A 72089-nucleotide genomic window follows, 5' to 3' on the forward strand; every position below is an offset into this window, starting at 1 on the left:
CGCGTCTTCTTCTCCCAGAATCTGCCTTTACCGGCCCCTCTCGTCACTTCCGGTGCGGCGCCGCATTCCTACACAGCTTCTGGGCATGCCCAGAAGCTGTTTAGCAGGGAATGCGGCGTCGCACCGGAAGTGACGAGCGGGGCCGGTTGCCATCGCATTGATTCCTGGGAGCGATGTCGTTCAGCTCCCAGGAATCATTGCAAACCGGAAGTGACGGCGCGGGCCGAGGCCACAGAGGTAGGAAGTGGAAAATAGGTGAGTATTTCTTTCTACAATTACAAGGTAAGTAAAAAAAAATAATAATCCTAACTATCCATTTCCTTTTCAGGTGAAGCAAAGCAAGCGGATGGGCACAAAATCGATTAGGTCGATTTTGTGCACGGAACTCCGCTTTAAGGAATTTGGAAGGTGTCTGTACCTACTAAATTCCCCACTAACCTAAGCTATGTTTTAGGAGGATGTACAGTTTTAAAAGACTTTGTCACTTAACCCTTTCTTGGCTGGAGTTCTACTAGAGAGCCTTTTCAAAAAAACTGATTGTCAGCAACAAGGCAATTTTAGGTGGTTTATTCTTAATACACGGCTGTTCTGACTAGATGAAAATCTGAAGATATTATCACCTATTTTTGTGTATATTGTATACTCATTATTTAGCTAGACTGGATTGAATTTGAAATCTGTTATTACAACAACAGAAGCAGGTTTCAGGTAGATTCCCCTTGCTGACTGACAGGGCTAAGTGCTGGGGAATTAAAAAATGCTCCCTCCCCCATCCTAACACCTATGACACCTATGCTGACTAACCTGTGCAGGAAAGATGTGTGTGTGTGTGTGTGTATATATATATATATATATATATATATATATATATATATATATATATACACACACACTATATTAGCAAAAGTAATAGGACACCTGCCATTTCACGCACATGAACTTTAATGGTATCCCAGTCTTAGTCCGTAGGGCTCAATATTGAGTTGGCCCACCCTTTGCAGCTATAACAGCTTCAACTCTTCTGAGAAGGCTGTCCACAACGTTTAGGAGTGTGTCTATGGGAATGTTTGACCATTCTTCCAGAAGCACATTTGTGAGGTCAGGCACTGATGCTGGCTCGTAGTCTCCGCTCTAATTCCTCCCAAAGGTGTTCTATCGGGTTGAGGTCAGAACTCTGTGCAGGCCAGTGAAGTTCCTCCACCCCAAACTCACTCTTTCATGTCTTTATGGACCTTGCTTTGTGCACTGGTGCACAGTCATGTTGGAACAGGAAGAGCCATCCCCAAATTGTTCCCACAAAGTTGGGAGCATGAAATTGTCCAAAATGTCTTGGTATGCTGACGCCTTAAGAGTTCCACTGGAACTAAGGGGGCCAAGCCCAACCCCTGAAAAACAACCCCACACCATAATCCCCCCCTCCACCAAATGATTTGGACCAATGCGCAAAGCAAGGTCCATAAAGACATGGATGAGCGAGTTTTGGGTGGAGGAACTGGACTGGCCTGCACAGAGTCCTGACCTCAACTCGATAGGACACCGTTAAGATGAATTAGAGCGGAGACTGCGAGCCAGGCCTTCTAGTCCAAAATTAGTGCCTGTCCTCACAAATGCACTTCTGGAAGAATGGTCAAACATTCCTATAGACACACTCCTAAACCTTGGGGACAGCCTTCCCAGAAGAGTTGAAGCTGTTGTAGCTGCAAAGGGTAGGCTAACTCAATTTAAAAGAAGAGTAGAGGAGTGGTCGCACTTCCCATAGGATGCAATCAGAATTTATTGATAAAGTTAAAAAAGGCACAAGATGTAACAGGCATCATGCAGGGGACTTCCTTTGCCTGTTACATCCTGTGCCTTTTTTTTGCTTTATAAATAAATTCTGATTGCATCCTATGGGAACTGTGACCATTCCTCTACTCTTCTTACAATTGGAATCTGCAGCAGTGTCAGGGTGTGCACCCCAGCAGAACTTTGTTCATTTCAGCCTATGGGAATCACCTGGAGCAGTGGTTTCTGTCTTAGCGGGCCAACTCCATATTGAACCCTACGGACTAAGACTAGGATGCCATTAATGTTCATGTGCGTTTAAAGGCAGGCGTTCCAATACTTTTGATAATATAGTATGTGTATATATATATATATATATATATATATATATATATATATATAATTTTAAGATTATGTGAGAGAGGCAGCGGCTTCACCTTGACTTACTCATTTGCACTTCTTTGGGCAACATACACATGCTATGAATTCCAGTCTACTCTCCTGGCTGATATTACTCTATTAAAGGTTAGCAGTGGGATCCAGTGTACTGATTCTGTCTGCAAATAAAGACAAAAAAGGGGCGCACCAGCCTAGCGCATTATCCTCGGTGGGCTTTTTAATAACATAAATTTTAAAATCAGCTACTCACAAACATGCGTGATATTCCAGCATTTCAATTCCATAGAGCAGTCTCTTTACAAAAGTCCAATGTCTCGTGGAGACGGAGGGCTGACGCGTTTCGAGGCCATGCCTCTTCCTCAGAGCCTCGAAACGCGTCAGCCCTCCGTCTCCACGAGACATTGGACTTTTGGAAAGAGACTGCTCTATGGAATTGAAATGCTGGAATATCATGCATGTTTGTGAGTAGCTGATTTTAAAATTTATGTTATTAAAAAGCCAGCCAAGGATAATGCGCTAGGCTGGTGCGCCTCTTTTTTTGTCTTTATTTGCAGTGTTTGGTTGACCATCCTGGTCGTTGAGGGCAGCAAAGCTTAGCCATAGTGGATGCCAAGTGGAGTTCCGTGCTAGAGGCAGCCTGGAGACCCAGTTCTGAGCGCAGGAGCAGGGTGCTCACCATCTCTTTTTGTTTTTGTACTGATTCTGTCACATATGCTCCTGCAAAAGGACTTTTGGAAAGAGACTGCTCTATGGAATTGAAATGCTGGAATATCATGCATGTTTGTGAGTAGCTGATTTTAAAATTTATGTTATTAAAAAGCCCGCCGAGGATAATGCGCTAGGCTGGTGCACCTCTTTTTTTGTCTTTATTTGCAGTGTTTGGTTGACCATCCTGGTCGTTGAGGGCAGCAAAGCTTAGCCATAGTGGATGCCAAGTGGAGTTCCGTGCTAGAGGCAGCCTGAAGACCCAGTTCTGAGCGCAGGAGCAGGGTGCTCACCATCTCTTTTTGTTTTTGTACTGATTCTGTCACATATGCTCCTGCAAAAGGATTCCTCAAATGCGTTGAGTCCACATGTAAAACGGTAATCAGAACCTTTGTATGTTGTGAACCCCTATGTGGAGAGTAATGTTTAATGTTGTGTAATAGATTTTTATTGGTACACAATAAAGTTGTTTTTATGGTACTCAGTTTCTCTTCTACATGTTTGTTCACACAAAGTCCATGACTACATATTCTGTTCATAGTTGTACATGATTTGCTAGGATGTGGACATATAGTACACACAGTCTGGGTTTCTCTCTCGCTATTAGTATATACAAACATATTTTTAGCCCCCTCTGGACTGGTCACGTAAACATTTTTGTCAGCCGCTGCAGGGGAGAGGAGAGAGTGCTCGACAATGGCTTGGAATGCCTGGGAGTGGTGATGTCACCTACAGGCTGCCATGGTCTATCTGTTGTCGGCGATTCCTTCTCTTCCCTGCAGCCACCACTGGCTAGCACAGGGGAGCTGGACTACATGACTGAAAAGGGCTGGAAATAGGACTGAGTTGCTTCTTTGGTTGTTTAAATGAAAGAGGAACACAACTTCCCCTTAGAGTATTTTTCTGCAGACAAATCAGCAGTTACAACAATGCAGTATTGTTCCTTCAATATTCCGTTCTATACAACAAGGTACTTGTGGTTGTTAGTCTTAACGCAGGACAGTAATGCAGGGTTTAGGCAGCCTATACATTATGCATTTTTAATTAGCTGGTCGAACAAAAGAAAATGCCTTCATTTCCACATCCACACACTTGATGTGGATGGGGAAGCCCTCCCACTGTGGTATTGTATTCTAATAGAAGGGAGCCTTCCCTCCTATCAGAATACAATGATCTGTGTTGCTGGGCATAGACTGTGGTACTGGTCGTTCAGGAAAAACCTGACCAGCTGATTGTAAACAAGTTGATTGATAGATTGACTTGTGTACAACCAGCCTGCCTACAAGCCAAATTTCAATCCATCTATAGCCGGCTTTACACACGGGAGGCTGCTTGAGGTGTTCTTCCCTATACTTGAACCTCTGAGGCTTCTTGGAGGTGATCTTCCCAAAGGGATGCGATCCTAGCATAGCAGACTTAGGCCGACCAGTTAGTTGGAAGGAACACTGGTAGGTGCACTTTCTCTCGATACCAGGTAGTCTCCAATGGTGTCTGTAAGGGTCTCTAAATTGTCCCTCTTAATCAGCACCGTGTCCCTAGTGCTACATCTATCTTTTGCCTCACAGGTCCTTTTTCTTACCTGAAACATCACACACTATGGGTGCGCCATATCCAATCCAATCAAACAAAGGATCTTCCAATATGGTACCGTTAGCACATGGCAGAGGACACACTGGTGCCATGCTTGGCTTCCTTCCATATAGAACAAAAGAGAAGAGCTACGCCTGCAAAATGATTCCAATTTAAAGTGGTTATACACCTCTCAAAAACAAACGAACAAAGCATATCCCTCTATAGTGTGTACTTGCCTTGATCTAAAGCAACTAGTGTGATTTCTGTCTGCTCTGTCATTTCTCTGCTATCTGCATGAGTCACCTCTGACATTCTATGCCGACACCAAGCTATCTTGAGAGACACCCCCCACAGCGCACAGCTGATGATTGACAACCTCAGCTGCACATGTATCCCTATGAGAGCTGCTCTGTGCAAAGGTTTTGCGGTCTCCTCTCCTGGGGCCCCCTGCCCATGCTCTTGGCCCCTCTTTTCGGTGTGCCACAGTAGGAAGCCACTTGTATGAAAAAAGTCTCCCTTTAGCCACACATCTATGCAATCCCGTGGATCGATTGATAGTGGCAACCTCAGCCTGGAATCCCTCCAGGCCACGCCCTTAATGTGTTTTGCTTCACCCCCTCAGAGCTTAATCATGGGGAGGCTACTTCCTTTGGTGACACACTTGGAGGGGAAGTGTCTTTTCCCTCCACCTAGGTCTCAGATTACAATCAGCTCCCTGCTCTATGCTGTGTAGTGTGTGATATCAGATTCCCTCCCCTGCCTCCTGAAGCTCAGAAATGCTGTGTAAGCAGTGGGCTTTGAACAGCGGTAGAGGAGAGAGGGCTGCAGACTATAAGGTACAACTTAAATCAGCAAATTTGTTTCATCTCTGGGTAGCATTTGAGGCCAGCCACTTCAGTGGGTATATACAACCACTTTAAGAAACTAAGGTCAGGTGGGGGAATTTAATGGTAAAAAGTGAGAACTACATCCTAACGGCCTGTTACACATGGGCCAAGTAATGGCTAGAAGGAATTGCACATGGCCTTCGATATGGGCCCCTTTACCTACACCTGCATTTGCCAGTTTTCTGACACCTACAGTCTCTTTGCTATGGGGTACAAATAATTTTTTTCCTCCTTAAAGAGAAGTTCCACTTGTTTTTAAGTTTATTAAAAGTCAGCAGCTACAAGCTCACTAGCTGCTGACTTTTAATAAACACACTCTCACCTGTCCCATGATCCAGCGATGTGGCTGCCGAAGCCTCGTTCCTCTCTCTTGCCTCTCTCCGGCGCTGGCATCACAAGTGTGGGCACTCGGCTGTGACAGCTTGTGGCTTCACAGCCGGGTGCGCCGTGTATATGCATGAGTTGCGTTGCGCCTCCTCAGTGGCCGGGCAATCTTCTGGGACCTCTGATGTATCCCAGAAGATTGCAGGGAGGGAGGAGGAAAGGAGAACTTTAACTGGACCCGCCTAGGTGGCCTGAGCGGAAGTGGGAGTGGGTACCTGTCAAAATTAGGTACCCCCCCACCCCCCAAAAAAAAATTGACATGCCAAATATGGCACGTAAGGGGGCGAGGAGTGCTTAGAGCAGAAATTCCATTTTCGGGTGGAACTCCGCTTTATTTAAACCATCTCAAATGTTTACATTGTCTGTCAATCACTTCTGTATTAGGCAAGGGCCTAGTCTAATTACTAATAGCCCGTATTGTTGTTGGTAAGGTGCTATTTACTGATCACACATTGCTGGTGAGGATGTGACTGTCTCCACACCTCACGTGTCTCAGGTCAAGCTAGATGAATGCTTCAGTCATTATTGATGAGCAGGAAGATAAGAGGTAAATAAACAGCCCGCAGGTGGGATACATATGTGGTATGCGGTTATGTTCTCTTCTTATAAGCATCATTTATATATCTCATTCCAACAAATACTACATATGTGCCAGAAACACATACCTACCCCAGTCACCAGCGATAAAACAATAAATACAAAGGAAATATCTGGCTCAGAGAGAATCAATTTATATTGTTTTTCTGTGTTAATTCATTGTAGCTTGCAGGAATATTTGGCCCCAGGGCCGTGCTGAGACAATGATGAATGAGTCATTAGTAACAAACCATAGGCCTTTCTAAATTCATTTCAAACTTTTCTCAATTGTGAAAAGTGGAGAAAGGTATCTGTGTCCCCCCACCACGAAAAAATAAAAATAAAAAAATCAGATGTAATGAAATTTTGATACCCTTCATTCAACCCTATTCTTTACATTTCATTGCTGCAGAGAAATGAACTGTATCACATGTTCACTTGCAGATTACAAAACTGACCCAACAATCCTATTCTTTACACTTCAATACCAGAGGTTGTTAAAGACTCATTCAAAGAGAATATTTCAGGTCCTTCTGTCATTCACTACTGTTGTTTCTGCTATATGTATACCCTTTTGATGGCACCACTTAGTGTATATATCGAACCCACAGGGTACCATATGTTTTGCCCACTTTACTCCTAATCCCTTATATAACCTTTGAATATTTAGGCATTACTAGTGAGTGCCTGGCCTCTCTACAGCAGCCCAGATAAATAAAAATCCAGACCATCCAGCCGCTGGGTGACCCCTTTTCTACCCCATGATGCCCCCCTTTTCTCTACAGGGCCATGTGCAGCAGCATAGGCAGCGTGAGTAATATGCACTCATTTTTTAATTTATTCCTAAGAGTTTAAGAGGGCGTGAGATTAATACACAATTCACCCAAAACTATTGTATGGATTAGAACTTTGATTGATGACATGCAATATCTGAAGTGTAATTTGGTTTAGATCAAGCAATTGATAAAACATTTAAGGTCATCACCAGGGTTTTTTTTCTCAGAGAATAGGAGCAGGAACTCTCCTTTTCCCAGTCACCGCTTTTCTCTGCCCCTACCCACCTCCGAGCCATATTCCTTGGTTCCACTCCTTAACCACCTCCAAGTACTGCCCTTTTAGAGAATACAGAGCCAAGAATCATTTTGTGGTGTTAAGTAATTTGTACGGAATATGGTAATAACAAGAAAAGTGGTAAAATAGATCCCTGGCAGGCAGTAATAATATAGCCCCCCGTGTGCAACAATAGATTCCCCTAACAGCAAAGGACCACCCTCAACAAAATCTCCCCCCTAGCAACAATAGACTCCTGGCAGCAACAACAGATCTCCCACAGCCAGCATTAAAAGATCCCTCCCTCAACAGCAGATATCCCCCAGCAATATAAGACCCACCCCCAGCAACAGTAGGTCCCCCACCAGCAACAACAGGCCTTTTCAGGAACAATAGACCCCCCTGCAAAAATAGATCCCCTCCAGCTGGAATAAACCCCCCCCAAGCAGCCAGCATCAACAGACCCTGTAGTGCACCCCAGCACCCCTTGCTATTACATACAGTCAGTGCTGGAGGTGCCGGAACTGCGTTTCCCCACGTTCCTGCTGAAAAAAAGCCCTGGTCATTACAGAGGACAAGGGGGAACTCTTTATGTCTGGAGGAAAGGAGATTTAATCACCAAATATGGAAAGGCTTCTTCACAGTAAGAGCTGTGAAAGTATGGAATAGACTCCCTCAAGAGCTGGTTCTGGCCAACTCAGTAGGTTTTTTTAAGAAAGGCCTAGATTATTTTCTAACTGCACATAATATAACTGGATACTAACATTTATAGGTAAAGTTGATCCAGGGAATATCAGGTTGCCTCTTGGGGGGATCAGGAAGGAATTGTTTCCCCTGCTGGAGCAAATTGGATCATGGTTTATTGGGTTTTTTGCCTTCCTCTGGATCAACTGTGGGTATAGGATTGTATTTATAGGATTGTATATGAATGTGTGTGTGTGTGTGTATACACTGCCTGGCCAAAAAAAAAGTCGCCACCTGGAATTAACTAAGCAACTAACTAAACAAAGCATGCAGTAACTATCCCATTGGATAACTACTGCATGTGCCCAAAGAATGAGGTCAGCTGACTACCTGAATATCCTGAATGACCAGGTTATTCCATCAATGGATTTTTTCTTCCCTAATGTCACGGCATATTTCAAGATGACAATGCCAGCATTCATTGGGTTTAAATTGTAAAAGAGTGGTTCAGAGAGCATGAGACATCATTTTCACACATGGATTGGCCACCACAAAGTCCAGAACTTTACCCCATTGAGAATCTTTGGGATGAGCTGGAGAAGGCTTTGCACAGTGGTCCGACTCTCCCATCATCAATACAAGATCTTGGTGAAAAATGATTGCAGCACTGGATGGAAATAAATCTTGTGACATTGCAGAAGCTTATCGAAACAATGCCACAGCGAATGTGTGCCGTAATCAAAGCCAACAAAATATTAGAGTGTGTGACCTTTTTTTTGGGCGGCGACTTTTTTTTTTGGCCAGGCAGTGTATGTGTGTGTGTGTGTGTGTTTTTTTCATATACAGTATATATATATTATGTATCTCACAAAAGTGAGTACACCCCTCACATTTTTGTAAATAGTTTATTATATCTTTTCATATGACAACACTGAAGAAATGACACTTTGCTACAATGTAAAGTAGTGAGTGTACAGCTTGTATAACAGTGTAACTTTGCTGTCCCCTCAAAATAACTCAACACACAGTCATTAATGTCTAAACCACTGGCAACAAAAGTGAGTACACCCCTAAGTGACAATGTCCAATTTAGGCCCAAAGTGTCAATATTTTGTGTGGCCACCATTATTTTCCAGCACTGCCTTAACCCTCTTGGGCATGGAGTTCACCAGAGCTTCACAGGTTGACACTGGAGTCCTCTTCTACTCCTCCATGACGACATCACGGAGCTGGGGGATGTGAGAGACCTTGCGCTCCTCCACCTAGCGTTTGAGGATGCCCCACAGATGCTCAATAGGGATTAGGTGTGGAGACATGCTTGGCCAGACCATCACCTTTACCCTCAGCTTCTTTAGCAAGGCAGTGGTCATCTTGGAGTTGTGTTTGGGGTCGTTATCATGTTGAAATACTGCCCTGCGGCCCAGTCTCCGAAGGGAGGGGATCCTGCTCTGCTTCAGTATGTCACAGTACATGTTGGCATTCATGGTTCCCTCAATGAACTGTAGCTCCGCAGTGCCGGCAGCACTCATGCAGCCCCAGACCATAACACTCCCACCACCATGCTTGACTGTAGGCAAGACACACTTGTCTTTGTACTCCTCACCTGGTTGCCGCCACACACACTTCACACCATCTGAACCAAATAAGTTCATCTTGGTCTCATCAGACCACATGACATGGTTCTAGTAATCCATGCAGGCTTTCTTGAGCATCAAGCTTCCTTCTGGGATGACAGACATGCAGACCAATTTGATGCAGTGTACGGCGTATGGTCTAAGCACTGACAGGTTGACCCTCCCACCCTTTCAACCTCTGCAGCAATGCTGGCAGCACTCATGCGTCTATTTCCCAAAGACAACCTCTGGATATGACACTGAGCATGCACACTCCTCTTCTTTGGTCGACCATGGCGAGGCCTGTTCTGGGTGGAACCTGTCCTGTTAAACCGCTGTATGGTCTTGGACACCATGTTGCAGCTCAGTTTCAGGGCCTTGGCAATCTTCTTATAGCCTAGGCCATCTTTATGTAGAGCAACAATTCTTTTTTTCAGGATCCTCAGCAGGGACAGACTGGTAACTTTCGGCCCAGGGGGCAAGTACAAACCAGAGGCCCATGGTGCAGCGACTTGGCCCCCTCCCACTTTCCAAGCTGAAGCCCTGCTCCAGATACTCTCTACTTACCACCTGAATCTGGGTTCCCGACCTGGCCAGCAGGGGGGAGCTGGGACAGCTCAGTTGGGGCTGGCCGGGGCAGAAGAGTCTCCAGTGGGGCACAGAACCTGCCTCTGCTCAGACATAGTTTAAACAGAAGCCGGGGGGGGGGGGGGGAGCCTGCGCTTTGTCCTTGTCTTCAACCCGCACTCGGTAGGTCAGCGGCAGGGACTTTTTACTTCTCTTTACCAGGGATCCTTTAGGGATGTTTGTGGCAGGAGCGATGCAGCCCCTGGCCTCCTGGCCCAGTCCTTCTCAGATCCTCAGAGAGTTCTTTGCCATGAGGTGCCATGTTGAACTCACAGGGACCAGTATGAGAGAGTGAGAGCGATAACACCAAATTTACCCCACCTGCTCTCCATTCACACCTGAGACCTTGTAACACTAACAAGTCACATGACACCTGGGAGGAAAAATGGCTAATTGGGCCTAATTTGGACATTTTCACTTAGAGGTGTACTCACTTTTGTTGCCAGCAGTTTAGACTTTAATGTCTGTGTGTTGAGTTATTTTGAGGGGACAGCAAATTTACACTGTTATACAAGCTGTACACTCACTACTTTACATTGTAGCAAAGTGTCATTTCTTCAGTGTTGTCACATGAAAAGGTATACTAAAATATTTAGAAAAATGTGAAGGGTGTACTCACTTTTGTGAGATATATATATATATATATATATATATATATATATATATATAAAATGTATTTTTTATTTTCCTTCTATTGGTTGAACTAGATCGATTTGTGTCTTTTTTAAACCAGACTAGCTATGAAGATAATGTCGCTGGTAGCAACTGAACTCAGAACCTCATAAATGTGATGCCCCATACACACGTGCAGATTATCTGCAGACTTTTGTCTGCAGACTTACCAAAACCATATAATATGAGGTCAAACCTAAACACTTTCAATTTGTATGCAATCCGGCAGGCCCTTGCACTACATAGAAAAGGTAAGTCTGCTGACAAAAGTCTGCAGATAATCTGCACGTGCGTATGGGGCATAAGACAAAAAGTGTAAACAACTCTAACGTAATGAAATATACTACTGATAGAGATTAGGGGATTATTCATATGAACCATAATTAGTATCCAGTTTGGTCTAATTTCTTGTGGGCAGAAGTTTGCTGCAGATCATTGCATTTGCCTGGATAAACTCTGCTCCTTTGTGAACAGGTAATAGGGTCCTTTGGTCCCCTTTCCCTATTCACCTGAGGCTGGCATCTATAAAACATTAACTCCCTGAATAAACTAATTCCATATATTGGTCCATGTAGTAGACCAAGTGCATTGCACTAAAGAAGTCACCAGGTTACAGGTAAGAATGGTCAAAATTTAAAGTGGTTCTAAAGCCTGAACATTTTTTACCTTAAAGCAGAGCTTCACCCAAAAGAGGAGTCTCCACTTGGCACCTTTCAGGGGGGAGGGGGGAGTGGGTACCTGTTTTTGACGGGAAACCGTCCCCGCTTCCAGGTGACGGTCCCCCTGAAGTTTGCTCCCCCCCCTCCTCTTTCTCCTGGCGCTGGGCCATTCACAAAGCAGTATATCCGCGCTTTTTTCTCCATGGGTTCTTGTAGCTGCTGACTTTTTTTTGGTTGGGGGGCTGGAGCTCCGCTTTAGCCCCCGTTTACATCAGGGCGATCTGACATGCGATTTCACATGCCAAATCGCAGACTATTGCCGGCAACGGCAATGTTCGAATCCGTGTGAGACTGATTTCAAAAAGTAGTTCCTGCACTACTTTTGGCGACTTCAGGGCGATTTCAATAGACATCTGTGTAGTGAAGCTCCACAGATGTCCTTCAAATTGCCCTCGAACTCGCAATAAAATGCAGGTTTAAAATCGAACTCGCACGATTTTAAACCCGACTCCAATGTGAATGTACCCTTTATGAATTTCCTGCATTAAGGTAAGAAAATGTCCAAGTGTTTGTATCATCCCCTCCCTCCCATATGCTTGCCTGAGTCCTATCTCAATTCAACACTGTGCTTGTCTGCAGTGGCTCTCCTCTTTCTCTCCACTCACAGCCATTGGCTCCTGCTGCTGTCATTCAAATCCTGTGAAAAGAGAGTGGGGGCAGGGCTGAACTGCTCTGTGTGTGTCTATAGACGCACACAGCCCAGCTCAAGCGCAAATCAGCAGGTGTGCAACCATAGGAACCTTCCTATGGTAGCACACAGAGAAGAGGAGGAGCCAAAGCCCCCGTCGGGGAATGCCAAAAAAGGAGGCTCAGGGCCACTCTGTGCAAAACTATTGCACAGAGCAGGTAGGTATAACAGGTTTGTTATGTTAATAAAAAAAATTACCTTACAAACACTTTAATGTGTCCTTACTAGGAAATAGAACCAACTCCCCAAACCCCAAATTTAAAACTGCCTTGATGGTTTAAACCTGTTGTTGGTGAAGGAAAAAGCTTCAGGCCTAAATAGGAACATCTTGTTACAACACCAGGCCTCAGTTGGATTTATGCTTGTTGGTTTCACACTATGTGCGGAGCGGCTCACAGTCAGGGTCCAGTGTGTCCCTGTTTCTGTTTCAATTCAGGGACGAATAAGGCCCGAATTTTTGCCTGATTTTGGACCTGAAACAGAGCCAAAAACGCACAGGACCCTTGTGCAATCCGCTCCGCAGCCACCCCAGAGATGTGTGAACCGGCTCAATTGAGAGCTGGGAAACCCACATCCAATTCACATCAGTGTGAACCCAGCCTTAGCAATAGATTCTCTCCTGTCCTGTGCAAATTTTTTATTCGTTTCATGATTATACAAAGTACAGGGTATACATAGTAGGGTAGGGCAACAAAACTGCTGCTATGTAAAAACCACACATAGATATTTTGCTCTTTTCACACGGGCTTTCCGATCCGGTCCGCCTGTCAGTTTTTCGGGAGCACTGGATCAGGTGCTTCATGCAGCCCTATGGAGCAGCGGATGTCAGTGGAGACATCTCTGCTGACACCCGCTGCTATTCGATTTGATCCTGTCCGTGAAATCCGGACGGATGGAAAGCCTATTTTTCATCCATCTGGAGGATCGATTTGGATGAAAACTGACAGGCGGGCCCTTCTCATTCAATCTCCCAAAGAGGATCTGACAGCTCCGTCTCTGCACACAGAGCGGAGACGGAGCTGTCATCCCCGCTGAGCAAAACAGACTCCGTTGGGTGCACCATCCATATGAAAGGAGCCATACTAGTCAGAAAGTTTAGGTCAATGGTACTTCAGCAATTTGGGAAGTTCCATGAAATAGGAGCTAAATGACAGATAACACTCCCTCTCTATCTCCTGTGTGATCAAACCTATGTGCAATACGTTTAAAACAATTACACAGTGCTGAAACCGTTAATTGTGTTCCCACAATCGCCAATCCAGTAAATAAATAAAATAAGGATATTGCGCTCCCCCTAAAATTCAACTGTACAAATAATATACTTGTATAACAAAAAAACCAAATATGTGCATCACAATAAACAAAATAATAACAATAAAAATTATTTGATAAGCATATAAATATCTTTTTTTCTGTGTCTCAGTGACTTCTTTCTCAATAATCAATTCACCATGTGATCATATGATTTATAAGCTTTTTAGTTGATAGTTCATACACCAATTTTTTCCTCCACAATGGCCTCGTACACACGCACCGATTGTTGGCCGACCGATCGGCCGTCTTTTGTCCAGTGTTGTTGTGTTGGTTGGAATGTGCCTAGACTGCACACAAATTTTATCGGCTAACAAAAACCAACTTCAGAAGTGATGTCATGTTCTGGTTTACTTTTCGTGTGTTTTTTCTTCTCTGAGCATGCCCAGTCTTGCTCATCACATTTTTGTCTGCCGAAATCTGTACTGACTGACGAACAATCGGCCGTTCTGTTGATGGCCAACAAAAATTTTATAGCATGCACACCAGATTTTGTTCGGCCAAAAAGTCGCAGTCGGTTGTCGGAAGCATCATACTAACAAGCCGGCAGTCGGCCGATCGGACGTTGGCCGAAAATTCACTGCCAACAATCGTTGCGTGTGTACGAGGCTATAGTCCGGCCACCTTTCATACCATGCTCTCACCTTCAGATGTGGATCCCTGGTTTAGAAGTGCTTTCCCTTTAAGAGACCTATCATATATCTCAGGGGCGGTGGTACAATATGTAAATGGGGTGCAGTAGGGTGCAACGGAAATAACACACACAGCCCAAGTGCGATGAAAGAACTTGTATTGAAATAACACAAAAACAGTTCGCAATAAACCTGGGGGAAAGACAGTCCAACTGGGATTACTCATGGCTTCAACAGCACGTAGAGAGCAGGTTTTAAACAAACTGACACTATAGAAATGTGCACTGGTCCAAATCATTTGGTGGAGGGGGGGGGGGGGGGGGGGGATTATGGTGTGGGGTTCTTTTTAAGGGGTTGGGCTTGGCAACTTAGGACATTTTGGACAATTTCATGCTCCACACTTTGGGGGAACAGTTTGGGAATGGCCCCTTCCTGTTTCAACATGACTGCACACCAGTGCACAAAGCAAGGTCCATAAAGACATGGATGAGCAAGTTTGGGGTGGAGGAACTTGGCTGGCCTGCACAGAGTCCCTGACCTCAACCTGATAAGAACACCTTTGGGATGAATTAGAGCAGAAACTGTGAGCCAAGCCTTCTCGTCCAACATCAGTGCCTGACCTCACAAATGCGCTTCTGGAAGAATGGTCAAACATTCCCATAGACACACACCTAAACCTTGGGGACAGCCTTCCCAGAAGAGATGAAGCTGTTATAGCTGCAAAGGGTGGGCCAACACAATCTTGAACCCTACGGACTAATGCCTCGTACACACGATCATATAATCAGACGACTTATCGTTCGCATTTTGTTATATGATACTAGTATCGAATTTAACAATGCGTACTGTGACGGTATGCAAGGTAAGGTAGTAGATAATCGGTATATTTCCCCTCGCATATGTTCTGTGGTGAGAGAAGCTTTTCCAGCCTCTGTGACAGGCTAGGTTCTATGCTCAGGTGGACTTTAAAGCGGAGTTCCGGCCCCAAAATCGGACCATCCGCTTGCTTCTAGGTCACCTGAAAAGGAAATGGATAATTACGATTTTTTTTTTTTTTACTTACCTTGTAATTGCAGAAAAATGTACTCACCTTTCTTCCACTTCCTCCCTCGGCGGCCGCGGCCCGCACCATCACTTCCGCTTTGCAATGATTCCTGGGAGCTGAACGTCATCGCTCCCAGGAATCAATGTGCCTGCACTGGCCCTGCTCGTTAGTTCCGGTGCAGGCGCGTCATACCTTGCTAAACAGCTTCTGGGCATGTTTTAATGTGAAGGGCACACAGTTTTTTACCCGGCAACAAGGTGCGACATAGTACAATCCAATTGGACGTTAAGTCTGTTTTTTTGATTGGAGCGTCGGAGGTGGCCTGATTACCATGTTGCTACAAATAGGCGGAGATGACGTGATGACGCCACTCCTGAAGACGTCAGACTGACGAAATGCGTAGAGCGTCATCACGTCACATCCGCCTGGTTGGAACGCACATCCGGTCTGTGGAATGCACGGCGTCCTGGAAGTGCGCGACCGCTACTGTGTATCCCTGCCGATTATTCTTCAATTGTTTGTGAGTATTATTCTTTTGATTGAATAAAGAGTTATTAGACGGTACTACCCTATGTGAGCCCTTTATTCCCCATACATACCCGTGGATAAGCATAGCCTTAAGGATAGTGTGACGAGGACTCGGGCAGGCTACAGGACAGCACTCGTGTCCATTGGACCACCCAGGGAGACCAGAGGGGGACCCAGAGAATAATATACCCAAAGCTCGGTACTCCTGTAGGGGTGATTCATTCTGGTGAGTGCGGTCCTGGGGGTGTGGGGAGCACGGAGTGATCACCTGTGCTTGGGCACCCTTAAAGAGATACATAGAAGCACCTGTACTGAAGTCACCTTTTCTGAAAATTTTGTTGCACTGATTACTTATGGACCATTCATAACTGTGGGAATATCGATTTTTAGGAACCAAGTGAACTATTTATAGACTATTTATTTATTTGAGATCCTGATTATTGCTACCACGTTCTCCTATGGTTGTCTGCTGTTTGCTATTTTTTACATTTTTACCATTTTATACCTCTTGGAAGGTTTTATATACAGTTCCCTGTTGGTTTGTAATGTGCCATTGGATTATATTGTAATATTTATATTATTTATTCGGCTATACCTAGGGGTTGATATAGCTGTTCACCATTACCTAATTTTTTCACAATTTTATCACGTAATTTCATCATTTTTTATTACACGCCACTCCTGATTTTTTATTTCCTGTCACCCATTTGTGACAGGTCATAGTATCACCATATACCCGTTATTAATTCAATCAGCCCAAGGCTTGTACATTTTGTTTTCCTTATGGTTTTGGATTTTGTTTAACACTTCACTGTATATTTATTTATTTTTTAATATAGTCACCTGCAATTTATATCACTTTATATATTTATATTATCCTAGTCACCAATTTTATTCATTTATTAATTACTAGAAGACACACAGCATATATTTATTGCACTTTGGCACTTTTAGAGGTGTTTATTTATTACTAAGAGCACATTGGCAGCGCCATACACCTTCCCTTATTTCAAAAACAATGGCAGCCAGGCTTTTTCCGGGTTATTTTCATGTTTCTGATCCTGCGTGGTCTTTGTCTATCGATTTTTAGCAAACTCATACTGTACTGATTAAATGATTGTGCTTTGCTAGGCTATCGTATGACAAAAGTTTTCATGTTTGTCGCTTTGGATTTTGTTGGACGAAATGTCGTGATCGGCTGTCGAAAGCTGTGTACTAACGATCAGATTATCGTGCGATCAATTCGAAAGCAATTTTTTTCGTACGAGTATCTGATCGTGTGTACGAGGCATAAGACTGGGATGCCATTAAAGTTCATGTGCGTGTAAAGGCAGGTGTCCCAATATTTTTGACAATATAGTGTATCTGCAGATCCAAAGTCTGCCACCAAGGGGCAAGTCCACCAAATGTGCGCCATAATACTGAGATGATTACATCCTCTGAAACAAGTAGAAAGGTACAAGGTGGTACAGTGGTAAGCTGGCAGGGGTGTAATACCACATGAGAATAACTTTGTAAGGGCTCTTTCACACGGTCCGCCTCCGTCGGCGGGGGATCGATCCACGATCCCTGCTGAGCAGGCAGATGACAGCTCCCTCTCCGCTCTGTGTGCGGAGAGGGAGGTGTCAGAGCCCCGCTGCTCTCTATGGGGTAATTGGATGAGAGCGGACCGCCTGTCCGCTCTCATCCGATCCTATCCCCTGGACAGATGGAAAATAAGGTTTCCGGATTTCATGGACAGGATCGGATGGCAGCGGGTGTCAGCGGACATGTCACAGCTGACATCTGCTGCCCCATAGGGATGCATAGAGGATCCGATCAGATCCGCCTAAAAAAATGACAGGCGGATCTGATCGGATCGTTCGTGTGAAAGGGGCCTAAGAATTTTCTAATGCCAGGAAATTTCTCAAGGTTTTGGCTGTGGCAAATGTCTATCCAGTCTTCCTGAGGTTATTAGTGTTGTTAGTCATATTAAACACTCATTTTATAAAGTAGATGAGACCAAGCAATCAAACGGTCAGTTCTACATAAGTGTTCAAAAGTAGTTAGCGGCAATGATGGCGCCTCCTGAACATTTCACACAAGCAAGTTATATATTATAGATCAGCAAACAAAAGTATCCCTTTAATGATATTGCTGATGAAAACAGCTTATTAATGGTAAAGGGCAAAGGACTATGACAAGATGTGAGCAAGTAAACAGGCGGGGAACAATAAGGCAGGCCATAGACGATTCGAATTTCGTACGATTTATCGTTCGATAAACGAAAGCGGCACTCGTGCACATCATCGAGTGTACCATCAATGTGAGCCGAAAATCGTACGACAAAACACTATTTTTTGTGCCTTTTAACCACATCTCTACCGGACACACTCCCTACTGTTCTGTGTTTTGTTAGGCGAAATCATACAACTCCCCCACTAATGATACGAAATTCGGCCGATTTTCGCAAAAAAACCCAACATGTTGGATATGTGAATTTTTGCTGTCGTACGAAAATCGAACGTTTTACATACCACACTAACGATACGAAAATCGTTCGATAACACTGCCATTTACGATTTTCGAACGAAATTCGAATCGTCTATGTCCTGCTTTAGTCAAATAAAAAAGCCTTGTGCAAACATCCACCAACACATCCATTATATCACCTGTTCAAATCTGTAGAAGCAGGGGAGGGGGTTCCCATCTGTTTTCCTGATTTGCTTTGTACTAGAGAATTGTCTGTGGTTTTCCAGGTTCATTCGCAATCCTAGATCTATTTGTATTTTTTTCCTTTTCTGGGTTTTCCATTACCTCTGTTGGCAAATCATCATCTGGGATATATCTAGGGAAATAAGGACTAGATTGTAAATGAAAAGAGTGTATCATGAGATCATAATTACAATTAGAAGTCACCTAAAATGTTTTTGAATGTTTTTAACTACTCAGAAGAGGACTCTTTTCAGAAGGCAGTACCACCTTTCAAATTCACCCATTGAGTTAAATGGGTCCGCAGTGCGATTGCGGTATAGTAGTGCAACACTATAGTTTTAAATTTGACGGTAAGGAGGCGTTATAATATCTCCTCATCTGTCAAATGCCCTCTAAAAAGCATTCTAAATACAGATTACTCTTTAGAGGGCACCACACTCCACAGCGAGTGTGAAAGAGCCCTAACTCCGGCAAAGGTAAATGATAGTTTACTTAAAGTGTAACTCAACTTTTGCTGAGAAAAAAACATTCCCCTCTGGGTAATCTCTGTACATTACAAGGATAACAAACTTTGTTGCAGATTCCTACCTTTTGTTATTCTGAAGAAATCATTGTTTGTTCCTTCTGTGCTGAGTGGGCCAAATGGAAGTGGTTTCATATTCATCTATCAGCTGTGGCCGCTGCAGGGCACTAATGAGGAAAGCTGCTGGGCCTACAGCTCTTTAGACGTGTTCCTATTGGGAGTATCTTATCAAAAATGACATTTTTGTTGCAGGGGATGCCTGAAATAGGACTTGTATCTTAGTGCAGACTTCTGGGAAAATTGGTGAGCCAATCACACAAGCAGGAAATGTTTGTGGGGTGTGGTCAGTATACAGTGCATTGTGAAAGTATTCGACCCCCTTGAACTTTTCGACCTTTTGCCACATTTCAGGCTTCAAACATTGAACACACTGTATTTTTTTGTGAAGAATCAACAAGTGGGACACAATCATGAAGTGGAACGAAATTTATTGGATATTTCAAACTTTTTTAACAAATAAAAAACTGAAAAATTGGGCGTGCAAAATTATTCAGCCCCCTAAGTTAATACTTTGTAGAGCAACCTTTTGCTGCGATTACAGCTGTAAGTCGCTTGGGGTATGTCTCTATCAGTTTTGCACATCGAGAGACTGAAATTTTTGCCCATTGCTCCTTGCAAAACAGCTCGAGCTCAGTGAGGTTGGATGGAGAGCGTTTGTGAACAGCAGTTTTCAGTTCTTTCCACAGATTCTCGAGTGGATTCAGGTCTGAACTTTGACTTGGCCATTCTAACACCTGGATATGTTTATTTGTGAACCATTTCATTGTAGATTTTGCTTTATGTTTTGGATCATTGTCTTGTTGGAAGACAAATCTCTGTCCCAGTCTCAGGTCTTTTGCAGACTCCATCAGGTTTTCTTCCAGAATGGTCCTGTATTTGGCTCCATCCATCTTCCCATCAATTTTAACCATCTTCCCTGTCCCTGCTGAAGAAAAGCAGGCCCAAACCATGATGCTGCCACCACCATGTTTGACAGTGGGGATGGTGTGTTCAGGGTGATGAGCTGTGTTGCTTTTATGCCAAGCATAACGTTTTGCATTGTTGCCAAAAAGTTTGATTTTGGTTTCATCTGACCAGAGAACCTTCTTCCACATGTTTGGTGTGTCTCCCAGGTGGCTTGTGGCAAACTTTAAACAACACTTTTTATGGATATCTTTAAGAAATGGCTTTCTTCTTGCCACTCTTCCATAAAGGCCAGATTTGTGCAGTATACGACTGATTGTTGTCCTATGGACAGAGTCTCCCACCTCAGCTGTAGATCTCTGCTGTTCCTCCAGAGTGATCATGGGCCTCTTGGCTGCATCTCTGATCAGTCTTCTCCTTGTATGAGCTGAAAGTTTAGAGGGACGGCCAGGTCTTCGTAGATTTGCAGTGGTCTGATACTCCTTCCATTTCAATATTATCGCTTGCACAGTGCTCCTTGGGATGTTTAAAGCTTGGGAAATCTTTTTGTATCCAAATCCGGCTTTAAACTTCTCCACGACAGTATCTTGGACCTGCCTGGTGTGTTCCTTGTTCTTCATGATGCTCTCTGCGCTTTAAACGGACCTCTGAGACAATCACAGTGCAGGTGCATTTATACGGAGACTTGATTACACACAGGTGGATTCTATTTATCATCATTAGTCATTTAGTTCAACATTGGATCATTTAGAGATCCTTACTGAACTTCTGGAGAGAGTTTGCTGCACTGAAAGTAAAGGGGCTGAATAATTTTGCACGCCCAATTTTTCAGGTTTTTATTTGTTAACAAAGTTTGAAATATCCAATAAATTTTGTTCCACTTCATGATTGTGTCCCACTTGTTGTTGATTCTTCACAAAAAATTACAGTTTTATATATTTATGTTTGAAGCCTGAAATGTGGCAAAAGGTCGAAAAGTTCAAGGGGGCCGAATACTTTCGCAATGCACTGTACATTCTGTGTACAGAACAGCTCCAGGTAGCCATATTGCATTGCATTTTCAGAAAATTATAACAGCTGCAGATTGAAAAGCAAAGGTCATTTTTTAATAACATTCAATTACAATATGATTTGTGTCACAACTGTGTATAATATATATTGTTTTTTCTTTATTTGTTGATTTGATTTTTATCCCTACGAAAGTGGAGTTACCCTTTAAAGGGTAACTTGTTCCTATAGTAAGAAACAACTTGTATTACTCCCTGTGACATCATCAGGTTTGTAAAATTCTAGCAGGGGTAGTTGCTGAGAGCTCAGATGCATTTATGTAGGCATGTACCCAGAACTACATTTCCCAAGAGCCCATTCCCTGCACACAGTGTAGATAAGCTCATGTGAGTCTAGACAGCATCAGTGTTTTGCTTTGAATTAAATGAATGCATGTGTGTGGATTAGGACAGAGAGGGGCAAGGGATAGGCAGAGTTGACAACATTTCTTGGGATGTCAGTGCAGTAAAAGCATTTTGTTGACAGCCCAAACAGCAAGTTGTGAGCACACCAGATTTCTGTTAAATCAGCAGATATTTTTCTTTACTTGCTGCATTTTTGCTGGGATAAAATATAGGGAAATACTGGGGGGTGGCATCACATCTCTTTTCTTCTGTTGAGATATCAGGGGCTGCTATGTAGCCAAAAAAACTCACAGGATGACTCTCTAGCAATGTGGTTTACAAACCGAGGCCCGGGGCCGGATGCACCCATTTGTTTGCCTTTATTCGGCCCTTGGAGCACTTTTCCACCCACTGAGACCAATAATGGGGCATAATTTCTGCTACTGACATCAACAATGGGGCACTATTTCTCCCATTGATATCAACAATGGGGTAACATTTCTTCCATTGACACCAATGATGGGGCACTATTTCTTCCTCTGACACCAACGATGATGCTATATACCCCCTAATGTCAAAGATGCATCGTTTACTCCCACTGACACCAGGACAATTTCTACTTCCAATTGCCACAGTCCAGCCCCCCAAAAGTCTAAAGGACAGTAAACTGGCCGTTGGTTTAGAAAGTTTGAAGACCCCCACTCTAGCACAGTAGAGGATCATCATTCTCATGAGATTTGACCCACTCAGCATTTCCCAGGATTTCACTAAGAGGAGTATGACATCACCTAGGCACCATGGGCGAAAGCCGGGGATAAGTTATGTATATTTGATAACCTTTTTGCAATATTTGTTCAATTATTGCAGTGTTGTCATTGGAGGGTACAAGCTAATCTTGTATTTTTTGTGCAGAGTTGGCTTTAATGTGGCGGGGTAGTGTAATGGAGGGGTAGTATTTGGCCAGCATTACCCTTTGTTATGTGATTTTTTTTTTTTGTACGTGTAGGTACATACAGTATATGAACTATATTTACTTGCACTGTAATCATAAAAAAAGCTGTGCAATGGAAAACAATTCAATGACATTTAAAAAAAAACACTAAGTTCCCAAAAATAAAATCTCACATCAACACGGTAACATAAATCATACAATTATGTGACAAGAGGCAACCAGAGGAATTTAAAGCTTTCAAACCTCTATTCACAGAACGCCACTTATCCGGTTTTTGTTTCCTCATTGAAACATTCTCCTGAAAGGGCTGTTGCAGGTCTCTTGTCTAGCTGTAAATAGGCTGTCCATCAAAATGTATAATTTTAACATTGACACCTCAGTGGATATAAATGTATAGAAATTCTTCTAAAATCAAGCAGAATTTAAAGGGAAATTATTTTTGGTCCAATTTATTATTTTTTTTTTTATTTAGCTTTAATTTTATTTTATAAAGTTATTTTAATCATATTGTAATGATATTGATAATATCTCCATATTCAAATAAATGTTAATGCGAAGAACACAATTGGTTTGCAAGTGAGCTGACTAATTAGGTCCCTTTCACATGGGCTTTCAGATCATGTCCATCTGTCAGTTTTTCAGGCGGACCCGATTGGATGCTCCATGCACCCCTATGGAGCAGTGGATGTCACTGACACCCGCTGCTATCTGATCTGATCCTGTCCATGAAATCCAGACGGATGGAAACCCTATTTTCCATCCGTCTGGAGGATCAGATCGGATGAAAACGGACAGGTGGTCTAGTTTCATCCGATCTCCCATAGAGAAAAGCGAGGATCTGAGAGCTGCATCTCTGCAAAGTAGGCAGATATGGACCTATCATCCGCCTGCTCAGCGGGGATCTGCGGATCGATCCTCACTGAGCAAAACGTCTGCTGGGCGGAAAGCTTGTGTGAAAGGTCCCGTAAGATGGTCCATCTATGCTACGAGACAGGGAAGGGGTGAATCCAACTTTCATTAGCTGGGTGTGTAATCTGATCACCCCTGATCTTTTACAGCAGAAATGTTTTCTGAGGACTAGACACTCTATGCTCTTTCTTGCTGATGCCGCCTGCTGACCTCAAGTTGTATGTATGAAATATTTGCCATTTATAATTTCACATTTTATGGTACTAAACATAGTGAGAAAATGAACAAAGAAACCTATAAACATTCCATTTCTTCCATTTTCTCCACTGTCTAGTACAAACTATTTGTCTATGCAGTTGTAGTCATTTAAAGCTAATGTTAGGTTAGAGCAGTGATGGCGAACATTGGCACCCCAGATGTTTTAGAACTACATTTCCCATGATGCTCATGCACTCTGCAGTGTAGTTGAGCATCATGGGAAATGCAGTTCCAAAACATCTGGGGTGCCAACGTAGCACCCTTGTCCTAAACAGGGTTGCTAATAAATTTAGCTGTGCTAGGTGGTAGCTAGCCTGGCTAATTTGTAGTCTTTATGAACATTGGATTTTTCTCATAAGCCTGGTTTAGCTGTGGTTTCTCGCTTTTGTCAACAAGTGGCACTTTTACCTTTGGCATTAGTTTGATGAATTACAGTGAGTCTAGGTTATGAATATGTATACTTTTCTCAGCCAATCACACTGGCCACTGAGCATGCTGGGAGAAGGTATATATTTGGAGGAAGTCAGGTGGTCTTTGTCCTTTCTGCCCAGACTGAGACTGGGACAGAGATTCACCTTCCAGCAGGACAATGACCCTAAACATACAGCCAGAGCGACAATAGAATGGTTTAGATTAAAGCATATTTATGTGTTAGAATGGCCCATTGAAAGTTCAGGCCTAAATCCAATTGAGAATCTGTGGCAAGACTTGAAAATTGCTGTTAACAGACGCTCTCCATCCAATCTGACAAAGCTTGAGCTATTTTGTAAAGAATGGGTAAAAATGTCACTCTCTAGATGTGTAAAGCTGGTAGAGACATCCCCCAAAAAGACTTGCAGCTGTAATTGCAGCGAAAGGCGGTTCTACAAAGTATTGACTCAGGGGGGCTGAATACAAACGCACGCCACACTTTTCAGCAATGTATTTGTAAAACATTTTGAAAACCATTTATCATTTTCCTTCCACCTCACCATTACGTGTCCCTTTGTGCTGGTCGATCACATAAAATACATTCATGTTTTTGGTTGTAACATGACAAAATGTGGAAAATTTCAAGGGGTATGAATACTTTTTCAGGGCATTGTATTGTACCCAATTGCTAACTGACTATGAGAAATTTTACTAACATACTAGTTGAGTTTTGCTGATATATGATGACACTGTAATTGTAAGTTTTCTAGTCCTCTGGCAATCCTGGCGAATTAGGCACATTGAATATTACAGCTCTGACCAATCCTTTTGGCAACCAGAATATCATAAACCATATGGCAGATAAACCAGGTTTTCCAGTGAGTGTAGGGAATGCCTGCAGCAGCATTTCTTTACAGTATATTAGTCCTGGTCATCAAGTGACATGTGACATTATTAGTTCCTTCCAGTTAAAGTGCATTGTTTTAATGGCCAAGTTTCCTGGTTCCCAGCTGTCCTCTTCTGGAGTGACAGTCCCTTTTTTAAACACCAACTCCGTTGTGCACAATTTTGGATTGTCTCTACCACACCCAGGCTAGATTGAACAACATATAATAGTATGGTGGCAGAAGGCCTGTACAGCAGATTAATTTTGACACCCTTTACCAAATTACCCCTGATCCAAGGGTTGGTTCACCTTTACCAAAAAACTGCCTATGCAGAAAAAGGGCATCTGTAGATAAAAATAATAATAATGTGCAGCTTTGACTAAAATTGAATAATGCCCTTGCTATAGGTGTAGACCATTTATGTACTGTACCTCATGAAGCCTGACCTGAAAACTCCCGGAATGTGGCTAAGCGAGGTCGAGCTTCTACTGCTCATCTTCATCACAAGAGTGAGCTCTTTCTCAGATACAACCCTTCCCGCATGCGATCTTGCGCTTTCTCTCCCCTGATGTAGTGGATTTAGGGCCCTTTCACACTTGGAGTCAGTCAGGCGGACTCAGTTTTTCTCAGCGGGGGATCGATCCGCCGATCCCCCGCTGAGCAGTAGGATGACAGCTGTTCTCCGTGCTGTGTGCGGAGACAGAGCTGTCAGGTCCCTATGGATCTCTATGGGGGAATCAGATGGGAACAGACGGCCTGTCCGTTCTCATCCGATCCGCTGGACGGATGGAAAGTAGGGTTTCCCTCCGTCCAGATTTGACGAATCGGATCGAATGTCAGCGAACATGTCTCCGCTGACATCCGATGCCCCATAGAGATGCATGGGGTTACCGTTCAGATACACCAAAAAAACTGACAGGCGCATCTGAACGGTCTGCTAGTGTGAAAGGGGCCTTAAGCTCAGTGTCTGAGAGCTCACTCCTGTTATAGGTACACCATCCAGCCACAGCAGCTGTCAGCCTCTCATAGAATTTAAAAGGCTGCCTGACAGACGCCAGCAGCCAGTACCAGAAGGCTCCCCCCCCCCCCCCCCCGCTGTGTATTCAGGGCTCCGCAGGCCGATACACATCCATTCTCCTCCCCTCCTTGTTGGTAACCCTGAAAGCGGCATACATGTCACTTCCGGGTCACCCTGTCACCATCCCTGGCTACCACAGCCGGAAAGGGATGTATTGCAATGCGCTGTACATTGCAATACATCCAGTGGAGCCCAGAGGAGACATGCAGGGTCTTTTATGCATGTCTCATTAAAGAGAACCTGTCACCTAAAAAAATCATCACATAGGCGGAGCTTTAGAATTCGCTGCCTAAAGTGTCCTGAGATGTAAATCCGCCCCTGCCTACATCTATAGATGCCAACATTTTTAAGGACACTTTTTTTGTCTGTAGGCAGAGTATTATTTGTAGGCATGGTCTAGCAAAATAAATGTGGCAATAAATGGGCGTAGTTTGAATTATGTAAAATATTGGGCGTGGCTTAAAAGGGGTGTGGTTAAACAGAGTCTGAGATGACTTAAATAGCGGAGAATGTGGTAATATATAGAGAATGTAGGTAGTGCAGGGGGTTGGGGGTTGGGGGTTGGGGGTTGGGGGGGGTTGGGTTGGGTTGGGGGTTGGGGGGGGATTGAGAAGAGAGGGGTGAGCAGAGGTGGGGTGGGGATGGAGAAGAGAGGGGTGAGCAGAGGTGGGGTGGGGATGGAGAAGAGACAGGGTGAGCAGAGTTGGGGGCTAGGAGGGTGAGCAAAGTTGGGGGGATGGAGAAAAGAGGGGGTAAATAGGGTTATTGAAGAGGGGTTATGAGCAGAGCTGAACTGTTCTGGGCTGCTTGGAGGGAAGGGACTAGGACAGGACGGTGGGGAGACAGGCACATAAAAGTTGCTGCACAGGACAGACAGCAGACAGCTTTCTATAGGACTGGCTGTGGCTGTAGCTTATCTGGTGGCAGGTGTGGGTACCTGCCTTAGGTGTCTCTCCCTGTTCACCACCTAGCCACCCTTCTTTTCAATAAGCCAGAGATAAGGAGTGGAAGGGTTGGTCCTGCAGCTTCATGAGGAACAGCAGACATCCAGCCCCTCCACAGCCAATCACACCAATCACAAGCTGAGCCAGGACAAGACTGTATACTGAAAGGAGCGTGACTCAGTGTGACGGGGGGGGGGGGGGGGTCTGTAAACGACCCCTGCAGCTAGGCCATTGTTGTCGCCTGGGTGCTGCCTGCACACCCATAGCAATGCCCATGACAGGGCCTATTTTTCAGGATTTTGTACAGGACAGGTTCAGACTGGGAGAGCAGTCTGATTTCTGTGAATGTCCAGGGCAAATCGGGACTGTTTGCAACTATGCCTCTGCCCTAGATTTTATAGCTGAGTTTTGGGCTGCTATGGCAGATAATGCTTCAGGCTTGTGCTGTGAAGGACCAGTCTTGGATGCTTGGAGAGATGAAGAAAAAGCCAAACAATCACCGAATCCCGACAATGAAAAAAAAAGTATTGCAACAAAAGACTTATCTCCCGTTGGACGCAGGCTCCACCCCTGGTGTGTTTCGTTTGTAAATGGTCTTATGTCGTAGAGGAATGACTACATTTAAGCCCGAATATGGATGAAATGCTTCAGTGGCAGGGCCTGCGTTCAGGGAGAGATTTGTTTTTTGCTGCAAAAAACTTTTAATTGTTGGGAAACTGCAGTTGCTTTTTCTTCATGGATGTAATTATTGACTGCAGAGTTAGTTACAGTATTTCTGTCAAGTAAACTGGTACAACTGTGTGCAGAAGTGTAAAGCTGTAAGTATATCCGGCACAATTTAGGAATACAAATTTCCATCCCAGGTATACAGTATGTATAGTTACAGGTTATATATTTTTAATCTGCAGATATGCAGGAAGGCCTGAAGCCATTTTACAAGCATCTTTCTGAAAATTATGAAGTCTTATTTTTAACATTTTTTTTTTAACCGCTCCTGGACCGCCCACCACATATTTACTGTGGCAGGCTGGCCCTCCTGCGCGTAACGGCGTAGGGCTACCGCCCCCACTCGGCAGCACAAACTCCAATGCACGGGGCTGGCGGCTCTGATTGCCGCCTGCCACCCGCGATCGCTCCCTTCTGAGAGAGAAGAACGATCAGATGTTGTAAACACAGCTGACCGTTCTTCTCTCTGGAATGATCACAGAGTGCCTGTGATCCTTCTATATAAGAACACAGGTCTCTATGATCATTTCACAAGCCCAGCCCCCATACAGTTAGACACACGCCCCTAGATACACATTTAACCCCTTGATCACCCACAGTGTTAACTCCTTCCCTGCCAGTGTCATTATTACAGTAACAGTGCATATTTTTAGCACTGATTACTGTAGTAATGTCACTGGTAACCCCAAAAGTGTCAAAAATGTCAGTTAGGGGTCCAATCTGTCCGCTGCAATATCACAGTCCTGCTAAAAAACCCAGTTCACGGCCATTACTAGTAAAAAAATAAAACAATAAAAATGACATAATCTTTCCCGTAGTTAGTAGAAGCGATAACTTTTGCGCAAACCAATCAAAATACGCTTGTTGCGATTTTTTTTTTTTAACCAAAAATATGTAGCAGAAAACAAACTGGCCTAAAATGTTAAAAAATTTTGATTTTTATATTTTTTTTGGGAATGTTATTTAGCAGAAAGTGAAAAATATTGTTTTTTATTTAAGAATTATTTTGAATATAGCGCAAAAAATAAAAATCGCAGAGGTGATCAAATACCACCAAAAGAAACCTCTATTTGTGGGAAAGAAAAGAACATCAATTTTATTTGGGTACAGCGTCGCACGACTGTGCAATTGTCCGTTAAAGTAATTCAGTGCCGAATCACAAAATGTGGCCTGGTCATTAACAGGGGAAATTCTTTCGGTCCAGAAGTGGTTAAATAACAAACATGTTATATTTATCTCCTCTGTGCAATTGGTTTTGCACAGAGTGGCCCAAATCCTCCTCTTCTTGGGTCTTTCTTCTGTGCTCCTGGCCCCTCCCCCCCTGTTGAGTGCCCCCACAGCAAGCAGCTTGGCCCCTGAACCGAGTCACAGCTCCCTGTGTCCTTTCAGACATTGAGCCGTGACACAGCTCCACTCCCTCACTCTCCTGATTGGCTGAATGATTTTAGATTGACAGCAGTTGGAGCCAATCGTGCCGCGCTGCTGTTTCAGCCAATGAGGAGGGGGGTCCCAGGCAGCTTAGACACTCCTGCAACATCACTGGATAAAGACGGGCTCAGGTAAATATTAGGGGGGCAGCTGCACTCAGAAGATTTTTTTTTTAACCTCTTGCTGACCACCACACGACTATTTACTGCGGCGGTCAGCCCCTCACAGGCAGAGCGACGTAGGGCTACGTCGCTATCCTGTGAGGGTCTAGGGAGCGAGAGCGTGCCCCCGGAGGCGTGCTCCCGCTCGCTCATGGACCCCCCCCCCCCGCGTGTGACCGGCGGACCTGTTGTCCGCTGGTCACTCGGCGATCGTCGGTGCAGAGGGAGAAAGGCAGGCGAGGCAGTTGATCACTGTTCCTACACCTCAAGCCACAGCCAATCACAGTTAGAATCACGCCCCTAGGGACACACACAGCCCCTCCCTCTCAAAAAAAGTTAACCCCTTCACTGCCAGTGAAATTTTACAGTAACAGTGCATATGTATAGCACTGATTACTGTAGAAATGTCACTGGTAACCCCAAAAGTGTCAAAAATGTCAGTCAAGGGTCCGATCTGTCCACCGCAATGTCGCAGTACCGCATAAAAAATCGCAGATCGCCGCCATTACGCGTTAAAAAAAACAACAAAAATGACAAAAATCTTTCCCTTAGTTAGTAAACGCAATAACCTTTGCGCAAACCAATCAAAATACGCTTTTTTTTACCAAACATATGTAGCATAAAACAAATTGTCCGAAAATGTTAAAAAATTTTGATTTTTACATTTTTTTGGGGGGGGGATTTCATATAAAAAAAATTTGAAAAATATTGTTATTTTTGCAAAATTGACGCTCTTTTTTTGTTTATAGCGCATGATCAAAAAAATCGCACAGGTGATCAAATACCACCAAAAGAAAGCTCTGTTTGTGGGAAAAAAAGGACGTCAAATTAGTTTAGGTACAGCGTCGCACGACCGCGCAATTGTCCGTTAAATTCACGCAGTGCCGAATCGCAAAATAGGCCCTGGTCAGGAAGGGGGTAAAATCTTCCAGGGCTTAAGTGGTTAACTTAATGCATAGAATGCCTTTACAATCCCTTTAAATACAGTACTTAAAGTATAAACTGTGCCTGATCTATACTTAGTCAACCAGATGCCTTCGGGGAAACAGACAAAACATCCTTTCAAGAACAGAATATTAATTATGGTTTGTAGTTGAGATGTAATAAAGCACCTCATATCCTGGAAACTGGATAATAAAGTTTACATTTATGTAGAGTTGGAAAATCTGATAAAGGTAACATACCTTAAAGAGGAATTTCATCCATATCATAAAAATGACAACAATGTCACCTTTAGAAATGTTTAGTAATGACAATCTACAAGCAGATACTTACATATAGTTGCAGGCTTTCTTTTCTTTGCTTTCCTTATTTTTCTTTTCTTCCTCATTGTTCTCCCAGTGGTCATTTTTAGTGAGGATGAATTAATCGATCTTCCTTTACTTCCTGGAACTCTGAGTCTGCCTCTGGGAACATGTGACTGGAACTTTCCAGGATGCACCTGTAAGACCAGGGTTACATCACCAGTGCCCCACTCAACCAGGAAGTAGGAAAAGTGTATTTGTTAAAGAGGTTGTAACCCTTAAAAGATCCTGTTCCTTAAAAACAGGTTAAACAGCATACTGCTTGTACTATCTAATCTGCAACCTTTCTATGCGGTAAAAAAACCTGGTTGATCCTATCTGTTCCTGTGTTCCCCCTAGGTCAGTGATGGTGAACTTTTGCACCCCAGCTGTTTTGGAACTACATTTCCCATGATGCTCATGCACTCTGCAGTGTAGTTGAGCATCATGGGAAATGTAGTTCCAAAACATCTGAGGTGCTAATGTTCGCCATCACTGCTCTAGGTGAACAGACCATGGTAATAATGACTGCTGATCTATGAGACTGTGGTCAGTTTATATGCCTCCTCCATCCATCATCTTCTCCCCCGAAGAAGGAAGGACTACAGTGGGAAGGGCTGAGTGGACAGAATAGCGGTCACGTGACCTCCTGGCTGAGGTCAGAGGAGAATCTCAGCCCCTCCCGCTGTAGCCCTTAGAAGAGGGGAGGAGAGCAGCGGAAAGTCCCATAACCAGGCGATCTGAAATAAGGTACTGTATTTAGCGACATAATTAAAAAAAAAAAAAAAAAAGAATTTACGCTGCGCAGTATACCTTTTTAAAACAGAGGGGCTGGCAGTAATCCTACTCTCTGACTTTACAACCACTTTAAGTATAGCCAAAAAAATGTTTGTTTAAAGGAAATCTCTGGTCACAACATACAGTTTCATTTTATAACAACAGCATTGTAAAAGCATCACAAACAGTAGTTATTTTTGACAATCCAATATAATCTTAATTGAAAAATCTCTTTTCATTTTGTGAGTTCTGCCTGTCTGCTGTCCATCTCTTTCCACAACTTCCTGAATTCCCAGCATGCTTTGCAGCTTCCCCTCTGCTGTTTACTTCCCATTTCTGAGGACTACATATCCCAGGGTACCTTGCTGCCTGCATGCAGTGATTTCTGTACTGACTCCACCTCCTGAAACTCCTCCTCTCAGCACCTCTGTAGATCAGAAGGCAGGCTCTGTGAAATGTGTGACACAGCAGTGTCTACTCACAGGGCATAGTGACTACATGTCACAGAATTCAAGGAAGTAAAATCGTAAGGCTCTTTACCGAGTAAGTTTACAAATCTCAAAGTAATTTAGAAATAGGAGTAGCCAACAAATAATTGAAATACAATGTGGTAAAGAATATATGATTTTATGTTATGACTACAGAATATACCATGATTTCATCCAGAGCTGTGTGCAGCTGTGATTTCTAGCGGAAGGTGTACACTGCGGGGCCAGTTCAAATTGCTGTGCTGGGCAGGGGTGTATCATGAAATCAGTGGGCCTGTGTGCAAGATAAAAAGGGGGCCCTAGGCAAAAAACAAACAGCAAGCATAGAGCACTGCAGAGATATGTGGGCGTGGCTACTGGCTTAGATTGCGCTTAGATTATGTTTTTCACAATGATTGGGGGTGGGGGAGGGTAGTGGACAGTGTCAGTATGGCAGTGGATGGTGTCAGTAGTTTTTTGTTTTTATTATTTTATTATCTATTATTTTTTACAATTTTTTTTTCAGAATTTCTGAAATATTTACTTTCACAGTGCTTCTGGGGAAGGGGGTGGGGTATGGGGCAGTGGACGGTGTCAGTGGGGTAGTAGACCGTGTCAGTAGAGCAGTGGAGGATGTCAGTAGTTTTTATTTTTATGTATTTATTTTTTTTCAATTGAAATTGTTTTTATTTTGTTTCCACAATTTTTTGGGAGGAGGGGGTTGGGGCAGTGGACAGTGTCGGTAGGGTGGGGGGGGGGGGATAGTGTCAGTAGTTTTTTAATTGATTTTTTTACAATTAAAAATAAAAAAACAAATTGTAAAGAGGAGGGAGGCCGTCTGCGGGGGGCGGAGGAGGAGGAGGAGGACACTGGGGCTGGAGGAAGAGGAGGAGGACATGAAGGGGACGGAAGAAGGACACATCGGCCAGAGGCGGACATGGAGGGTTGCCCGAGGAGGAGGACACGGGGACAGTCAGGGATGATCAGTGCAGTGGTGGGGACAGTTGCTAGCACCAATCTCCCTGCATGACTTTTCAGCTGACTGATTGGCCTATGAGGCTGAAGGACCCCTGATCTTCTGTCTGGACAGTGCTGATTGGCCCTGTGCTGATCACATGCACTCTCCCAAGAAAAATAAAAACTCTCTAGCAATACACACCAAACTGAGCATATGCAGCTTGCCCCCAAGGTTCTGTTCTATCAGGAGATGGATTGCGGACAGTGGAAGAAGGGGAGGATTAGAGAAGACAGGATCTAACAGCCTTTTCACACAATGCAGAGGATTAACCCCTTATGTTCCACAGTGGGAATAACAAGCATAACAAGCACATTGATTTTACTGCTGTGGGTTTAGTAAAACTTTACCATCAAGGGGCCCATGACTATCTGTATGTAGAACCTGTGTAATTCATTCTTACGCCTAGTACATGCAGTAAGGTGATAGAAGGCAGAACAGAGCCAGATGTAGAACATAAACAAAATAACTTCTGCAGGTACTTGATTCCTGCGTATACCTGGAGCAGTATCAAAAATCATGCAGATACGGCCCAATGCCTGGCCATTTTAAGGGCTCTTGCACATGGCTGTAATTTACAGCATATGGCATACAGAATAAAATATGGCTGTAGCTGTAGCCACCCAGAAGTCACAGCTGCAGCATATCTTTGCCCATAAGAATGCATTACAGAAAAGTCCATGGGCACCTATATGTGCAAAACCACTGGCACTGGCCCATGCATGGGGTGTTTTTTTCCTAAAAGTACAATTTGACAGAACACATTAGCCCAGCAGGGGAGATTACTGTACTAATGTTGAACTGTTAGTACAGCGGCTCCGACCTGAGCTGTGATGTGTACTAAAATTAAGGGTGGTGAGATGATGGATCAGCGTAGTGTGAAAGGAGATCCTTTCTAATGCTTTTGTGGCTGATCAGTATAATGAATAGCAATTATCTCTGGTGAGTTAGGGAAATGATTCTGGATGGCTGCACTTCCAAAAATCCTTTTATCGAAGCTTCATGTGACAAGTGGTTGACAGATGGAGCAGGGGACAAAGAGGTAGTCGCGTTTCACGCAAATGTTAGCGTTTAGTCATTACCTACTGGAACTATTTACCACAATCACCCATATACAGCTCTAATGTATCATTAGGTTACAGGTGAACTAACCAACTAAAAACAGTACTCAGCTGGTACCACACAGAAAACCCGGCTGCAGTACACGGTACATACACTCAAATCTTATGTAAAGAGTTCGGTCCAGATCTACTGCCAGAAAGAGTCTGATACACCAATTAAACTCAGAGCAAACTCGACACATTATTGCAAGTCATTGTATGGTAGCAATAAAATATACAAAATAATAGAAAAAAGTATATATATATATATATATATATATATATATATATGTATATACATACACACACAATCAAGTTGATGTTAAGAGCAAATAATTTTAAAAGCAAAGTGTTAGAACATCATTAGAACCAATTCTGACATATTCTCAAAAAAAAAAAAATATATATATATATATATATATATATATATACATAGCCTCGGAAGAACGTCACTATATACATAAAGCTGCAAGAGATCCACTGAGACACAGGAAGGGAAACATACACTAATAGGTAGCAGGAGATGCACTAAAGGAAAGTTGGAAAAAATTGATTAAAAAAAAAATAAATCAGAAGGGGGTACTAATAGATTGAAGGCGACTAACTGAGAAAGAAAAAAAACAAAAAAAAAAACAAACAAACACGAATAGACTGAAGATGACTAGCTGAGAAGGAGAAAAAAACACACGAAAGTAGGTACTAACAGACTGAAGGCAACTAGCTAAAAAAATAAGCAAACAAAAAAATGGAAGTGGGTACTGATAGAATGAAGGCGACTAACTGAAAAGGAAAATAAATAAATAAAAAAAACACAAGGAAGTAGGTACTAACCGACTGAAAGCAACTAGCTGGAAAAAACAACAAACACACAGAAGTAGGTACTAACTAACTGAAGGCAACTAGCTATAAAAACAAACAAACAAAAAAAATGGAAGTGGGTACTAATAGACTGAAGGCCACTAGCTAGGAAAAAAAAAAAGGAAGATTCTCTTCAGCAAGGGGAGGCCAATCATAAAATTGGGTAAGATCCCACTCAAAATGTAGCCCAATGGGCATCTGTGTTCTCAAATTGAAAATCCAGAAGACATCCTGCTTGCACAGCAACCTGGAGACATCCCCTCCCCTAGGTCGTCTTTTTACTTTTTCAATCGCCTGTATTTGTAGAGCTGTGAGATCGCCACCATGTGATCTATTAAAGTGATTGGCAACATTTGTAGAATGGTTCTTCTGTATATCGCATACATGATCATGGAGGCGCAATCTCCTTGTTGTTCTGCCCATATATTGTAACACACGTAATCAAGTATATTCAGTATCTATTGTTACAATTTATAAAATCTTTGACACTATAATTTCTACCAGTAACTGTAGACTTAAATTCCTCTCCCTTAAGCCCCTTTCACACATACAGACCGTTCGTCCGATTTTCCTCCATCCGTTGACAGATGAAAAACGAACATCATTGCATTCCTATGGAAAAACAGATGTTAATGGATGATCATTAATTTACATCTGTTTTCATCCACTTTTGTCACCATCTGTTTTTTTGAACGGATGAGAGCCCTATTTTTCATCCATTAAAAAAATGGATCGGATGAAAAACTGGATGACAACGGATGAAAACGGATAAAAAACTGATGACAAAGGATGGAAAACAGATTTAAAAACTGATGACAGAGGATGAAAAACTGATGTTGACTGAAAAAAACCCAGGAAGAGTAGCAGAATGTATTTTGGGGTGTAATTTCAAGTATGCATATGCTGTGTGTGAGAAATAACTTATTTATGACAATTTTGTGTAAAAAAAAAAAAATAATAATAATTTCTTCATTTTTCCAAGGATTGTGGGGAAAAATTACAACTTCAAAAAACACACCATGCCTCTTACTAAATACCTTGGACTATCTATATTCCAAAAAGGGGTCATTTGGAGGGGTATTTATGCTGTCCTAACATTTCAGGACCTCAAGAAATGAGATAGGCCATCAGTACATCAGGTGTGATCAATTTTTAATGATTGGCACCATAGCTTGTAGACTCTATAACCTTCACACAGACAAAATAATATCCACTTTTTTACCAAAGATATATAGCAGTATAAATTTTGGCATGAACAAAAATTTGAAAAATTTTATAATAGAAAAAAGTGTTTTGGTTTTTTTTTTTTTTCAAATTTTTTGCCCTTTTTTCCACTTATATGACAAAAAAATAAAAAACCCAGTGGTGAGTAAACACCACTGAAAGAAAGTTCTATTTTTGTGAAAAAAATGATAAATATTTTGTTTGGGTACAGTGTTGCAAGACTGAGTAATTGTCATTCAAATTGTCAGAGCACTGAAAGCTAAAAATTGGTCTGCGCAGGAAGGGGGTGAAAGTGCCGTGTAATGAAGTGGTTATTATACTGTTTGCAGATAAGGGGTTCCTATACAGATTGGTGACAACATAACCCTCACAGCCTTCCAAGGTTACATCTAGAAAATCGATGGAACATCTATTTTTACAGTGAAACTGAGATTTAAAGAGTTATCATTCAAATATGACAAAAAATTATCACCTCGCTGGAACAAATGAATATAATCATCTATATAACGCCTGAAAAATTTAATGTGTGAACAGAAAGGATTATCCGACCCAAATATCCTCCCCCTCTCTCACCAGCCCATGTACAGATTGGCAAGAGAGGGGGAAACCTGACTCCCATTGCTGCTCCGCGCCTTTGGAGAAAAATATCCCCATTAAATGAGAAGTAATTATGGGTTAGAAGATAATCCAGGCATTCCAAGTAGAATCCTTTCTGTACATGAGAGTACGGACTGCATTGGTCTAGAAAAAAAAATACTGCTTTAATACCCAGAGAGTGCGGAATGCTAGAATATAGGCTGGACACATCACATGTGATCCACATGTCACTCTCCATCCACTCATAATCCCGACAAATGAATATAATCATCTATATAACACCTGAAAAATTTATTGTGTGAACAGAAAGGATTATCTGACCCAAATATCCTCCCCCTCTCTCACCAGCCCATGTACAGATTGGCAAGAGAGGGGGAAACCTGACTCCCATTGCTGCTCCGTGCCTTTGGAGAAAAATATCCCCATCAAATGAGAAGTAATTATGGGCTAGAAGATAATCCAGGCATTCCAAGTAGAACCCTTTCTGTACATGAGAGTACGGACTGCATTGGTCTAGAAAAAAAAAGATACTGCTTTAATACCCAGAGAGTGCGGGATGCTAGAATATAGGCTGGACACATCACATGTGATCCACATGTCACTCTCCATCCACTCATAATCCCGACAAAGTCTCAATAAATGATTTGTTTCACACAAATAGCTAAGCAACCTAACAACTAAAGGCTGGAGTTGGTGGTCTAACCATTGTCCCATTCTTTCCCAACACCCACAATGGGCCTACCCACAAGGGGGTTCAATCACTTAAGGGTCTTGAATAGATGATGAAAGATAGGAGCAATGGGTATATCGGGTATCAATATTTCTCCCTCCTGCACTGATAAAACCAAGTCTTGTACCCTTATGAACCAAAGCAGTGAGTGCCAATCGGAATTCACCAATAGGATCCTTCCTAAGTTTCTGGTACGTGGCATCATCTAAAAGCTGTCTCAAGGCTTCCAACTTGTATATGTCTGCATCCTGAACAACAACCAAGCCCCCTTTGTCGGAATTCTTTATGACTATAGACTGTTTGCACCTTAGTGGAGGATTGAAGAAGTTGCACAAATATTTTATTGAAAGTATCCATCTTATGACGATATCAGGGATGAATGCATGTATATATTGATGGGCTGCATGAGGACATTTGCGCTACCAGAGAGCATATGGTTTTATTCCCTTATTTTCATATATTTTTTGATGATTTATGGGAGCAGCATTGGGGGTAACACGTTTTCACTTTGTTTTGATTTTTTTTGCATAAAAGAACTCTTGTGATGCTGAGATTGGGGAAGCAGAAGACAGTATATAAACTGTTTTACCTGCCAAAGGATTTGCAGTTCTGTTTAGTCAGTCTTGTTATTCACATACCCCTGCCACACTGCATAACACTGTGATCATGACGTTGTAGTCCAGATATAAATTTGTACCAGTGTAAAATCAGATGAAAACTTTACACACAGCCACATAAGGAATGGTGTAGGCAGACTTTTTTTTTTAGCAGATATTCAGTTACTATTCAAACAATTTGAGAAGAAAGACTGAAGATTGTCCGCAGCTGTTATCTGAAGCCAGACATGGATACAAACTGCTCAGAACATGACAACAGAATTTTATTTGGCAGGGGGTTCAAAAATTTGTTGCATTAAAGAGAACCTGTCTTGTTCAAGCGTATGCATGAATTTTAATATCCAGTCTTTAATTTATATAGTTGTCTTGCTGATTATACTACACACAAATGTCACAGTCCTTGTACACACAAAATATGTCTGTTTCACAAGCAAGAGTCTACAAAACATACAGTGCATCATACATAAACCTCAAAAGAAAGGATCCTCATATCAAATATACTTGTCTGCATACATAATATAGGCAGACTTTGTCTGAGTCTAGAAAAATAAATAAATAAGTGTAGCGCAACGGGCATGTAAATAAAATACACTCAAATATAATGTATAGAATAAATCCTCAAATCAAACCAAGGCGCACACCGGATTATTAAAGTGGATCCTTTGCGTTTAGGAGTACAGAATCTAAAACAGTAAACAATAATGCCGCTACTTAATAGTGGAATATGTAAAAAGTATATCTCTGTTCCTGCTCTAATAGCAGCAATGCTGGATAATAGTAGCGCAAAAGATAATACAAAGCAAAAAGACCTTGCATCAAACCAAATGATATTCAATTAGCAAATACATAATAAACATGTAAAAGTCCATAAAATCCATAAAGTGTTGAGTCACAAATTGTGAAACTAGTGCTTGGAGCCAGAGATGGTCAGTGGTTTTTAAAGGGGTACACCGTCACACATCAACCTCCACCGTGTGCAAAAATAGAGAAAGTGGCCACTCACCAGCTTTCCATGCCTGTCCACTTACATGGATCAGGCTCACCCAGCTTTTCACAAATGATGATGATCAACCGCTATGAATCGCAGCTCTCTCCTATATCCTCAACTCCTCAAATGCTCATAGAGGTAGAGAAAAAAAATTTGCCCATAGCGTGATACCGTCTCAAACACAAAGTTTATTTCAAAATAAAAGTGCACTCGCATATGATAAAATCAAGTAAGCATATCGTCCCAACAGCTCGGTGTAGCCCAGCACTCCACAGGTAGCTCCACGCCGACCAAATGGACACCAATTTGTGACTCAACACTTTATGGATTTTATGGACTTTTACATGTTTATTATGTATTTGCTAATTGAATATCATTTGGTTTGATGCAAGGTCTTTTTGCTTTGTATTATCTTTTGCGCTACTATTATCCAGCATTGCTGCTATTAGAGCAGGAACAGAGATATACTTTTTACACACTCAAATATAAACCAATGAAATGGATATACGTGAAGTCTACTAACGACTCGAGCAAAACTCCACTAAATATCATACACCTCTAATTATTGTGAATATATAAAAATTAATAAAAACAAAAATAAACCGTAATCTCATAAAAGTCCATGAAACCACTTACTGTATGTAATACAGTGATTCTTCTCACTTCACGGAGCTTCTGGTGACCCACCACCAACAGGTAAAAAGCTTGCTCACCTTCAAAATCTGACCCCACTACAGAGCCAAATATGCTTTTAACACACTCCTCCTATAGAAAATTCAGCTATATCTCCTTTTCTTCCCATCCAGGAGTATATCTGCCAACTTTTTTTCTTTGTTCCTCGATCCTCTGTATATTAAATCATGAAACAGAACAGAAACACCATAGAGCTCTTCATTCACCCACATTTATTGCAAAAAACAAGATTAAAAACACTCACAAGAACATCGGGATAACAGGCATGTAAAAAAAACATCAGCTCTTCGTGCTGATAATGGTAATAGATGTATGACGTCACAGACTTCTGGTCCTCCACCTACACGCGTTATGCCCTCTGATTGGGCTTCCTCAGTAGGCCTACTAGGAAGAAGAAGGAAAGGTGGCAGATGTTCTTTTTTTTTCAAGAAACTTTGTATGGTGATTAGTTGTGAACACACCAAGAGAGTGTTGGCTGCATTTAGCCTGGGGTATAAGGCAATATTTTGTGTGGGTTTGTTTTCAACTTTTCACAATTAGTGTGGTTGCGCTGATTTGTTACACTCATTTTTTGTCTAAACCTACCTTTAAGACAAACTTCATTAAAATGGTAGAAACTACATAGTAACCAGCAACTTTTTAGATAATGGACATGTTTGTGTGTATGCAACAGCCATAGGCGTGTGCTGGGTGTGCCTGGGCACACCCTAATCACCCCATGCATGTTAGTATGGGGGAACATACAAAGCGCAGTATTCAGGAGTATGTAAACTTCACCACAGTGCATAGAATGCAGTGCAAAGCGGTATGTTACATCAGTGGTTCTCAATTCCGGTCCTCGGGACCCACTAACAGGCCAGATTTTAAGTATTACCTTGGGGGATGCAGACTAGAATACTGCAATCACTGAGCAGCAAATTAGATCACCTGTGATGTAATTTAGTTATCTTGCAAACCTGGCCTGTTGGTGGGTCCCGAGGACCGGAGTTGGGAACCACTGTGTTACATTACAATTAGGCCCCTTTCACACGAGAGGGGCCGATCAGGTCTGCCTGTCCGTTTTTTAGCAGGACCCGATCCGACATCTTGTGTGAGAGAAGTGTATAGTGTGAAGGGGCAGGAATATGCATGTACAGTAGTGGGCGGCTCAGTGGTGTAGTGGTTAACACTTTCACCTAGCAGCAAGAGGGTCGCTGGTTCGAATCCCAACCACGACACTACCTGCCTGGAGTTTGCATGTTCTCCCTGTGCCTGCGTGGGTTTCCTCCCACACTCCAAAGACATGCTGGTAGGTTAATTGGATCCTGTATAAAATTGGCCCTACTATGTATGTATGAATGTGAGTTAGGGACCTTAGATTGTAAGCTCCTTGAGGACAGGGACTGATGTGAATGTGCAATGTATATGTAAAGCGCTGCGTAAATTGACAGCGCTATATAAGAACCTGAAATAATAATAATAATAATAATACAGCACAACTTGCAGAAGGCCATGGCCTGTTTTATGTAACACACAGCTTATTGTGTAGAGTTAAGCAGTCAGGAGCTTGGAACACATTGCACCTTATCCTGGTCATCCTTGGAACAATTAGAAGAGGGAGTAGGAATGCCCATTATGTTGGTGTCATTGGAAGTAGGAATTCCATTATATTGTTGCCAGTGGGAGTAGATATGTCTATTATATTAGTGAACATGGGTATAAGAATATTCCCATAGATTGGTTTTAAGGGTAAGACTTTTATTTACATTGATGGTCAGGTAAAAGAAGGATTTACCCTTAAAAGTGGACCAGCATTGGTGGACAGGGGGAGCAAAAATACTCTCCTACACTGGTGTCAGTAGGAGGAATACAACAATTTATAATGGAGATTAGTAAGAGAAAGACCATCTCTTACATTGTTGTCAGTTTGAAAACAACTGTCCTGTACATTGGTAACAGTAGGAGAAAGACTGACCCTTATATTGGTGCTATGTGGGTGGAAGACTGTCTTTATAATGGTGATCAGTGGGAGGAAGACTGTTCCTTACATTAGTGGCAGTAAAATGAGAAATCGGGTTGATTTACTAAAACCAGAGAGTGCAAAATCTGGTGCAGCTGTATATGGTAGCCAATTAGCTTCTAACTTCAGCTTGTTCAATTAGGTTTGACAAAAAAAGCCTGGAAGCTGATTGGTTTCTATGCAGAGCTGCACCAGATTTTGCATTGTCCACTTTTAGTAAATCAACTGCAATGCTCCTTAGATTAGTGTCAATAGAAGAAAGACTGTTCCATACATTGATGATCACTAAGAGAAATACTGTCCCTCATATTGGTGTCTAGTAGAAGAAGTCCCTTACATTGATGATCAGTGACAGAAAGGCTGAGTGACCTTTGCACCTGGCTTTACACTGGCATCAGTAAAAGAAAGACTGGTGACATTGGTGTCAATTTGAGAAAGACTGCCCCTTACATTGATGTTAGTGGGAAAAGGCCTGCCCCTTTCACTGGTGATCAGTGGGAGGAAGACTGTCTTACATTGGCCTCAGTGGGAGAAAGGCTGCATTGGCGTCAGTAGAAGAAAGACTGTCCTTTAGGCAAACATTTAACCCCTTTGATCACCCCCAGTGTTAACCCCTTCCCTGCCAGTGTCATTTATACAGTAACAGTGCATATTATTTAGCACTGATTACTGTAGTAATGTCACTGGTCCCCAAAAAGTGTCAAAAATGTCAGTTAGGGGTCTGATCTGTCCGGCAAGGTCGCAGCCCCGCTAAAAATTGCTGATCGCCGCCATTACTAATAAAAAAATAAATAAATACATATAAAGTCCAAAAATCTATCCCGTAGTTTGTAAACGCTATAACTTTTGCGCAAACCAATTAAAATATGCTTTTTGAGATATTTTTATACCAAAAATATGAAGCAAAATACAAATTGGCCTAAACTGATAAAAAAATTAAATTTTTAATTTTTTTTTATTAAGAATGTTTTATAGCGGAAATTTAAAAATATGGCGTTTTTTTTTTCAAAATTGACGCTCTTTTTTTTTAAAGCGCAAAATCTAAAAACCGCAGAGGTGATCAAATACCACCAAAAGAAAGCTCTATTTGTGGGAAAAAAGGACATCAATTGTACAATTGTATTTAGGTACAGCGTCGCACGACCACGCAACTTTCCGATAAAGTAACGCAGTGCCGAATCGCAAAAAATGGCCTGGCCAATAAGGGGGTAAAACCTTCCGGGGCTGAAGTGGTTAAAAAAGAATATTGGCGTGGTTTTTTTTTCACAATTTTTTTTTTTTTAGCTGCAACCTATTTTTATTTTTACATTTAGCTGTTAGTGGAGACTGATGACTAATCAGTTGGTAAGAACATGGCAGCCAGCTTCCTGGCCCACTCCTTAGCAACCAGCCATATACAGTGTATAAGGGTATGTTCACACTGAACACGGGTTTGAAATCGCGCAAATTCAGCTGAACTCACACGATTTCAGTTCAGGGGCAATTTGAATGACATCTGTGCACGTTCATGCATAGATGTGCAAAAGTGCAGGAACTACTTTTTACAAATCGCATAGATGTGAACCTGTACGATAGGAAACCATGTTAAATGGACTGTAGTGTGTTTCTGCAAACTGCAAAATGCACTTAAAATCGCATAGGTGTGAATCTAGGGTCAATCTTTTTTCCTCCAGATATAAAGAGTGCCCCCTTGTCCTCTATGATGACCTTAAAGTTAATAACGAATCTATTATTTTTTTTTTTTTCATTCGGCCCGCTGGCTGAACTAAACAAAATAACTGCCCATCTGTGGCCAGCTTAAAGGGGATGTAAAGTCAGAAGGTTTTTTCTATCTTAATGCAATCTATGCATTAAGATAAAAAGCCTTCTGTGTGTAGCAGCCCCCCTCAGTGCCCTTAATGCTTACCTGAGCCCCCTCTCTAACCAGAAATGTCCACGCGTGTCTCAGCTGTCTGGGACTCCTCTCCTAATGTGGTAAGACACAGCAGTGGCGCCATTGGCTCCTGCTTCTGTTATTTAAAGTCAGTTAGCCAATGAGGAGAGAGAGGGGGCGGGACCGAACCGCAGCTCTGTGTCTGAATGTATACAGGGTGCTGTGACTTAGGTTGGGTGCCCCCATAGCAAGCTGCCTGCTGTGGGGGCACTCAACAGGAAGGAGTACCAGGATCACAGAAGATAGACCTGAAAAGAGGAGGATCTGGGCCACTCTGTGCAAAACCAACTGCACAGAGGTGGTAAGTATAACATGTTTGTTATTTTTATTGAAAAAAAAAAAAAAACGAGACTTTACAATCACTTTAAGAGAAAGCAAAGGGAGAGAAAGATGAGCTCAGGCTCAGAGAATGTGGGATGAATCATGCTGGCCATCAGGCTGAGGATCAGTAGCAGCAGAAAAAAAAAGACGAGAAGGGAAATCTTTAGACTGAAGCTGAATATTAACACAAAAACTGGCTTTGTTATTAATATTATTATTAATATTAATAATTGTATTTTGTTATCTTTTAATGTACTACTCATTTATATCTTAAAGCAGACATTTAGGCCCCGTTCACATAGGGGCGACGCTACTTCGCACCGCGACCTCCGAGGTCGCGGTGCGAGCAGCACGCGGCGACCTCGGAGCGGCCGCCACGGACTTCATAACATTGAAGTCTATGGCGGTCGCCTCCTGGTCGCCCCAAAGAAGCTCCGGACCCTTTTTCTAAGTCGGTGCGACTTGTGTCGCTCCTATTAGAACGGGTCCGCAGCTTCCCTATGGGAGGCGACCTACGGTGACCTGTGAGGCGACCAGGTCGCCTCACAGGTCACCTTAGTGTGAACGGGGACTTAGCCTTTACAAACACTTTAGGCTGGGTTCACCAGACATTGCATGGGATTCGCACCGCATTGCTGTGTACATCACATGCAAGGTCTGTGCAGTGTGAATTCAGCCATAGAGTTTGTATGGCTGAAATCGCATTGCATTCGCACCAAAATGGTGCAGGACCGTTTTTTTGTCTGCACTGGAATCAGATTGCATGGGCGTTCAGACCCATGCGATCCAGTTCCACAGCTCACACTGCATTCTGAGAACCAATTTAGGAGTGTCATTAACTTTATACTGACACCTGCAGCGGTTCGCAGATGTCAGTGTGAGCCGCCTGCGATTCAGATGCGATGCAGGAATCTGCACAGGAATCGTAGTGGTTCCTGCATCACACCAGTGTAAACCAAGCCTTAGGAGGCATGGCTGTGAAGACAAGTAACTTGTAATTGATCTGATTCTCTAAAACAGGGGTCTACAAGCTATCTAAAGCCAGTTTACTGTCCTTTAGACTGTGGCCAGTGGGAGTAGAAAGTGTTCTGACGTCAGTAGGAGTAAACAATGCCTGATTTTTAGATTTAGAGAAATAGTGTCCCCTTGTTGCTTTCAGTGGGAGGAATAGTGCTACATAATTGGTGTAAATGGGAGAAAAAATGCCCCATCATTCCTGTCAGTGGAAAGAATAGTGCCCCATCCTTGATGTCGGTAAGAGAAAAGCTAAAAGGTTACACTAGCCTAGCTGCTGTGACATTGATGGATGCTCTGAGGGGGGTTTGGAGCCCTCTGACTCCCCCCTTATCTACGCCGGTTAGCAGCAGAAGGAAACCAGGCCACCAAAGAACCCAATGGCGAGAAGGAAGCCAGGCCACCAAAGAACCCAATGGCGAGAAGGAAGCCAGGTCACCAAAGAACCCAATGGCGAGAAGGAAGCCAGACCACCAAAGAACCCAATGGCGAGAAGGAAGCCAGACCACCAAAGAACCCAATGGCGATAAGGTCCTTTTTTTGGGGGTCTTTTCTGCTATAGTACCCATATCATCTGCATCATATGTAATGTGAATTACTGTTTGCCTTTTTAATCTAACATTTTTTCAAAAAAAATATTTTTGTATATTATCATTTGTAAATTAATTTTGAGTGCCTGAAAAGTCCCACCACTAGGGGAGCAAACCTCTTTGTTACATTTATATGGGATATGGCACCATTATCAGGGTCGCCGCTGAGAGCAATTCTTTCTCCAATGGCAAGAAGGAAGCCAAGCCACCAAAGAACCCAATGGCGAGAAGGAAGCCAGGTCACCAAAGAACCCAATGGCGAGAAGGAAGACAGGTCACCAAAAAACCCAATGGCGAGAAGGAAGCCAGGCCACCAAAGAACCCAATGGCGAGAATGAAGCCAGGTCACCAAAGAACCCAATGGCGAGAAAGAAGCCAGGTCACCAAAGAACCCAATGGTGAGAAGGAAGCCAGACCACCAAAGCACCCAATGGATAGAAGGTCTTTTTTTTTGGGGTCTTTTCTGCTATAGTATCCATGTCATCTGCATCATATGTAATGTGAATTACTGTTTGCCTTTTTAATCTAACATTTTTTTCAAAAAAAATATTTTTGTATATTATCATTTGTAAATTAATTTTGAGTGCCTGAAAAGTCCCACCACAAGGGGAACAAACCTCTTTGTTACATTTATATGGGATGTGGCACCATTATCAGGGTCGCCGCTGAGAGCAAGTCTTTCTCCAATTGCGAGAAGGAAGCCAGCTCACCAAAGAACCCAATGGCGAGAAGGAAGCCAAGCCACCAAAGAACCCAATGGCGAGAAGGAAGCCAAGCCACCAAAGAACCCAATGACGAGAAGGAAGCCAGGTCACCAAAGAACCCAATGGCGAGAAGGAAGCCAAGCCACCAAAGAATCCAATGGCGAGAAGGAAGCCAGGTCACCAAAGAACCCAATGGCGAGATCCCGTGAAAGCCGACACCAGTCATCATAACAAATACCTAAAAGAAGCAGTACAAAATCGAAAAATGTGAAGAGCTAGCTCATAGAATTGCAGAGAGTTAGACACGACTGAACAGATCACAACATCATCATCATCATCATCTATACCATTATTCTTGTTTCTGTCTCCTCAATAACTCTGTAATGTTTTAATGAGTAGTTTTTTTATTGTATCATCTACACCAAAGCTATATACTTTGTGTTCTATATTATAGCAGAGTTTGTTTTGTGTTTTGTTTGGTCTATTTTTCAGAGCTTCACCCCTATACATTCCTTGGTGCTTTGCTGCGGGTTTTAGACATCACTCACGGTGAACAAAAATGAAGTACTGGATTTTATCAGACAATATTGTATTTTTCCTCCCATGATAACATCTTGAATGGTGGTGCTCATGGAGAATGATATAACTCTCAATTCTTGTACGTGCGACCAAGTGATTTTGTGTACATGACATTTTACACGTATCCTCCTAGTCTTCACGCTGGAGATCCAGACCTTCTGGTTTTTTAACACTCTATTTCTAAATGCAAATACTCAACTTTCAGTGAAGCACTAAGAAATACAACATCCACAGAACTGTCTGACATTATTATTTCACGTATGTTAGGTATGTTTTACATTCCAACAAAAGGTTTCAGTGAAGCCTCTGTTATTATTCTGGGTCTGTAGGTTATAACTGTCATGTTCAGTTTACGGAAGTGTATAAATTATACAGGTTTATAAGAATAATCTCACTTACTAAAGGACCCTGGGAAAATGGGTTTTATAATAAGTCTTTTAAAGGGTGCATCTACCTGGATCTAACCCTGGGAAGGGTCAATATATGGTTCTGGATTTGGGTAGGTCAAAATTCCCGTTTATATATTTCATTACAAGTGGGGATTTCTGCACCTCCATAGTAGGACTCTATCATAACTTCGATCTTTCAGTTATGTAATAAAAAAAAAAAAGGTTGAAAACATTTAAAGCAACACATAGAAAATAAAAAAGCAAAGAAAATTTTAGATCACCCACATACACGTACAGACATACTAAAACGCATCTGTTGGGGCGCCTAGGTCTAAAAAATAATTGCCCTACACATGTTACATTTTGCCATGCAAACCAGAGTGAGATCAATCATTTTAGCACCAGACCTCCTGCGTAACTCAAAACTGATGACCTGTAGGGGCTTTATAAGCGTTGCTGTATGGATGGACACCATTATAAAGCTTGACATGTTGAGTATCTACTTACTCAGATCCACTGCGTCTTTCATATTTTACAAAGAAAAAAGGCATAATTTCTTGCATTTATATGCCCTTTAGTGTATTTTTTACTGAAATTTTGCATAAACTGTTGCACTAATATCGTGACACAAAAAATCTGAACTACCAATATTTTATTCCCTAGGGTGTCTGCTTTCAAAAAATATATAATGTTTTGGGGTTTTAAGTAATCTCCACAACTAAAAGGATTTTTGCGATATGTAAACAAAATATTAAAAAAAAATGGCTCTGTGATTAAAGTGGTTTAAAAAATGTTAAGTTTTACAACCATTTTAACCACTTCCCGCCTGTCATATAGCAGAATTACGGCCGGAAAGTGGTTAAGTTATCCTGACTGGGCGTCATATGACGTCCAGCGGGATGAGCCGCTAGTGCGCTCCCGCGGGGGCGCGCAGGGTGGCGATCGTTGGTGCGGTGTTTAACTCTGCCTCACCACATCTCTAATCGCGGTAAAGAGCCTATGATGTAGGCTCTTTACCATGTGACCAGCTGTGTCCAATCATAGCTGGTCACATAGTAAATAGGAAGTGTCGTTAATCGGCTTTGCTCAGTTCGCGCCTCACATGCGCGAGTAGAGGAGAGCCGATCGGCAGCTCTCCTGACAGGGGGGGGGGTCTGTGCTGGTAATCAAAGCATTGATTATCAGTGCAGATCCTTGGGCGATGCCACTAGAGCCACCAGTGATTGCCCACCCATGGCCACCAGGGATTCCCACCCATGGCCACCAGGTATGCCCACCCATGCCACGAGGGATGCCAATCAAGGCTCAGGGAGCCTGTCAGTGTCCTCCTCATCAGTGCTCTTCATCATTGCCCTCTATTAGTGTTGCCCACCAGTGCCCATCAGTGCTGCCTATCAGTGCCGCCCATCAGTGCCTCCTATCAGTGCCCATCAGTGCCGCCTATTAGTGCCTATTAGTGCCGCCCATCAGTGCCGCCTATCAGTGCCCATTAGTGCTGCCTATCAGTGCCCATCAATGCTGCATATCAGTGCCGCCTATCAGCTTCCATCAGTGCTGCATATTAGTGCCTCGTCATCAGTGCCACCCCATCAGTGCCTCCTCATCAGTGCCTGTCAGTGCGGTCTCATCAGTGCAGGAAAAAACGTATCTATTTATAACATTTTCTAACATAAAAAAAACTATATTTTTTTTCAAACTTTTCGGTCTTTTTTTATTTGTTTAGCAAAAAAGAAAAAACCTTGCGGTGATCAAATACCACCAAAAGAAAGCTCTATTTCTGGGGAAAATTGCAATAAATTTGGTTTAGGTACAGTGTTGCATGACCGCGCAATTGTCATTCAAAATGCAACAGCACTAAAAGCTGAAAATTGACCTGGGCAGGAAGGGGGGGAAAGTGCCCTGCATTGAAGTGGTTAAGTAGTATAGGAAGGATAAGACAAATGGTCCCAGGGTTTGTACCCTCAACAGTATGACAACAATGACAGCTTTCACATTCTTGTCCCTTAGTATACACACAGAGCAAAACAAAAGGTTTATGTGAATAAGGGCTCTTTCACACGGCCGCTCCATATGTCCGCAAATCATCCTATTTTTTTGCGGATGATTTGCGGACATAATGTAAGTCAATGGCATTGCGGATGTCAGCGGAATACCATCCGCTGACATCCGATTTTCCTCCTTTCAGTTCTGTTCCGTTTTTTGGAACGGAACAGAACCCTATTTTTCCTCCGCTCAAAAAACGGAAAGGAAGGAAAATCGGATGTCAGCGGTGTCATCCGCTGACATCCGCAATGCCCATAGACTTACATTATGTCCGCATATCATCCGCAAACGGATGGGATGATATGCGGACAAATGTCATCCGCTCCGTGAAAAAAAAAAAAAAAAGTCCCGCAGCGGATAAAAACAGCGGAGCGGCCGTGTGAAAGAGCCCTAACTCCTTGCCTCGGCAGCATATTTTTTAATAATGATACTAAGGTTAATATGAGATTGTAGTGATTGGTGTGACCTAGTTTAGGTTGATCTACACTATGCAATGTCAGAAGAAATAGAAATCTACATCTCTGGGTACCTTTACTTATTCTGCCTTATAACTTTCACACTTTCATTTTTATTGAATAAGACTCATTAATGAAGACGTTTCCCAGCAACAACAACATTTTAGCATTTCTTGGAATATTTTAGTGTCACCGAGTCCTCCTAAACAACTGATAGAAGCTTATATTTGTACGCCAAAGATCTTGGAATCACTTTCTAAAGAAAATACGTTTCTTCCTGTTTTAAAAAGCCAAAGAAGATGTTTGTGAATGGTGCATAAAAGAAAAAAAACAGATTTAAGGTCTCAAGATGACAATGGAAACAATAGTGATCTGAACACCAGGCAGGGCTTTAACTTCACAATAACAACACTCTACCGCTGAGCCAATTCCTGTGGAATAAAACAATAACACGCAGCCCTACCTAAAGAAAACATCAAGGAAAGGGATTATACTTGGCATGTACCAGATAATCTAGTTAGGTTAAGTAAAGAAAGGTGATGTATGGAATGGAGTCATGAGTAAAGATGCTTTTACAAAGTGTAGATGGGTGTTGAACCTTGTAACAAGGGCGTGGGAAAAACCAAATTTCCTGGACACAAGAAGAAGTGGTCTGACCAAAAAGCCACCCACATGAGAAAGGAAACAAAAATGATTATTGATTTCTAAAGTTCTGTTAGCATGCTGGCTTTTTACTGTATTTGAGGCGTACCTATAGCTTTTCTTTTTGGATGGTCATGTGAAAAAAGATCAGTTATAGTATTTAATCACGTCACAATCTCATATGGAAGAAAAATATATTTCCAATATATTTAGGGAATTTTTTTTTAGAAATATATTGAATATGGCCAAAATTGTAGCATTTCAAATATATTTCCAATATATTTGGGAAAAATAGTTATTTTTTTTAAATATATTTCAAATATATTTTTCTTCCATGTGGGTTTAGTAAAAGATGGAGTTGAGTCAGGCTCTAAATTTGTATATGTCTTGGGTTCTCCAAACCCAACATCTGTCTGCTGTAATTCCAGACTCTGCTCCAGTTCACATTGATGTTTTGGGTGTTCTAACACTTCTGATTACATTATCCATGATATGAATTAAATTCCTGTTACATTATCCATAATTTAAAGAAAACTCAACTAGGAGAGTGTGGGCTCCTCATAATGTCCAAAGCAGATGTGCAGACCCAGGAACCCGAGTACAGGTATGTCACCAATACAATGGCACCTTTTGGTCCATGTTTCATGTTACGCCCATATTTGGAGTCTACAGCCCCCACCCCCAAACCACCACCCACCTTACGGAATCTTGTGGCTCTTTTCCCCTTCAGGCTCCTGTCATTTTTCTAATTTGGTCAAACCACATAAAGCTGCATCATCCATTCACAAAGATCTATCAATTGAGAGACTACAAGTCCCATCTTCCACTGTAGCAGAGGGACCCGTAGCTCCTTATGGAGCACAAGTGTGGTGACATCACTTCCTCCAGCCCTGTAAAAGAAGGTCCGTATGGACTAGACTTGTGCATGGCGGGAAAATTTTGTTTAGTTTCATTTCGATTTTGTTCGTAAAATACATAATTTCGTTCTGTTATATTCTTCCGGTTACGTTAATTCCTTTTTTAAATAATTCAAATTTTCTGTAGAGTACAGATATTCGTTGTAATGAATCAAATTGTTTTATTGTTTCATTTTTGGATTATTTGTTATTTATGTATATATATTTGTGATAACAAATCGTAATTCTGAAAGTCTTTTTTCTACGTTCACATCTTGGCGTTGCTATTTACAGGCGTTTTTTTGGGCGTTTTTATGGGCGTTTTTTCAGGCATTTTACAGGCGTTTTTAACCACTTTAATACAGGGCACTTCCCTCCCTTCCCGCCCAGGCCAATTTTCCCCTTTTAGCGCTGTTGCATTTTGAATGACAATTGCGCGGTCATGCAACACTGTACTTACACCAAATTTATATCATTTTCCCCCCACAAATAGAGCTTTCTTTTGGTGGTATTTGATCACCTGTGCGATTTTTACTTTTTGCTAAACAAATAAAAAAAGACAGAAAAGTTTGAAAAAAAAAAAAAAGTTTTTTTGTTTATGTTATACAATTTTGTAAATAAATAAGTTTTTTCCTGCACTGATGAGCACTGATGAGACTGCACTGACAGGCACTGATGAGGAGGCAATGATGGGGTGGCACTGATGGGGTGGCACTGATGGGGTGGCACTGATAGGCGGCACTGATAGGCGGCACTGATAGGCGGCACTGATAGGCACTGATATGTGGCACTGATAGGTAGCACTGATATGCAGCATTGGTGGGCACTGATAGGCGGCACTGCTGGGCACTGATAGGCGGCATTGATGGGCACTGATAGGCGGCACTGACGGGCACTGATAGGTGGCACTGACGGGCACTAATGGGCACTGATAGGCAGCACTGGTGGGCACTGATGGGCACTGACGGGCGGCACTGATCGGCACTGACGGGCGGCACTGATGGGCACTAATGGGCACTGATAGGCAGCACTGGTGGGCAATAATGGGCACTGGTGGGCGACACTAAAGGATGGCAATGGTGGGCAGCACTGATAGGGAGGACACTGGTGGGCATCACTGATGGGGAGGGCAATGGGGGGCTCCCTGAGCCCTGATTGCCATCCCTGGTGGCCATAGTGGGCATCCCTGGGGTCATAGTGGGCATCCCTGGGGTCATAGTGGGCATCCCTGGGGTCATAGTGGGCATCCCTGGTGGATCTAGTGGCAGATCCCCCCCCTGAGGGTCTGCACTGGTAATCAATGATCTGATTACCAGTGCCGACCCCCCCCCTGTCAGGGGAGCCGCCGATCGGCGCTCCTTTACTCGTGCCTGTCAGGCACGAACTAAGGAAAGCCGATCAACGGCTGTTCCTGTTTTACTATGTGACCAGCCGTGATTGGACACGGCTGATCACATGGTAAAGAGCCTCCGTCAGAGGCTCTTTACCGAGATCGGAGATGCAGGGTGTCAGACTGACACCTCGCATCACCGATCGCCGCTCTGCGCGCCCCCGGGGGGCGCCCAGAGCGGTGTTATCCTGCCGCCGTCATATGACGTCCGGTCAGGATAACTCAACCACATTCCCGCCGTCATTTTGTAATAGGGCGGGCGGGAAGTGGTTAAAGGCGTTTTTTGCAGGCGTTTTTAGGTTGACTAGTGACCAATGGAAAAAAATAAAAACGCCTGTAATCTGCCCAAAAAGAAGCTTATGTACTTTTTTGAGCGTTGGGTGTTTTGCTTAAAACGTCAAAACGATCAGATGTGAACAGGGGCCATTGAAATGAATAGGATTTGTTTTGGGCGTTTTTTGAGCTGATCCTAGAGCAGAAAAACTCCCCAAAAACGCCCCAAAACGCCTACATGTGAACTTAGCCTTATTGAATCTATTAACACACACAATGACTATGGGGTTTATTTACTAAAGGCAAATCCACTGTGCACTACAAGTGCACTTGGAAGTGCAGTCGCTGTAGATCTTAGTGGGACATGCAAGGAACATAAAAAAAGCATGTTTGCTTGCACATAATTGGATGATAGAACTCAGCAGAGCTTCACCTAAATTTAGATCTTCCCTTCAGATGGACAGTGAATGCACTTCCAAGTGCACTTGCAGTGCACAATTATTTGCCTTTAGTAAATCAAACCCAATATCTCTTCTGCTGCTTCTCAAAACTCGTCTCCTCTGTTCAAATGCAATACAACACCCTCCTCAGGAATGCACTTTCCCAGTGGTTGTGCTGTGTCACTGCTGCTGGTACCAGGGAGAAACTGATGTTTAGAGTTTGAATTAATTAGCACACACAATATCTCTTCTGCTGCTTCTCAAAACGCGTCTCCTCTGCTCAAATGCAATACAACACCCTTCTCAGGAATGCACTTTGCTAGTGGTTGTGCTGTGTCACTGCTGCTGGTACCAGGGAGAACCTGATGTTTAGAGCTTGAATTTATTAGCACACACAATATCTCTTCTGCTGCTTCTCAAAATGCGTCTCCTCTGCTCAAACCCATCACCCTTCTCACTCTGCTCTCAGGAATGCACTTTGCCAGTATTGGTAATCCAACCTCCAGTACAAAATAAATCAGCTGATTGGGCTGTAAGATTTAATCTGAGTCAACCGGTGGGTTCATTAGACCTTTAACAAATTAAGGAATCAAGACAAATTAATTCCTTATTTTCATTATAATTTATTTTGTATTAGTTGAAATTCATTATTTATGTGGGTGCATTTATTATTTTTGCAAAAGGTGGGATATGCCTTTACCTTTCCAGAAACTACCAAAGATTGTCATTTTTGGTGGATTGACACTAGACTATGACATCATAGAGCTCACTATTCATAGCTAGAAAGGATTTTTTTTTTTTAAATACCATGTTGGCAATGCTGACTTTAGTCTGTTTTTTTTACACTTTAATGATAAGTCAATAGCACATACAATACAATAAGCACCAGTCATCCAACACTGAGACTTACACTTGGTTCATAGCAGGTTGCTTGCTTTGCCCCTTATCATAGATGTGCGCAGCCTATTGCATTAGGGTGTGCACCCCAAACACACATGCCTTTCTCTGCAGCCTCAGCTGCACTAGACAGTAATTAAATGGGAAGTGCTCTGTGCTGAGCGGCTTCCTGTTCGTTCACAATCTGAAGCATAGTAAACACCGTTTACTATTCTTCAAATTATGAATGAACACCTAAGTGTGTTCACTGTGTTTATTTTGAAATGGAGGGGCAGGTAAATTACATATTTACTAGCCCCTTCCCCCGCTCTCAATTCTGAAACATCCCCCACAGCAACCTGGGGGAAAGGAAAGGAGGGAAACCAGCATAACTGCTGGGGTGCAACATGGGGGGAAGCCTGGGTAGTAAGAGGGATCCGCACGTATTGATTAGGGTGTGCACAGGCACACCTGGCACACACCCTGCGCATGCCTATGCCCCTTATCAAATCAAAAAATGTCTTTCATCCTTTTCATAGAATACAAGGCATTCTGTGATTGAAAGAGGGGATATCATGATGTTCATTTGCACCTGCTTCATTCAGGGAATGCCTTTCATTCAGTAAAAAAAAATGTAAGACATCTTCTGAATAGAAGAGGAGCAGAGTGAGCGACCCACCGTGATCTGTGTACTCCAGCTGGAAGGGTAAAGTAGGGTATACACAGAACCGGCCGAATCTATTTTTTTTTTAGAAAAAGACATAGTTGATAAATATTCAAAAAGGAAGAAAGTGATCAAATTGTATCAACAGAATGTAATTAGGTACAGGAAACCTAGACAAAAGAAATGACTATCTCAGTGTATATAGTCATATATCCCCCAAGTGGTGTTACCACGTAGCAGGGTTTTCTGTGAACAGAAAAAGAAGTGGAGGTAATCAAAAATTTAGAGGATAGTAGCCTAAAGCAGATCCTGAGTAAACTACCCACAAATCCACCCCGCTTTTTTTTTTGTTTATTTACCCTATTCTATGAAAAACATGCACACACCCCCCCCCCCCCCCCCATGGGCATCGCCAGCCCAGCCGGATGCTTAGCGGTCGCTGTGCCTCTTCGGATATGTAAAGTGAGTATAGAAAGTATAGAAAAGAATCACCTCCCTTTAAAATAATCACATTTTGTTGGTTTGCAGCCTGAAATAAAAACCGACATAGTTTTGGTTTTATCCAGCTGTCATTACTCAATGCAACAAGTGAGAGATATAACATTAAGGCCCCTTTCACACTTATGCGACGCGATTTTGCGTCACGATTTTGACGCGACTTTTCTGCGATTTTGACGCGATTTTGAGCAGTGGCTCAGGGCTATATATCTCAAAACGCATTAAAATCGTGCCTAAGTAGTGCAGGAACTACTTTGAAGTTGGTGCGACTTCAAAACGCACTGATATGAATGGGGCTCATTGAAAATAATGGAAAACCACTTGTCATGCGATTTTGCGGTCCAAAATCGCAGGACAAGTCGCACTAGTGTGAAAGGGGCCTAACATGTCAAAAAAAATCAAAAATCAAAAACAGAATTGGAAAAAAAGGATCACCCCCTTGTGTCAGTATTTTGTTAAACCACATTTTGCTTTAATTACAGCCTTTACTCTGTCGGGATATGTCTCTACTAACTTTGCACATCTAGACTTTGCAATATTTTTTCACTCTTCTTTGCAGAACTGCTCAAGTTCAATGACATTTGATGGTGACTGTTTGTAGACTGCAGTTTTCAAGTCATTCTGCAGATTTTCATTGGGGTTTAGGTCTGGTCTGTGACTAGGTCTTGCAAGGACATTCACCTTTTTCTCCTTCAACCGCTGTGTGGTAATTTTTGCTGCGTGTTTTGGGATGTTATAAGTCACTTGGATGTTATAAGCTGCACTAAGTAAGTATAGCTGGATAAAACAAAAACTGTGTCTGTCTTCATTTCAGGCTGCAAAGTAACAACATGTTATTATTTTAAAGGGAGGTGATTCTTTTCTATACCCACTGTACATATCCCAGGAGGCATTTAGAAAGGGGGAGGGGCTTGCCCAGTACCACGTTATCAGGAGGCGTACCAGCTAAACCCGGAAGAGGCAGAAGGTCTCTCAATGACATCACAAGGACTGGACAGTGGCAGAAGACAAGATGATCTCAGTGGGACAAGGTTGGATCCTCTGGGTGGGCAAGTATCTAAAAAGTGCACTACACACCACTTGGTAAGTGGGGGGTAAAAAAGAAAAAAAATGGCGACACTGTTTTTTCTTAATGATAGATATTCATGCTCAAGTTTCAAATCCATTGGACGGTACCTTTATGTTGTGCAGTGTTGGGTTTGAGGGTGGGCTTTCGCCTTTCTTGGCACAGGATGTTCCCGATAGGGGTGCCGGAGGTGGTGATTCGGCTTCCCCCTCTGCCCGAAACAAAGTTACAACGGGTCCGTTGGGTGTTCACTGTCCTATTGTCCATTTATACACTTTTGATCAATGTTCACACTCTGTGTCTTCTTGATATATGTAATCGATGCACGCTCATTCTTGTTAAATGTTTTCTGTTAAATGCACTCTCAATAAAAATTTACTATTGTAAAAAAAAAAAAAATGGGGGAGGGCGAGGTGGGCAAAGATCCGATTTAAGTCAAAGGATTAAAAGAAGAGAGTGAGACTTTAGGAATAGCAGGAAGAAGGGGAGAATGATGGAAGAGAAGAGGTTTGGGTCAGATGTGATCAGGTCTTGATGCCACCAATTATGTAATGAGGCAAACATTGCAATTTTTTGCTTTCAGCACATTAAATTCAACCTGTCCAATAAAGAGAAGTTGAAGTGGAATTCCATGAGCTATTCATTATTTTGGCAGCAATGTACAGTGTCTTGGCGTACCTGCCTCTGAGTCTTGCCAGTTGACCTATAGTATATTCTTTGTCGCTGTTACTTTATTGGCTGTTGGAGCCATTTCTATCCCATAAAAAGATTTCCCTATAACAAAATCCTCAAGCTGTTTCATCTGTCCAGTTCAACTGGTTGTTGTGTAAGGAAGGAAATACTGCCCTAAACACCACTCATATGCACAAAAGCCTTATACCTTAATTGGGATGTACCTGCAGGGGAACACGCAGCTAGGCTGGCCATATACCTATAATGACGGCGATCAGCGATTTTTAGCGGGACTGCGACATTGCGGCTAACAGATCGGACACCTAACTGATATTTTTGCCACTTTTGGGGGAACCAGTGACATTACTATAGTAATGAGTGCTAAAAATATGCACTGTTACTGTACTAATGACACTGGCAGGGAAAGGGTTACCACCAGGGGCGATCAAAGGGTTAAGTGTGTCCCTAGGGGGTGCTTTCTCACTGTGAGGGGAATGGACTCACTAGATGAACATAGAGATCTGAATAGCAGGAACACAGGACCCCTGTGTTCATCTGTGACAGAATGGCGATCTGCCTTGTTTACATAGGCAGACCGCTGTTCTGTCTCTATGGGGAGCGATCGCCAGTGGCTGGTGGACATCGCATCCACGGGACCTGCTGACTGGCTCCCCCTCTGGCCAATCTGTGCCTCCACTGGCTATTGCACGAAATGATGAGCAATATATGTGCGGCGGCTGGTCGGCAAGTGGTTAAAAATGCGCTTTTAAAGCGGAGTTCCGGGCACAAAATCGACCTAATTGATTTTGTGGCCATCCGCTTGCTTTGCTTCACCTGAAAAGGAATTGGATAGTTAGGATTATTTTTTCTTTTTACTTACCTTGTAATTGTAGAAAGAAATACTCACCTATTTTCCACTTACTCACTCTGTGGCCGTGGCCCGTGCCGTCACTTCCGGTTTGCAATGATTCCTGGGAGCTGAACTTCATCGCTCCCAGGAATCAATGCGACGGCACCGGCCCCGCTCGTCACTTCCGGTGCGACGCCGGATTCCCTGCTAAACAGATTCTGGGCATGCCCAGAAGCTGTGTAGGAATGCGGCGCCGCACCGGAAGTGACAAGAGGGGCCGGCGAAGGCTCGCGCTGGCTTCAGCTGCCCACAACAGAGATGGCAACGCTGTAGAAGAAATTTCTTCTTGCAGGTAAGTGCGAACCGGGACAGATCAGAGGCTAGCCATTGTGGAATGTACTAGCCCTGACTGTCCCGGGGATATGTTAATTGAAAAAATGTTTCTGTGCCCGGAACTCCGCTTTAACAGCATTTTTAATCCCATTTATGCGCGTTTTTGAGCATGTGTCAGCGTATTTGGGCGTATTTGGGCGTTTTTTTCAAATTACACCAGCTTACATTCAGCTCTGCAATGTAAAAAAACGTGAACTCTGATAAAAGCGAGTTTTTCAGTGTGCACCATTTTTAGTGGTCAGAAGAACTGCTCTTGAACACGATTTTAGGGGCAATCAGACAACAGCCCATAAACTACCTTGCTGATAAACTTCAAAAAATGTCCATGTGTGCAAAGACACATAGGAAAACATTGAGGGGAGTATAAGGGCTGTAAAAAAAAAAAAAAATGTGAGTTTATCAGCTGCAGTGTGCATGAGGCCTAAGGGAGAGGGCTGTATAGCAATATTTCATAAACCAAATTACATTTGATGACTTGATGAATGTCGTTCAAAAGAACTTTAAAACTCTACTTGCTTTTAACAATCGATTTTGGAATGAATGTTATTTCCTGAACGATATACACATTTACTAAAATTCACTAGTTTGAGAAGAATTTTCCATCGTGTTCCTTCTAATGAACGTGGATTTGATGAATAGAAAATCGAAAGAATGTTCTTAAAATGAAAAATTTTGAATGAAATTCTAATAGTGTATAGACAGTTTTAGAACCCAATCAAAGACTTTATCCTTTGTCATCGTATTTTTGGACAATAATTTCATCTGATTTCAGCTAAATCAAGCATCCTCAGTGGATAAAACATCATGATGACAAGTGATTCGAAATGCAGCAGAACCATAACAGCCAGGAGCATGAGAAACATGAATAAAATCAGTACCTGACTTTGGCCCTGAACCTAGAGCAGCCTTTCTCAACCTTTTCAACACAGAGGAACCCTTGAAATACATTTCTGGTCTCGGGGAACCCCTGCTAAAAATGTAAAATCTACAACTCATGACACATTAGTGTGACAATCAGTGGGAAGAATGCTCCTTACTCTTGTCATCATTGGGAAGAATTACCCCCTTACAGATATCTAAAAGGAACAATGGTGTCATTGGAAACTTATCTGAGAGGCAGAAATTGCCCATTTCTCAAGGAACCCCTAGCAACCTCAGGAGGAACCCTGGTTGAGAAACAGTGGCGGCCGGTGTGTTAGGGGCGCATGGAGTTCAATGGGGCTTTTTTTTTTCCTGAAGCACGTGATTAGAGCCAGAGGCTCTAATAGGCTTCAGAAAAGGGTGGACCCGGGGCGCCCCGAGCCCACCCATTGTGTGACAATAGCGAATGAAAATTCGCTATTGTCACATGGATCCTTCTCCTGGCCAATCAGGAAGCGGGTCTGAGACACATTTCCTGATTGGCCGAAAGGCGAACGTTTGCCATTGGCCGAGGAGGAGGAGGACTCAGGAGACGCGCAGGACTGAGTAGAAGCCACCGCCGGATCAGGTAAGTGCTGGTCTCTCTGCATGCTATGGCACTGTGCATTGATTGGGGGCACACTGTGGCACTGTGCATTGATTGGGGGCACACTGTGGCACTGTGCATTGATGGGGGGCACACTGTGGCACTGCGCATTTATTGGGGGCACACTGTGCATTGATTGGGGGCACACTGTGCATTGATTGGGGGCACACTGTGGCACTGTGCATTGATTGGGGGCACGCTGTGGCATTCTGCATTGATGGGGGCACACTGTGGTCACTCTGCATTGATTGAGGGGAAGGCTCTGGCACTCTGCATTGATGGGGGCATGCTGTGGCACTCTGCATTGATGGGGGCACGCTGTAGCACTCTGCATTGATGGGGGCACGCTGTGGCACTCTGCATTGATTGGGGGCAGGCTGTGGCACTCTGCATTGATTGGAGGCATGCTGTGGCACTCTGCATTGATTGGGGGCACGCTGTGGCACTCTGCATTGATGGGGGCACGCTGTGGCACTCTGCATTGATTGGGGGCACGATGTGGTGTTCTGCATTGATGGGGGCACACTGTGGTCACTCTGCATTGATTGAGGGAAAGGCTCTGGCACTCTGCATTGATTTGGGACACGCTGTGGCACTCTGCATTGATGGGGGCACACTGTGGCACTCTGCATTGATTGGGGGCAGGCTGTGGCACTCTGCATTGATTGGAGGCATGCTGGGGCACTCTGCATTGATTGGGGGCACGCTGTGGCACTCTGCATTGATGGGGGCACGCTGTGGCACTCTGCATTGATTGGGGGCACGATGTGGTGTTCTGCATTGATGGGGGCACACTGTGGTCACTCTGCATTGATTGAGGGAAAGGCTCTGTCACTCTGCATTGATTTGGGACACGCTGTGGCACTCTGCATTGATTGGGGGCACGCTGTGGCACTCTGCATTGATGGGGGCTTGCTGGTCACTAATTTTTCTGTTTGCGACTCCCCCCCCCCCCCCCAAATTTTGAGCACCAGCCGCCACTGTTGAGAAACCCTGACCTAGAAAATGGTCATATCCCATGATGCAATTGTTGCTTCACCTATTGTTTAAAGCAGAACTTGACTTGCAGGCTGTTTTTTCCTTTTAAAACGCCTTATCATTTAGTCTGTTTCTTCTTTAAGAGCATCTTGAGATTTTTGCAGTGCAGAAAGAAGTATTTTCAATGAGCATGAGACAAAACGTCTCATTGGTATCAGTGAAAGGATTTTATGAGGACTTCAGAAGCTGGGGTAATGTCAGTTGTCCCTCCTTTGCCAGGAAAGAAAATGTTCCTTTGATAACAGTGCAACCAATTGTAAGTACATTGCTCTTGTAGGAAGCAGGTATGTCAGTAAGATTTCCTACATAGACAAGCAGGGCCCGTCTACACCTCCAGGAAAAGAAAATCCAGAACCTTTCCAATATGGTGCTGGATTCAGTAGAGGGAAGACTAAACTTTCTGGGGCAGAGAGGGGCACATGGTGGCTAAGCAATTATATCAGTTTGTAGAAGAAGGCTTTTTTATTTTCCAATCATTTTTATTGTTATTATAGGTAACAGTGCTCTACAGATAATGAACAAAGCATGAATACTTCCATATGATTCGTATCGTAATCCGTCAATTCACAATATATATGTTTGTTAACAACAATTACCTGTGTAATTGTTGTTAACAAAGATCTACAATATTAGAAAAGAAAAAGAGAGAAAGAGGAGGAAAGAAAGGAAAAAAAAAAAAAAGAGAGTAATGATGAGGTGCACCCAACTTCTCTGCCCATCCCTCAAGTCCAACTTATAAGTCTATTATTTGTTCCTCAGAGATGTAATGTATCCATGGGTCCCATGTTTTTTCACATAAACATACTTTATAAACCGCTCAAAAAAATCAATCAAGCCAATTAAACTCCCGGGATATTGATCTGGTCAGTTAAGTAGCAGAGGGGGTTGTTAATGAGTTTTAGTTGCTTTGGTGTTAATGAAATTAACAACAGGTGCACTAGATGGGCAACAATGAGACAACCTCCAAAACAGGAATGACTTTACAGGTGGAAGCCACTGACCTTTCTTTCCCTACTCATCTCATGTTTTTTGCTAGTTTTGCATTTGGCGAGGGTCAGTGTCACTACTGGTAGCATGAGGTGTTACCTGGACCCTATAGATAGGATTGCATAGGCGGTCCAACTCCTCCAGGATGGCAGATCAATAAATGCCATTGCCAGAAGGTTTGTGGTATCTCCAAGCACAGTCTCAAGAGCATGGAGGAGATTCTAGGAGACAGGCAGTTACTCTAGGACAGCTGAACAGGGCTGTGGAACTTCCTTAACCCATCAGCAGGACCGGTGTCTGCTCTTTTGTGCAAGAAGGAACAGGGTGTGCACTGCCAGAGCCCTACAAAATGACCTCCAGCAGCCCACTGCTGTGAATGTCTCTGACCAAACAATCAGAAACAGACTTCATGAGAGTGGCCTGAGGGCCCGATGTCCTCTAGTGGGTACTGTGCTCACTGCCCGGCACTGTGGAGGTTGATTTGCCATTGAAAACTTATCTGTGCTTTTCACAGATGAGAGCAGGTTCACCCTGAGCACATGTGACAGACGTGAAAGGGCCTGGAGAAGCCGTGGAGAATGTTATGCTGCCTGTAACATTGCTCAGTATGACCGGTTTGGTGATTGGTCAGTGATGGTCTGGGAAGGCATATGCATGGAGGGACGCACAGACCTCTATAGGCTAGACCAGTGTTTCTCAACTCCGGTCCTCAGGGCACACCATCAGGCCAGATTGTAAGTATTACCTTGGGGAGATAAAGACTACAATACTGCAATCCCTGAGCAGCAAATGATATCACCTGTGATGTAGTTCAGTTTTCTTGCAAACCTGGCCTGTTAGTGTGCCCTGAGGATCAGAGTTGAGAAACACTGGGCTAGACAATGGCACCCTGACTGTCATTAGGTATCAGGATGAAATCCTTGGACCCATTGTCAGACCCTTCGCTGGTTCAGTGGGTCCTGGTTCCTCCTGGTGCACAACAATGCCCGGCCTGAGAGTATGCAGCCAGTTCCTGGAGGATGAAGGAATGAATACCATTGAATGGCCCCCACGCTCGCCTGACCTAAGCAGAACATGTCTGGGACATTATGTTTCAGTCAATCCAAAGCCACCAGGTTGCACCTCAGTCTGTTCAGGAGCTCAGTGATGCCCTGGTCCAGATCTGGGAGGAAATATCCCAGGACACCATCCGTCGTCTCATTAAGAGCATGCCATGACGTTGTCAGGCATGCATACAAGCACGTGACATCCATGCAAACTACTGAGTACCATTTTGAGTTGCTGTAATGAAATTTAAGCAAAATGGACTAGCCTTCTGCATATTTTTTTCTTTCATTTTCAGGATATCTTTGAATTCAGCGCTCTGTAGGTTGATCATTTTCATTTCCATCAAATGGCATCCTTTCATTCCTAACACATTACCCATTCAATATCAGTATAGATATCCAGCATTATACTTTTCCCCCTTGAGATCTGATGTGTTTTCAAAGTGTTCCTTTAATTCTTTTGAGCAGTGTACTTCATCAATGGTACATTTTTCATTTACCATTATCCGTGATAATTTCCCATTTATCAGTGTCAACGAGATGGATGAAGATTTCCAAGACCTAGTAATAGATTTAGTAATAGCTACATCTTCACGGCTAGGAAGATAAATAAGATCAGTTTTTTTTAAATGCCTCCATGCCATCTGAATAAGTTGGTTCAAAGGGGCCTGCCAAGGGGATTTTTAAGGTTAATCTGGGTTAAAGAATATATAAAATGATATACCCAGATCTGAGAAGGAGACTTTTTTAATATGTTTCAATTATTATAATACTTTGACCTGTGGTGTCGGCTGGTATGATCTAGTGGACGTGCGGTAAGGGAAAACATTTGTCAGGTCCTTGAATACATCTTTCCAATTACAAAGAAGGGGAAAAGTGTGCCGTGGTAATATCTAATGATTTCATCAGCTCAGCTGTTTAACCACTTTACCACCGGAGGATTTTGCTGTCTTCCGTCCAGGCCACTTTTTGCGATTCGGCGCTGTGCGACTTCAACTGACAATTGCGCGGTCGTGCGACACTGTACCCAAACGAAATTTACGTCCTTTTTTTCCCACAAACAGAGCTTTCTTTTGGTGGTATTTGATCACCTGTGTGATTTTTACTTTTTGCGCTATAAACAAAAAAAGAGCGTTTATTTTGAAAAAATAACAATATTTTTAACATTTTTTTATATGAAATTCCCCCCAAAAAAGATGTAAAAACCAATTTTTTAAAAAATTTTTGGCCAATTTGTTTTCTGCTACCTATGTTTGGTAAAAAAAATCACAATAAGCGTATTTTGATTGGTTTGCGCAAAAGTTATTGCGTTTACTAACAAAGGGAAAGATTTCTGTCATTTTTGGTGTTTTTTTTTTTAACGCGTAATGGCGGCGATCTGCGATTTTTTTTGCGGGACTGCGACATTGCGGCGGACAGATCGGACCCTTGACTGACATTTTTGACACTTTTGGGGTTACCAGTGACATTACTGCAGTAATCAGTGCTATACATATGCACTGTTACTGTAAAAATGACACTGGCAGGGAAGGGGTTAATTTTATTGGAGAGGGAGGGGTTAATGTATGCCTGGTGCTTACTGACGTGTAGGGGGGGAGGTGACTGAGTGAGTCATGGACAGATCGGATGTCCAGCTATGCTGAACAGTCCGATCTGTCACTCCCTGTCACTATGGAGATCCGCCCGCTGTGTTTACACACAGCGGGCGGATCTCCACACTAGATCCCCGGCGATCGGAGCAGAGCAGCGGCAATCGCCGCTGCTCCTCCCCTGGCCCGACTCCCGCTGTGAATGAAAACAGCGGGAGCGAGCCTCCGGCGGCGCGCAAGCGCCGCCCAGAAGGGGGAGTGTCTGACGACGTTAATACTACGTCGTCAGACGATAACGAACCACTTTGCCGCAGTACTATTACCGTACTCGGTCGGCAAGTGGTTAACCACTTTACCACTAGAGCATTTTGCTGTCTGACGTCTGGGCCACTTTTTGCGATTCGGCACTGTGCGACTTTAACTGACAATTGCGCGGTCGTGCAACGCCGTACCCAAACGAAATTTATGTTCTTTTTTCCCCAGAAACAGAGCTTTCTTTTGGTGGTATTTGATCACCTGTGCGATTTTTACTTTTTGCGCTATAAACAAAAAAAGAGCGTTTATTTTGAAAAAATAACAATATTTTTAACATTTTTTTATATGAAATTCCCCCCAAAAAAATGTAAAAATCAAATTTTTTTTAAATTTTTGGCCAATTTGTTTTATGCTACCTATGTTTGGTAAAAAAAAATCACAATAAGCGTATTTTGATTGGTTTCCACAAAAGTTATTGCGTTTACTACCTAAGGGAAAGATTTCTGTCATTTTTGGTGGTTTTTTTTAACGCGTAATGGCGGCGATCTGCAATTTTTTTTTTGCGGGACTGCGACATTGCGGCGGACAGATCGGACCCTTGACTGACATTTTTTTACACTTTTGGGGGTACCAGTGACATTACTGCAGTAATCAGTGCTATATATATGCACTGTTACTGTAAAAATGACACTGGCAGGGAAGGGGTTAATTTTATTGGAGAGGGAGGGGTTAATTTATGCCTGGTGCTTACTAACGTGTGTGGGGGGAGGTGACTGTGTGACACAGGGACAGATCGCATGTTCAGCTATGCTGAACCCTGCAATCTGACCCTGCCTGTCACTTAGGAGATCCGCCCGCTTGTGTTTACACAGGCGGGCGGATCTCCACACTCGATTCCCAGACGATCGGGAAAAGCAGCGGCGATCGCCGCTGCTCCTCCCCTGGCTCGACTCCCGCTGTGACTGAAAACAGCGGGAGCGAGACTCCGTCGGCGCGCGCGCGCCGCCGAGAAAGGGGTGTGTCTGGCGACGTAGGTCTACGTCGCCAGACGATAACAAACCACTTTGCCGCGGTAGGCTCAACGTGAGCAGACGGCAAGTGGTTAAATACAAATCCTTGCCTTTCCATTAGAATGAAGTTCTTCTATACCGGAACAACTTTACATGGGCAATATGAATTACTGGGCCTTATTTATCAAAGTAAGATAGAAAAAAAAAAAACACTCGCTGTCTACCTGCTATCCAAATATGCTTCCAGCACAGGCTTAAAAATGAAATCTGACTGGTTGACAAAGGCAACACAGACAGTTCAGTTCTCAGGCCAACTGAAGCACAGAGGTAAGAATGTGTCTGGGGCATCCAGATACTTGTAGCAGCTTTCTTCTAAGAAAAGAATATTCAGTTGCACTTATTAACAAAGTGTACCAAAAGAAAAGGTGAGCCTATAAAGTCATTTTGCAACACCTGCGTTTTTCACACATGAAGTCATATCCGTTGTTATTAAATAAAATGACTTTTCAAGCAATATCTTGTAAAGCCTTTCTTTTGAGAAGTGCATGACTTTGTCCTGTATGTAATCTCCCTCAATACATCCAGTATATAATGACAAGCAAGAAAAGAATGTGTATTCATCTAGTCACAAAAAATAATTACTGTAGAGTCAGTTGGAAGGATTAGTTAATATAACTGCAAGCCTTCTAAAACCTCATAATAATGTCCTCCGAAAAATGTTCAGCAAAACTTTTTTTTTTCTAGTTTTGAACAGAGGGGAGAGGAATTCCATTTGTTGGGTTTTTATTGCTGTCAGAAAAAGAAAATCCTAAATTTTGAATCGACATCAGGACAGTGGTAGAGGGGAAATCTTCTAATAGGGACACTAGATCTGGTACAAGAAACATATATAAAGGAGTATAAATGAATAAATAAGTAGTGCGCTAAATGAATAAAATTATGTAAAATATATTAAACAATATATGTAGATAGGTGTAAACCAATCAAATATGCTGAGATGGGATCTTTAACAACAGAAAGTCCATGTAAAAGTCCATAAAAAGACCTTTAGTATAATGATCACACCAGTGCTTGAGTGAAGATCCCAATTTAAAGCAAGTGAACTTATAACAGAAATAAAATGCTTTAGATTGTGCAGGTGTTCCCCTTACCAGATGGGTGAAAATAAGGTGCAATATACTTTTCCAAAAAACATTAGTGCAGTGATGTAGGAAGACCAGCTCTGCTAACCTCGTGTATGGTCAAGAGTAAATAGCCTCTTACCGGATGGAATCAGAATAAAGGTGTAATGGTAACCTCTGGGTTTCTCTCTCACCACCAGCAGCGTGTATTTTGGACGTTCCCCCAAATGTATGGCTTCCTGTTATTCCATAGAGTAAAGCTCCGTCCCGGTGGTCACAGGTATTCCCCAAAATAAAGAAGGGGGGACCAATAGTGCATTATCCTTAAACTTTATTGTATAAGATTAAAATTGCACTTACATTTAGGAAGAAACAATGGGCTAAAGCTGGAACCCTGGTGGTCCGTGGCCGCCTGCAGCGCGGTCCGCGGATTGGTTAGTGACGGCGCGCCTCCTCGCTGACGCGTTTCCTCCAAGCGGACTTCTACCGGTACTAGAACTGGTACTTCACTACTTATTTATTCATTTATACACATATTTATCCTCACTGGGTAATTGGATTTAGTTGCAGCTTTATTTTTCACTTTTATCAGCGCTTCCCTTACCGTCATATATATATAAAGGAGTACCATCTCGGGGTATATAGTCATATACCTCCCAAGAGGGGTTACCATGTAGTAGAGTTATTTGTGAACAGAAAAAGAAGTGGAGGTGATCTGAAATGTAGAGAATGGGAACTTCAAGCGGATCTTAGCTCCCTGAGTAAAATTCCCACAAATCCCCCCTCATCTCTCCTGCTACATGAATAGCGATTTCTTTTTTGTTGTTGCTGTTTATTTACTTTTTTTGATGAAAAACATGCTGCCAACCTTCCCATTCCCCCCCCGAGACGAAACTCACCCAGCCGAATGACATACTCAGTGGTTGCTGTGCCTGCTAGAATATGTACAGCAGGTATAGAAAAGAATCACCCCCTTTAAAATAATCACATTTTGTTGGTTTGCAGCCTGAAATGAAGACAGACACGGTTTTTGTTTTATCCAGATGTATTTACTCATAATATCCAAGTGAAAGATACAGTATAAAACCAACATGTCAGAAAAAAAAATAAAAAAATTCAAAAACAGAATCACTGAGTTGGAAAAAGGATCACCTCCTTGTGTCAGTATTTTCTTGAACCATCTTTTGCTTTAATTTTTATTATTCATTATTATTATTTAGGATTTATATAGCGCCAAGAGTTTACGCAGCGATTTACAATATAAAAGGGAAACAATACAGTGACAATACAATCAAATACAAAAGGATTAGGAGGGCCCTGCTCAAAAGAGCTTACAATCTAATTACAACCTTTAGTCTGTTGGGATATGTCTCAACTAACTTTGTACATCTAGACTTTGAAATGTTTGCCAAGTCTAACTCTTCTTTGCAGAACTGCTCAAGTTCAGTTAAATTTGATGGTGACCTCTTGTGGACTGCAGTCTTCAAGTAATTCCACAGATTTTCAATGGGGTTTAAGTCTGGGCTCTGACTAGGCCATGCATGGACATTCACCTTTTTCTCCTTTAACCGCTGTGTGGTCATTTTTGCTGTGTGCTTTGGGATGTTGTAAGTCATGTGGATAATATAAGTTGCACTGAGTAAATAAAGCTGGATAAAACTAAAAATGTGTCTGTCCTTATTTCAGGCTGCAAAGCAACAAAATGTGGGGGGATTCTTTTCTATACCCACTGTATATCACATTTCCAGGAAGGCATAACCCTACATTCAAGTTGTTTTATCTGCCCAGTTCAACTGGTTGTTGTGTAAGGAAGTAAATACTGCCCTAAGCACCGTATGCATAAAAGCTGTATACCCTAATTGAGATGTACCTGCAGGGGAACATGCAGCTAGGCTGGTCATAGACCTGTAGTTTTTTGAATGAAAGTTTGTAAGAATACATTTGATTACTTTTTTCTTAAAGGTAACTTTATTGTACAAAAATATGCGAGTACAGAGTTAAATATATCAGAGAAAACAGTGCTCAAATATCACCATATGAAATATACAATATATCCATTCATTATATTTGAATCAGGCATTGAGCCTATCTTTACACTGCTGTGAATCTTGAGTGGTTAACTGTAGATAAGGTTAGGGAGACCAAGATTCCCTTGTCAATTGAATAGAGTGGATTTCTATGTGTTTGGTTAGGGACAATTGAGTACTGTCCGTGATACTTTTTTTATTTGCACTAACATATTTTTCAGGACAAGCTTTCGGGGTATGTCCCCTTCATCAAGGTCCAAGAAGTACTGATACACAAACGTTTTAGCAGAATGGCGGCACAAGACTGGATGGTGGCAGAAGACAAGATGATCTCAGTGGGACAAGGTTGGATCCTCTGGGTGGGTGAGTATCTGAAAAGTGCACAACATACCACTAAGTGGAGGTAAAAAAAAAAAATGGGGGAGGGCGAGGCGGGCAAAGATCCGCTTTATGTCAAAGGATCAAAAGAAGAGATGAGTGGGGAGAAGGGGAGAATGATGGAAGAGAAGAGGTTTGAGCCAGATGTGATCAGGTCTTAATGCCACCTATTATATGGAGAGGCAAACATTGCAATTGTTTGCTTTCAGCACATTAAATTAAACCCGTCCAATAAAGAGAAGTTTAAAAGAAAGTGGAATTCCATGAGCTATTCAATATTTTGGCAGCAATGTGCAGTGTCTTGGTTTACCTTCCTCTGGGTCTTGTCAGTCGGCCTATAGAAACTTCCAAGACCTAGTAATAGCTACATCTTCATGGCTAGGAAAAGAAATAAGATCAGTTTTTTGTTTTTTATTATATTACTTTGACTTGGTGTCGACTGGTATAATATAGTGGACGTGTGGTAAAGGGACAGTGGAATCCTTCCCGCTGAGCCAATTGTTGTCCTGGCGGTGGGTTGGGGGAAACTGTCCCACTAGGAGAACACAATGATTACTGCCGCTAGCAATATTCGCATGAAAAATCCAGCAGGCTGGTTGTACCCAAGTTGATTGGTCAATCAACTTGGGTACATTCAGTCTGCCCATAAAAATAAAAAAAATAAAGGTACCGTGTAGGTAGGCCCTTACCCCTAATAGATATACAAAGTAAAAGGATAGAAAAAGATGGGGCTTTGCGGGCCACTGGGAGTAGAAGGATCACGCCAAAACCAATTTATATAAAACAAATTACATTTTATTCAAATTTCCATTAAAAAACATGGGCGATCACGCACATGTTCACAAGGACAAAACACGTAGGGAAAATTTCTATAAAACCAATTAATAAGGGTCATTAGAATAGAAATACATCCCCTAAGGGGAAAACCAAGAGCCTGTATAGGATGGAAGATAGGTCTCAGGTGGAACGCGGTTAATGTAGGTCCCTAGCAAGCCGACGCGTTTCGCTCAAGGCTTCCTCAGGGCCAGAGAGACCATGACAGACCAGTATTTCCTTTTTAATGACTCAGGAGGTGGCAGATTGTAACGACACATAGGGCAGTAGATATCAATCCCTCAGTGTTTATATATAGCATCAAAAGTATACATATATTCTCACGTTTATCTATGGTTGTGTCCAGCCCCTCAATCACTGCAAAGGCACCGCTTTTTATGCTAAATAGGATAGCAGCTCATTATAACTTGATAGCTGAAAATTCTTTAATACATCCAAATATCTTAGGAGTACGATGATCAACACACTATTAGCCGCACTTCATATATCCACTTATGGCTTCCTCCTCACTCAGACGGACCAGGTAGAATGGTTATTTGGTGTGTATATATATAGATAGGGATAGGGATATGCAGTCATTACAACCTATTTGCAGTATATGAGTGGCTTCAGGCAGGAACAAACAACGTCACATAATCCTACTTCAAGGAGGCAGGGAGACCAGTATGTCCCGAACCAGACAAATCCTTTGTGTAGTTCACGCCAGCAAGCCTGCCTAGGAAAAGAAATAAGATCAGTTTTTTGTTTTTTATTATATTACTTTGACTTGGTGTCGGCTGGTATAATATAGTGGACATGTGGTAAAGGGACAGTGGAATCCTTCCCGCTGAGCCAAATATGTTGTCCTGGCGGTGGGTTGGGGGAAACTGTCCCACTAGGAGAACACAATGATTACTGCCGCTAGCAATATTCGCATGAAAAATCCAGCAGGCTGGTTGTACCCAAGTTGATTGATCAATCAACTTGGGTACATTCAGTCTGCCCATACATTGTTCAAATCTTGGCATGTTCCTGCTGAACCGACCGAGATTTGAACGGCCTATCACCGGCCTTAGTATTCATTTTTCATAGATCAGATACCTCTCCTTAATGTGCATGCACCTAAGCAGAGTGCGTTATCGGAACCTGTGTGCAATGAGGGGAAGCATTGGACCAGAAAACAGGGAATGAATACTAATAGAGCTTCTCCGTTCCTCCCTCCTATGTCAGCACCCAGGGAAATCTCATCCCCCAGCAAGAAAAAAAAGAAGCGCTACCGTTAGCTATCGGTCACATGACTGCACATTAACAACAAAAAAAGGCTTTGATTTTGTAGATTTTGAAAAATAAACATTAGTGAGTGCAAAAGGGATTTATTGTTTACCATTTCGGCTATCAAGTATTAGATGTCTTTTCAGCTACTTTAACCACTTGACTTCCGGAAGGTTTCAGCCCCTCAAAACCAGGCCAATTTTTTGCTATTTTGCACTGCGCTACTTAACTGTAAAGTGCGTGGTCATGCAACACTGTAACCAAATTAGAATTATATCATTTTGTTTTCACAAAAATAGCACTTTATTTTGGTGATATTTGATCACCCCTGTTTTTTTTTTTTATATAAACAAAAAAAGGCCAAAAACGTTGAAAAAACCCAATATTTTCTACTTTCAGTTAAAAAAAAAATCCAATAAAATCAAATTTTTTCATAAATTTAGACCAAAAATGTATTCTGCTACATGTCTTTCATAAAAACTAAACTGCGTTTTTGGGGACACTATACTATTAGGGACACGAGTATAGTTCTGATCATGATCAAGATACTGATCCGTATTGACACTATACTAGTAATGGCAGTGATTAGTGACTTATAGTGGGACTGTAAAAGTGTGGTGGGCAAACTGGCCCTACCAGACACTGGCTGGGAGGGACACTAACTGACACTGGCATCGCTAGTGACACTATTACAGTGATCATTAATAATACTGTACATTGTACTAAGTCCAATGGCTGGGAAGGGGTTAGGAAGTGGTTAACTGTGTGCTTAAAGTGGAGCTCCACCCAAAAGGGGAAGTTCCCCTTTAAGGACTTGTCCTCCGCTCTT

The sequence above is a fragment of the Pelophylax lessonae genome (assembly GCF_965119305.1).
Source record: "Pelophylax lessonae genome assembly, chromosome: 4".
In the NCBI taxonomy this organism is placed as follows: domain Eukaryota; kingdom Metazoa; phylum Chordata; class Amphibia; order Anura; family Ranidae; genus Pelophylax; species Pelophylax lessonae.